General features: G+C 46.1%; 3 protein-coding genes across 5 annotated transcripts in view; all 3 read left to right on the top strand.

Moving 5' to 3' along the window:
- The window catches only part of NR1H2 (nuclear receptor subfamily 1 group H member 2), a 13,876-nt gene extending 7,371 nt beyond the window's left edge, over positions 1-6,505 (top strand). For both annotated transcript variants that reach the window (XM_060256099.1, XM_060256098.1), the window contains exons 7-9: positions 502-601; positions 2,472-2,680; positions 5,895-6,505. In XM_060256099.1, the coding sequence (XP_060112082.1) occupies positions 502-601; positions 2,472-2,680; positions 5,895-6,041 (456 nt within the window). In that variant the 3' untranslated portion in view covers positions 6,042-6,505. The remainder of the gene's footprint in view (positions 1-501; positions 602-2,471; positions 2,681-5,894) is intronic.
- An 18,818-nt stretch (positions 6,506-25,323) lies between these two features.
- Positions 25,324-57,230, top strand: POLD1 (DNA polymerase delta 1, catalytic subunit). The gene is made up of 27 exons (XM_060255461.1): positions 25,324-25,419; positions 26,253-26,467; positions 26,682-26,795; positions 27,456-27,596; positions 27,685-27,810; positions 29,485-29,653; positions 30,620-30,734; positions 32,128-32,257; positions 33,593-33,759; positions 34,904-35,008; positions 36,385-36,525; positions 36,675-36,785; positions 38,467-38,658; positions 39,570-39,658; positions 40,495-40,611; positions 41,260-41,373; positions 42,833-42,980; positions 44,644-44,739; positions 46,570-46,707; positions 48,116-48,291; positions 49,688-49,840; positions 50,788-50,890; positions 52,472-52,604; positions 54,508-54,621; positions 55,456-55,508; positions 55,781-55,878; positions 56,842-57,230. The coding sequence occupies exons 2-27, from the start codon at positions 26,263-26,265 to the stop codon at positions 56,936-56,938; spliced, it is 3,345 nt and encodes a 1,114-aa protein (XP_060111444.1). The 5' UTR covers positions 25,324-25,419; positions 26,253-26,262; the 3' UTR covers positions 56,939-57,230.
- A 10,365-nt stretch (positions 57,231-67,595) lies between these two features.
- SPIB (Spi-B transcription factor) overlaps positions 67,596-67,948 on the top strand; it is an 18,540-nt gene continuing 18,187 nt past the window's right edge. Inside the window, exon 1 of one of the 2 annotated variants that reach the window (XM_060256036.1) lies at positions 67,596-67,672. In XM_060256036.1, coding sequence (XP_060112019.1) covers positions 67,647-67,672 — 26 coding nt within the window. In that variant the 5' untranslated portion in view covers positions 67,596-67,646. The remainder of the gene's footprint in view (positions 67,673-67,948) is intronic. The other variant, XM_060256037.1, reaches the window with a different exon arrangement.

The raw sequence follows: 67,948 nt of genomic DNA, 5'->3' as shown, positions 1-67,948 counted from the left end.
CCTGATAGGACCCCTCTGGGGGGCCTGATCTGGCCCCTTGGACGCATGTTTGACACCCCGCAGTAAAGTATCAAATCTATTCATTTTTTAAAATGGAACAGAACTCAACCAGGTTGGCCCACTTAGAGTCTCAAGTGGTGTGGCTCAAATACAGGGGTGGATCCAGCTAGCTTTTTTACTCTGTCTCGCCCTGGGTCCATCCTTACTACAGCCCCTGTTCAACATGGCATTTATCCTTGCATGTGCCATGATCCCTAGCATAGTATTTTTGGCTGGTCAGGGAACCCTGCCTCTCTTTTTCAACAGCAGAAAAACTGGTTGGGTCCAACCCATGATTTGAACTAGGCCTTACTCTGAGTTACCCTGGGTACAGAACATAACATAGTGAATTCTGGAAAGGGAATACAGTGGGAACTTCTTTAGGGCAGTGATGTTGTCATCATTGCACACTGGCTGTAAACAAAGAACAGCAGATGACTTCACACCTGTTTGTCTTCACAGATCATGCTGTTGGAGACAGCCCGACGCTATAACCATGAGACCCAATGTATTACGTTTCTTAAAGATTTCACCTACAGCAAGGATGACTTTCACCGTGCAGGTGAGAGGGGTCAACGTACAACATACTGGGAGTGGGCTGGGAGTCTTTGGCAGAAAATTGGGGCTCTCCAAGTGGGAGCACATACAGCTGAGGCTGCGGGAACTGCACAGGCTGCCAATAGTATACCGGATTTGCTACAAGGTGCTGGTTATCACCTCTAAAGCCCTATATGGCTGAGGACCTGCTTACCTTAGGGACTGTCTCTCTCCACATGTTCCCCAGAGGGTACTTAGATCTGGGACACAACATCTATTAGTGATCCCCGGGCTGAGGGAGGCAAGATTAAAATCAACTCGAGAGAGAGCCTTCTCGATCGCTGCCCCCTTTTGGTGGAATCAGTTGCCAGAAGAAGTTAGGGCCTTGCGGGACCTCGCCCAGTTCCGCAAGGCTGGTAAAACGACACTCTTCCGGCAGGCCTTTAACCTGGAATGATTGATATAGGACTAGGGAAGGATACCTTATTTAATATTTATTTATTTATTTATTTTATATATATCCTGCCCTCCCTGCCAAAGCAGGCTCAGGGCGGCTTACAACATAAAATCCCAAGAACAATAGATTAATAGTATTAAAATACACATTCAATAATAAATAACAATAATTAAAACAGTTAAAACAGATTATTAAATTGGTGCTATTCTGATGGCGGCGGCCTTCTTCTGAATGCCATTTGAAATGTAATATTGTAATAGTGTCAACTGATATTAGCACCAATATGTTTTAACTGTTTTAATGGTTTTAATAATGTAATGTGAACTGTTTTTATGTGTTGTGAGCTGCCCTGAGCCTGCTCTGGCGGGGAGGGTGGGATATAAATCCAATAAACAGAAACAGAAAACCCTTCTCCTTGGGACAGCATGCCACTGGAAATTTATCAAGAATTGGAAATGAAGGAACCTCCCCCCCAACACCCCCCCCCCCAAAAAAAATTACTATTTGTTTCACAGTGCAATCGTAAACAGAATTACAGTCTTCTAAGCCATATAGTTTGGATCTTGCAGAATTTTCTGTTTGGACTTGCTCAGTTCTCTCTCTTTCTGTGGCTCCATTCCCTCTTGGCTTTAGTCCATGGTGTGTCCTATGACCCTTGGCACACAGCTGTTTCTAGCTTATTCATTCAGTCTTGCCTAAATCCCTTGTCCCGTGTGGCTTTTGTCCACACAGTTCCAGTAATCCCCAGCATAGTTTTTTTTTTGGTAGTCATTTTTCCAGAAGCAGAAAACCTGGTTGGATCCAACCCATTCAAGTGGCCAATAGTTGACCTTCTTTTGCAAGTGGAAAAGTGGTTAAGATCCAACCCATTGACTTCAGTGGGCTTAGAAGGGTGTAACCCTTGCAGACAGGATTCATGCCAGCGTTGCAACAATGGTCTCTTCATGCTTCTGGTGAAAGGACATGGGAAAGATCGCTGTGTTTCCAGATCTGCCAAGCTCCTGATTTTGTTTTAGCTGTCTGTTGGGGTGGCATACTTGCTTGGGTGGTACTATCATCCAGGGATTTGGCATCTAGCCAGTTCTGAGGTCAATGCCTTGTACTTCTGTATCTTTTGTGTGTCTTTTTCTTGCACATACAGTCTTGAGAGCAAAAAGGGTGTATTCTGTTTCAGACCTTCTGGCTCAGTTGAAACTTTGAACCTCCATGCTTTTGGTAGATCGTTACCATGGTGCTTCAGGGAGAGATTATTTTTCTTCAGGAAAAAGTGTATCACGATTACTTTATGACAGTTGCGTTTCCTGCCTTCGATTTCTGGCGGTAGTCCTTGCTTGTTTTTAGCAGGGACTTCCCTGGCGTTGGCCGCTTTCAGCCTGGCAAGCGAGACGTACCCTTTTTTCCGTTCTCACTTCCTGCTTTCAACTGCTCCTCCTGCAAGGTCTGCAAGTGGAGTTCATCAACCCCATCTTCGAATTCTCCCGGGCCATGCGGCAGCTGCAGCTGGACGACGCCGAGTACGCCCTCCTCATCGCCATCAACATCTTCTCCGCTGACCGGCCCAATGTGCAGGACCACGGCCTGGTGGAGGCGCTACAGCAGCCCTACGTCGAGGCCCTCAGTTCCTACATCCGCCTCAACCGGCCGCAGGTGTCTGGGCTGGGCGCTGGGGGGAGGGAGTGTGGTGGAGAAAATGTGATGGGGAAACTGGGATCATGAGAAAAGGAATGAGGGGCAAAATGGCTCGTGTTTCAGAACTCAAGGCTGAGCTCTGATAACCTGGCAGAATTTGCTGTTGTGACAACATATTGGTCTTTAGCAGATCTTGCTCCAGAACCTCCCAGTTGATAGAATAAGAACCCAAAGCCATGGGATGTGCCTTCAGTCTTCAGCGATTTGGCAGGGAAAGGGAAAAACTGCCTCCTTCCTGCAGATTGAGCAACCCATCTCCTCTCTTTTGGCTGTGGATAAGGGCAAATTAAGCTTCATCCCAGCGGCTCATCCATAGGGACTGGAAGGTGGAAAGGCCCTGAATATGAAGCCAGAATACTGACATTGGGAAATCCTTGGAATGATTATATGCTCTTAAAAAGTGGCTTGCCTGGGTGGTACATGGTGCTTCAGGGAGAGATTATTTTTCTTCAGGAAAAAGTGTATCACGATTACTTTATGACGGTCACGTTTCCTGCCTTCGACACGGGGAGAAGCAAATCTGCTGGAGTACAGGGTTTCTCTCCAAGCCCTTGGGCACCAGGAGATTTGAAACCTAATTCTAATACTTCACATTTATACAGCATGTTATAGTTTTCATTATCGCAGTAATTTTTACAACAATCCTGTAATGTAGGCCAGTGTTATCTCTTGATATACAGTGTGAAGGCTGATAAGAAGAGCCCTGTTGGATCAGACCAGTGGCCTTTTTTAGGCAAGCATCTCCTTTCCTATGGCCCTGGAAGGCCATCAAACAGCATCATGGCCAAGGTTAAGTTGCCTCTTACCACTAAAATCCAGAGGTTTAGGGCCTCTAGATGTGGACTTGCCATGGGTATTAGTTGCAGATGGATTGATCTTCCAAGAATCTAATCCCCTTTTAAAGCCATCTGTGCTTGCGGCTCTTGTAATATCCTCTGGTAACGAATTCTGCAATTTAATTCCTTGTTGAGTCAAGTATTGCCTTTTGTCCATCTTGAATCTAATTTGAATCTAGGAGTCAGTTTGGTGTAATGGTTAAGCGTGCGGATTCTTATCTGGGAGAACCCAGTTTGATTCCCCACTCCTCCACTTGCAACTGCTGGAATGGTCTTAGGTCAGCCATAGCTTTCGTAGGAGTCCTTGAAAGGGCAGCTGCTGTAAGAGCTCTCTCAGCCCCACCAACCTCACAGGGTGTCTGTTGTGTGTGTGAGGAGGGGGGGGTAAAGGAGGTGGTGACTGCTCTGAGATTCAGAGTACAGGGCAGGATATAAATCCAGTTTCTTCTTCTTCTAATGCCTATCATCATTGAGTGCTACCAAGTTCTAGTATTATGGGAAAGGGAGAAAAAGCTCTCTGGTAGTCATTTTATTATGGATGTGAGAACTGAAATATCCTTTCCATTTCTGAGAACTGCATATTATGGTTAGTGTCTGATTAGAATTGAGGAAACCCTAGTTTGAAATCTCCACTTGCTCATGCGACTCACTGGGTCTCCATCATCTGAGAGAATGCAACGAGACTAACATCTAACTAAGAGCAGGGATTCTTTTGTAGCAGGAACTCCTTTGCATATTAGGCCACACGTCCCTGATGTAGGCAGTCCTCCAAGAGCTTACAGTAGTAGGCCCTGTAAGAACAGCCCTGCAAGCTCTTGGAGGATTGGCTACATCAGTAGGGTGGGGTGTGGCCTAATATGCAAAGGAATTCCTGCTACATAAAAAGCCCTGGTTAGGAGGATAAGAGGGCAGAGTGAACTGTGTCTGCCACCCTGAGTTCCTTCGCAGGAAGGCTGGGATGAAAGTGTCCTAGAGAGATCAAGTCACATCACTCGCATTGCTGTTCTGTGGCACTAGCGCTCTGTCTCTCTCTTACCTACAGCCCAGGCCCCAGAGTGCGCCTCTGGCTGTTAATTCCAGTCACGTCTGTCTTGCAAGGTGGGTAGGATCTGTGCCTGAAGCAGACGGTGTTCCATGCGCTACAGAAAATAAATCATGCCGAATTCCTTGACATGATGTCATCAGTTGCATCACAGACTAAGTTTCCTCCCTGGAGCGAGCACAGCTGTGCCAACAGATGTATTTGCACCCTTTCTTCACAGAATTACTTGCCCCGGCGTGGTGGGATCCTGTACTGCTCCCACAGCCAAGTTGCCTCTTGCAACATCCCCAGTCTACCTGCACCTCATTGTGTGTATGTGTGGTGCATAGATGAAAGTGTCGCAAGGCTCCCTCTAACTCACGTTTGTTTAAAAATGCTGGAGGGACAATTCAATGGCAGATTCTTTCTCCCCTCCTCTTTTTGAGTTGAATTTTTTGCAAGCCTAGACAGCTTCAAGAGGGGATTGGATAAACATATGGAGCAGAGGTCCATCAATGACTATTAGCCATAGGGTATAGGTGGAACTCTCTGTCTGGGGCCGTGATGCTCTGTATTCTTGGTGCTTGGGGGGGCACAGTGGGAAGGTTTCTAGTGTCCTGGCCCCATTGGTGAACCTCCTGATGGCACCTGGGTTTTTTTGGCCACTGTGTGACACAGAGTGTTGGACTGAATGGGCCATTGGCCTGATCCAACATGGCTTTTCTTATGTTCTTAAGACTTTGAGCCCTTTTAGAACACAGATGAGTACCCCATGCCCAGGGCAGCTACACTGAAACCTAGATCATGCCTAGTGAAATGCTCTTAGGGACTACTAACCAGTTGCAAGTTTTAAAGTTTAGTATCTCCTGGCATAGAGGGGATCTAAAATGAAGAAGAAAATGTTCTAAATTGGAGCACTAAGAACATAAATCAATGTTAGACTAACAGAATGTTAAGACTAATTTATTCAAGGTGGGGACACAGTGGGAGGGCTTCTAGTGTCCTGGCCTCACTGATGGACCTCCTGATGGCGCCTGTATTTTTGGCCACTGTGTGACACTGAGGGTTGGACTGGATGGGCCATTGGCCTGATCCAACATGGCTTCTCTTATGTTCTTATGTTTTTTCTTACACTTGGAACAGGTTGGATCTCATGGACCTGTTGTGCTAACAGAACAGCAGAAAAGATCCAACCTGTTTACTGTTTACATCAGCAGCGTAAAGCAGATGTGGATGTCATACAGTGAAGCGTATTGAAGGTTGGGGACTTTTAACCTGGGTACCATTGACTAAATTTTCCGCCACTGCCCTATAGGACCACCTGATGTTCCCACGCATGCTGATGAAGCTGGTGAGCTTGCGGACCCTGAGCAGCGTACACTCTGAGCAGGTCTTCGCTTTGCGTCTTCAAGACAAGAAACTTCCACCGCTTCTCTCCGAGATCTGGGATGTTCACGAGTAGATTTCTTGGGGAGGGGTAAGGGGAGGCTGCAGCCCCAGGAAACATTGCACCCTACAAAGGATTCTCTGAACCTCGACATAAACTGATAAGCAAAGGACTGCGGTCTGGACAGAGGAACTACAGCAAGAGGCTACTAAGCACTTTCCCCCCCATCTACTTTTTCCCGTCAAGCACTCGCCTCCTCCTGATTTTTTGTTCTTTTTGTTTTTTTTAGAGGGGGAGGAAAGATGCGAGTCACTTGTGCTTTGTGGGGAGTAGAGGGGGAAGATGCAAAGGGACTTTGCCGCAAAGACTGATCTCCTGATACGTGAGGAAGGAACACCCCATCCCATTTGGCTTTCTCGTCTAACAACGCCCACACACACCCGACTAGGGAAGGGGTATCGCTTGGGAGGGAGGGGGTTGTCGTATGCCTGGTGTGGGGCAGGCGCCCGGAACAAATAAACTCAGTCCCGATGAACCAAGTGTTTTTGCCTGAGCTTGTGATACATGTGAATGAAAAGAATCCAGGGATATTACATAATGCCTTTGTGGGATGAGGGCTATGGCTCAGTGATAAGAGTGTCTGCTTGGCATGCAGAAGGTCCCAGGTTCAACCCCCAGCATCTCCAGCAAGAAGCATCAGGTAGCAGGTGATGTGAAAGACCTCAGCCTGAGACCCTGGAGGCCACTGCTGGTTTGAGTAGACAGTACTTGCACTGATGGATTGATGGTCTGATTCAGTATAATGGCAGCTTCAGGGGTACATAAGATGGAAATAGTAGCCAGGGCCTTTATTTAGGTGTTTTGTATTCTGTTTTTCTCTTCAATGGGAGTTTATAGTAATATAATTTAAATGAATAACAGAAATAAATGCATCCTTGGTTGGTCCTGAATAGGCTTCCCAGTTCCCACCGGGGGTGGGGGTTCCCCCAATTTTGGGCCTCCAACCCGCAGCCCCATAAGATGCCATTGGGGGGGAGCCCTGACCCCAAAGAGCTCTGGTGCAACATGATGTGCCTGGTGTGATGACGTCACTTGGGAGTAATATTAAAGCTCTGGGCACATTGTGCGTGTGACGCTCTAGCAATCAGGTAAAGGAACTCTATGGTGCCATAGAGTTTTTACCTGATTGCTAGCGTGCTGTGCATGTGACGTGCCCAGCATGATAACTTCTGGATGATGTCATCGTGCCAGGCGCACTTGAAAACAATCCCCCACCTGGAACCAGGTAAGACTTGGCAACCTTAGTCCTGAATCCATGGGCCAGCTTGCTTAAGGCCACAGGCTAACCACCAAGGACTCAGAGCCCTTTGATTCTTTCCCTTTGGTTCAGGCTACTGGCCATAGCCAAGCTTTTATACTTGCAAGCAGATGTTCCCAACGTTATCCTCCTCACTAGGCTTTGATTGGTAGTGTTGATTGAATTTTTAATGGGCTGAGGAGAATTGGGAGCCAGTGTGCCTGGGTACCTCAGAGAGGTAGGCCCTTAACATTGTTCGGGAGCTGTCACAGATCTGGCTGGGATAAGTCAAGTTTGTGGGAGTGTCTAACCTCCAAAGTATGCTGGAAGGAGGCAATAAGAGGTGGCAGAAGGGGAAATTGGATTCAGGACTGCAGGATCAGAGTGCTGGAATGGCCTCTTAGACAGAACCTCTAGGTCCAGGAATTGTCTTAATATTCTGCAGATATGACTGCCCTCCCCGCAACAACTCCTGCAGTTCCTGGCTTGGAACTCCCCAGTTAAGAATTGCTGGGAAAACCCAGCTTTGGAAAAATGGGGAATTCCTCCTTTACAGATCCTATCATAGTGGCCACAAGGGGGCATCCAAACTCCACACATTCCCTAAGTTTTCTCGTTATGGTTTTTGCAGTCATAAATTGGTTGGTTTTCCCCTCTAGCTCATTAATTAGATCTAAGGATAGTTTATTGGCATAATAAGGTAATGCAATATATATTTGTTGCCAAAGATAATGATTTTTTTTTAAATACCCCATAAATTCCCCCCAGGGAGTGTCAGTCTGTACTGGAAAGTATCAAATTTCCAAGCTGAAAATAATTCATGCATATACTCATCACTTTGCATAAAGTTGTCTGGTTAGAATATTTAATTCGGGACCGGTTGGGAGGTCCTTGGGTGTTTTTATAGAAACTAAAATTGTTTCCAGAGGGTACCTGGGCGTGGCATTGGAGGGAGTAGAACAGGAGTTCATTAAGTCATAAAAAAAACCCAGACAGGTAGCTATGTTGCTCATGGATACGGTTGCAAACAGGCCCAAAGAAAAATGTCCTCTCCTCGTAGCAAAGGCTTAATGTGTGGAAACAGGCAGCTGCAGCTCTTCATGGCATGGAGATAAATAATGTCCCAGTAATTCTCTATTAAAAGCACTGGGCATTTTCCCAAGCCTGTTGGCAACGCCAAACGTGACAGTTTTGTTTTGTGAAGACTAGAACCCTGTGCAATTATTGAAGCAGAATTTAAAGTATTCAATAATAACTATGTAGCCTAGAAACTTTCCCCCCTAAACAAACTGGAGCTGAAACTTAGAAATTCAGTTGTAATTGCAGAGGCCATATTCTATATAGACTATGGGGAAAACAGCCTGCTCATGACACAGGGGTGGCACATGATCTTTCTCCCAATTCTTTAATGCCACAAAAGCTGGCATGGCTTAGGGGTTAGAATCAGGGAGACCCGGGCTCAAACCCCTAGCCTGCCGTGGGCCAGTCCCTCTTTTTTCAGCTTAACCTGCCTCAAAGGGCTGTGAGGATAAAATGGAGGGTGTGAGAATCTTCTAAGCCGCTTCAGGATCCTCCAATGGGGAGAAAAGTAGGGTATAACTATCTTAATTTAGGAGTTAATCACATTCTTCTCTCAATTTTTTTTCTTTCAGTCCTATCAGATATGATACACCTTTTCAGTACAGCTTGGTATTGTTAAATATAGATGAAACTGAAGAGTGTGAGCCTTAACTTAATGCAAACAGGAAGTGTTCATGAAACTCATCCTTGCTGTTGCCTAAGGAGCAAGTAGGACTGTGAAGAGAATGTTCTTTGAAAGTGCGATAACATGAGGAGAAGTAGAGTTCTGTCCACAGGGTCATCATTGAAAACGGTGCCTGTATTCCCATCGGATGGTTGACGATACCTATTTGGACAGCACCATTTGGCTGATGGGGTGCTTAGCAGTGCATGCTCAGTCCCATTCCCGGATACATTTATTCCAGGAACAAGGCTGTGACCGTTTTGATACAGAACTGCCAAACTGACTATCAAGGGGTTTTGTTGTTATGATCAAGCATTCATTGGAACACTCCAGTAAAAGTCCAGCCAGGCTGTGGCTAATTGCAATCTCGAAGGCATGGCTGTCATTCACAGGATACAACACCCTGCCAAAGTCAAATGTGATAATGATCTTTGCACTTAACGAAAGCTTGGGAAAGCCTTAAAATATTGCAGATGGCAAGGAATAGATCCTTTTTATAGATGGCCAAGTGGCTTTTAACAGAATCGAGTGGGGCAGTTTCCATCACCCTAGTCATCCATTTGGAATGAATTTCCTGAAGTTCCAAGAAACAGAAGGCTAGAGTATAGACTAGTCAGTGCTACATGGAGAAGGGGAGATCTGTGGCTCAATTGGAGAGCACCTGTTGTGCATGCAGAAATTCTCAGGTTCCATCTCCAGTTAAAAGGATCAGGCACTAGGTGATGAGAAAGACCTCTGATTGGCCTTGGAGAACTGATCCTGGGCAGAGCAGACAACACTGACCTTGATACAGCAATGTTCGGACTCTGTATATGACAGCTTCATATGTTCATATAGATAACTGATTACTGTTCCTTAGGCATATTGCTACTTTAGAACTCCACGTGGTCAGTTAGAGGTAATACAAAGTGGTCCTCTGAAAGCTTGGAAACCTCTTTGTTTCTGATTGTGATGCTCATTAGTGCACACATGAACAAAATCTTTTGGTTCCACTCTCTTATGGTTTCTCTACCAGTATTTAAGAAAGCACTTTATCTACCTCTTCTGCTCCTCACTTTAGAATGTTTTTTCTCCTCAGTTAAATATTATTTTGCCTGAAAATTGTATGAATACACATTTTTATTTTGCTATTCAATATGACTTCTCATAGACGAATGGTTTGACTTGGTATCAGTTATACAGAACACAGAAAAATGCACTCCTCATACAATTCAATATCTTATATCACAGTGAGATTTATATGTTATATGCAACAATAAATATAAAGCTATATGCAATTGCTCTATATATCTCCAGTAGTACGAAATATTCAAATCCTATATCTCCAACAGAAGCAAACTACTGGTAGGTTTCTCAACCCACATCTCATTAAATAAGTCCACTCTATAAAACAAAATTCCTTCAAACAAAGTGTTCAAAGAATTATTTAACAACTCTGAAGTACTTTGCTACTGTTGGAGACATAGGATTTGAATATTTTGCACTACTAGAGATATATAGATAGAGTAATTGCATAAAGCTTTATATTTACTTTTGTGTATAAATCTCACTGTGACATAAGATATTGAATTGCATGAGGAGTGCATTTTCCTGTGTTCTATATAGCTGTGTACTGTTTTAACATAGGAGCCCATTTTTGCTATTGTTTGACTTGGTATCAGGCACCTTCATGTGTGAATGAATGAATGAATACAGACATGTATGTGAGGCTTTTGGTGGAAGGGGTGATAGAAAACACCAAATGCTAGCCTCTTAAATGAGTGGCTATTTCCTAGCTTTTCCCGTGGTGCAGAGTATTAAAACTGCAGTACTGCAGCCCTAAGCTCTGCTCACGACCTGAGTTCAATCCCCAGTGGAAGCTGGGTTTTCAGGTAGCTGGCTCGAGGTTGACTCAGCCTCCCATCCTTCCGAGGTCGGAAAAATGAGTACCCAGCTTGCTGGGGGAAAGGTGTAGATGACTGGGGAAGGCAATGGCAAACCACCCCATAAATAAGTCTGCTGTGAAAACATTGTGAAAGCAATGTCACCCCAAAGTCAGAAACGACTGGTGCTTGCACAGGGGACATTTCCTTTTTCCATTCCCTAGCTTGTCATATTGCTGTAATTTTGTGGGTTTTGTATTGCCCTGAGAATCAAAACCCATTAAGTAAATAAGTACATAACAGAATCGATGATAAATTACTGTCTGGAGCATTTTGTAGGAGGCAAAATCCATTGAGTCTGTTTTGAGGAGTTGTGCCAGACAAGATCCATTTGATGGAGAGTTTTGTGAATGTCCTTCCTTTACTCTTCAGGGTTTGGAGAAGATGGCATCCCTCCCGCTAAGGAAAAAAGGACAGATGTGCAGGTAAGAGAGAAACAACAGTAATCAGTTTGCAGAACGGGTGAACTGAGGGGATCTTTCTGAAGTTCGCTGGAGGGGATCCTAAAGTTGTTCTTTAAGGAAGAACTGTGTATTTGTGCCTTATACCAAGTCAAGCAAGAGAACTGTGCCTTGTAACAAGTCAAACAACAAAATCACACTCATGGACAGCAGTCTCTAACATTATATGCAAACTCTGGAACTTCTTGCCATTGCAATCAAGGACAGTGAGGAACACGTAACAATACTTCTAGATGGGACGGTATGAAACCAGGAACTGACCCAATGTGAAGAAAAGGGTTACTGGAAGGGATGCGGTCACAGGGAGGGGATGAGAGAATGACAGGTCTACAGAGAGAGCAACCCTCCCACAGTACATGGGAGGAAAAAGGAAAGCTCTGCTTCCTGTGAAGCTTGATTTTCATACACAGCAGAACAAGGAGGAGGTACAAAGGACTGCATCACTTCCTTGGGTTGCCAAGCTCTGAGTTGGGAGATATTCAGGCTGGAGCCTGGAGAGGACATGGTTTAGAGAGGGAAGGGACCTCAGCAGGCTATAAAACCATAGAGTCCACCCTCCAGAACAGCCATTTTCTCCAAGGGAACTGATCCTGGTCATCTGGAGATGAATTATAGCAGGAGTTCTCCAGGTACCACCTGGTGGCCTGATTCTACTTCAGACGACAGAAGCTGCTACTGTTTTCTGTTTCCTTGTTTAAAAACAACAACAACCCACCAGGTAGAAAACTAGCTAGGAATACCAACCTCCAGGTGGACCTGGGGATCCCCTGGAATTACAGCTCATCTCCAGACTACATAAATTTATTCCACTAGAGAAAATTGATGTTTTTGAGGGTGGACTCTGTGGCATTGTACCTCACTGAGGTCCCTGTCCTCCTCAGGCTCCACCCCCAAGTCTCCAGGAGTTTCTCACCTGGATCTGGCAACCCTGCCCCCCATCCCCCACCAATAACCAGGGTGGAATGTTGCAGCCCTAAAACTAGTACTCTCTCTCTGTTCTCTTTTAGTTCTTGCAAAGATTTTTTTTAAACAAGGAACCTTCAAAAATGGCCCCTATTTGCCCGTAGTGAGAGTCTGTATTGGCACAGTCAGTCCACCCTATTGCCTCAGAATTTCTACCATTTTGTTCACTGGCACAGGTAGGCCAGGCCTCATAGAGGAGAGAATGGGTTTCTGTCTGATCAAGAAAAGGGGGCATGAGCCTGCCAAAGCCAATGAGGGAATGAATGCCTTTATAGCTGTTCCGGGGCCGAATCAGAGCTCACCAACACCTGCAGTTAGCGGAGTCTCCTTGTTCCCAAGTTTGAGAACCCTGCTAAAGAGACATGATGTTGCTTTACCACCTTGAACCTATTTGACTGACTCTTGCTGACGGTATGAAAGCGAAACATCCAATAAAGACACCTGGAGGCTGCTTGTTACGATGTCAGGAATGGACAAAGGAACAAAGAACACAGATCCAAGTTGCTCCCGAGTTCATATCCTCCCCCACTGTTGGCAGGCAACATTGGGGAAATTTTGCCGTTTTCATTTTCTGTGGGATCCCACAGATCCCTCCTTGTGCCAATAAAGGGCCATCGTGTTGCGCTGACTGATGCTGATGTCAGATCAGAACAATGGACACCTTCTCTGCTCTGGTGATGTTGTTTTGGGGCAATGCCCATCACTCAGTTTTGACTCTGTGGCCCCTCCTCTCTTCCTTGAGAATTTTCTCCTTTCCCCCCCTTTCTGGGAATCCAAGAAACTAGGGGATCCCCCCACATCCCTCCTTCCTCCCTATCCATAGTTTTCAACCAGGGACTTTCCAGGCACTTATGGCTGTTATTTTTTTTTCTTGAAAGAGGTTTCAGCTGTCCTATACACAGCTCTAAACTCCCAAGAGGAAAGAAAGGCATCATTATAAGAAATGGGGATCCCTGTTTCTCACAGTACAAAGGATTAGAACAAAGTTTGATTCCAGTGGCCCCTTTAAAACCAATAAAGTTTAATTCTGGGTATAATTCTGCATGCACACAAAAGCTTATACTGAGAATCGGGGCCTTTTTTGTAGCAGGAACTCCTTTGCCTATTAGGCCATGCACCCTGATGTAGCCAGTCCTTCTGGAGTTTACAGTAGGCCCTGTACTAAGAGCCCTCTAAGCTCTTGGAGGATTGGCTCCATTAGGAGTGTGTGGCCTAATAGGCAAAGGAGTTCCTGCTACAAAAAAAACCCTGCTGAGAATTAAACTTTGTTTAACCGATGCAGCTTTGTTCAAACTAATACAGCTACCCACCTGAATCCATCTTTATGGAAAGTACAGATTACTGGGTTGCAGAGGGACCCAAACTAGAGAACCGTGTCTGGCCCAAGCCAAATGTGGTGGCAGAGTGGAGATCGGGTCTCCTAGATTCTAGTCCAAGATTCTAACCCACCACATTAACTGTTACAGTCAGTTCAAGAAATCCCAGGCAACTAAATGTGGATGTCACTTTATTTATTTAGGCAATTTCTATTCTGCCCTTTCCCAAAATGGGCTCAGGGCGGATCACAACATTCTAAAAACAATATAAAACAACAGTTAAAACCAAATCAATGTAACAAGACAATTTGATAGATCACATATGTTATAAATAGCAGCTCAGTTGAGCACATGTTATATAAACTGAGAGACTAAAACAGTAGATAAGAGTAAAATTCATATTACAGCAGAGATGGTACCATAGCATAGGGAGTAGGACGCCCGCTGCCTCAACCAAAGGCCTGGCGGAATAGCTCCATCTTGCAGGCCCTACAGAAAGGTAACAATTCCGTGAGGGCCCAGATCTCTAAAGGGAGCTGATTCCACCAAGCCAGGGCCAAGGCTGAAAAAGCCCTGGCCCTGGTTGAGGCAGGTCGGACGCCCTTTGGGCCAGGGACTGTCAGCAGATGTTGCGTACCGGATCGAAGTGATCTCTAGGGCACATATGGGGAGAGGTGGTCCCGTAGATATGTCGGTCCCAGGCCGTGTAAGGCTTCAAAAATCAGACCTAAAACCTTGAAACAGGTTTACAGGAGAGGCTGTTGTTTAGTAACAAAGCATCTGCTTTGCATGCATGATGAGGTCCTAGTTCAATCTCTTCTGATTTAAAGGATCAGACAGTAAGTAGGTGATGCGGAAGACCTCTCGGCTTGACACCCTGGAGAATCACTGGCAGTCAGCATATACGAAACTGACCTTGACAGATCAGTGGGCTAAGGATAAGGCGGCTTCTGTGATTGTGCATTTGTTTTGCATGCAGAAGGTCCAGTTTCAACCCGTAGTTAAAAGGACTGGGTAGCAGGCCTCTACCTTGAGACCCCAGAACCACCGCCAGCCAGAGCAGAAAATACTGGATAGGCCTGTATTTGGTAAAAGACAGCACCATGAGTCTGATTCTATCTGTATGAACTTACATGCAGATAAGAAAATCATTCTGAAAATCATTCTAAAGGGAGATAAAAACCCCACATTTTTTAAAAAATGCGATGACACAAGCACCATCTAAGAAGAGGCATTTCATCTCCCCTCTCACCCAGGAAGAAATGCCTGAGACTTCAGCATAGAAAAGAGATGGCTAAGGGGGGATATGATAGGGACATGATAGAGGTTTATAACATTATGCCCAGGGAAGAGAGGGTTGACAAAGGTAATTCCCCCCGCACTCCCAAAGTAGTAGAACTTGAGGGAAGCTAAGAGAACAGTTTGAATCCAGCAGCATCTTTGAGACCAACAAAGTTTAAATCTGGGTATAAACTTTCATATGCGTGCACACTTCAGATACACTGAAACAGGTTTCGTTAACTGTTACATATAGGTGAAGGTGGGATTAGTTGCCAAAAGGGGTCAACGGAGTCAAGCAGTCTAAGTAACTGAGCATTAAGTATTGCTAAGATTGGATTAAAGCAGCTGGTAAAACCTGTAAATAGCAGGAAATTAGCATACAGATAATAAAAGAATTAACAAACAGATGCGAGAATTCCTCATCTGAAGAAGTGTGCATGCGCACGAAAGCTTACATTTGGAATAAAAGTTCGTTGGTCTTAAAGGTGCTACTTGACTTCTGCAGATGCAGGAACTGAATAACTTAGCATGTGTAGTGAGATAAGAACCTCGTATCTCTGTTAATCCATGGGGGTTCCATTGTCCTGAATGTTGTCACCACTTGTAATTCAGCAGCCTTGTAATTCTAGTCTTTTTCTGAAATTCTTTTGCAACAAAACAGTTGCTTTGAAGTCCCCCACTGAGTATCCTGGGAGGCTGAAGGCAGCCAACGAAGCTAACGGGCAATAAATTCAGGATGGATGAAAGGAAATACTTCTCTACAGCAAGTGATTAAAATGTGGAATTTGCTGCCAGAGGATGTAGTGACGGCCACTGGCACAGCCAGCTTTAAAAGGGGATTAAACAGATTCATGGAGGAGAGGTCTGTCAGTGGCCACTAACCCTTGTGACTAAAGGGAACCTCCAAGTTCACCGAAACCTCCCTGCAGGAAACCTCTGAATAGCTGTGACAGGAGGCAGCATCAGGGGAAGGCCCCAAGTCAGCATGCCTTGTTGTTAGCCCTCCAGAGGAACTGTCTGCCCAGTGCCACCGTATGAGACAGGATACTGGACCAAATAGACCACTGGTATGATGCAGAAGGCTCTTCTTGTGTTCTTTTCAGAGTTGCCAGGTCTCTACTGGCCACTGGCGGGGGATGTTGGGGTTAAGGTTGCCAGATCCCAGTTGGGAAGCTCTTGGAAATCTGGTGATAGAGCCCGGAGAGGACAGTGATCTCAGTGGAATACAGTGCCATAGAGTCCACCCTCCAAAACAACCATTTTCTCCAAGGGAAATGATTTCTGTTGTCGGGAGATGATCATTCCAAAGGATTTCCAGGTCCCACCTGGAGGCTGGCATCTCTCGTTCTTATGGAACGCTGCTTCTAAGACAGATCCAGGTGGGCAGCAGTGTTGGTCTGAAGCAAAAGAACAAAATTGGAGTCCAGTAGCACCTTTTAAGACTAACAAAGTTTTATACAGAATGCAAGTCTTCATGTGCATGCACACTTCATCAGATAATGAAATTATTATTATTATTAATTTATATCCCGCCCTTCCCAACAAGTGGCTCAGGGCGGCTCACAGCATAGAATTCCACATAATAACATTTAAACATAAAACAGTTAAAATTAGTTGATACATTTAAATTATAAAATATTTAACATTATAAGACATTTAAACCATTTAAAACATTAGGGACAGCAACCTCTAATATAACTACACCTGGATTTCTTGTACCAGCTAGTCATAGGTCAGCCGGAAGAGGGTTGTCTTACAGGCCCTGCGGAACTGGGCAAGGTCCCGCAGGGCCCTCACCTCCTCCGGCAACTGGTTCCACCAGGAGGGGGCCGCCACAGAAAAGGCCCGGTCCCTGGTGGATTTTAAGTGGGCTTCTTTTGGCCCGGGGATAACTAGGAGATTTCGAGTTCCTGATCTCAGTACTCTCTGGGGCACATGTGGGGAGAGACGGTCCTTCAGGTAGGCAGGAAATGGGGGTATGGTGTGGCTAAGCATGCAAAACAGCACCAAGTCAGAACCTATGCCAAAATAGTATAATTAACAAAATACTATTTTGGCATAGATTCTGACTCGGTACTAATTTTGCATGCTTAATCACTGCCCACCAGCAATATGTAACTCTGCTCACTGTACCGTATTTCATTGTCTGATGAAGTGTGCACGCACACGAAGGCTTACATTCTGAATAAAACTTCGTTGGTCTTAAAGGTGCCACTGGACTCCACCTTCATTCTGTCGCTTCTAAGTCACTGCCTGCACAAGTTAAGTGGCAATAATAGATGACTTGTCAGCTATCAGGGGTGGGCCCCTTTGATGCTTGACTGCTTGAAGGAGCCAGTCTCTGTTGTTGAGATCAATTTGACAAAGGCTCTGAGTCACTACTGGGTGTCACTTGAGCCAAACTCATACTGGGAGACCCATCTGGGGTCCTCAGATTCCAGTCCCACAAAGATCCATTAAAAATCTCTAAAGCGAAGGCACTGTTTTTGGGAAGTATCATTCCAGTTTTTGTACCACACACCTTATTGCTGGCATCCACCGTCACAGTGACAGGTGCACTGAGCATACCAGCCCATACATGGAAATTGTGAACATTTACATCTTTCCCTACATGACACCTCTGCATCTGAAGAACTAATTTGTTCTAAGATTTGGGGGAAGGAGGCAGCTAAGTTGTTGCCAAGAACCATATTTTCTCCATATCAAATGAACCTTCTCCACTGAGGTCATAGTTGCATGAAAACATTTCTAATAATAAAAACCAGAAACTTGCATGGGGTGGGGGAATGAAACAAAGGATGGATTTCTTACTTTAAAAGATTGCCATGCAGTCTATCTGCAGTAACCAAAATCAAAACAGAATAAAGTTGGAGTCCAGTAGCACCTTTAAGACCACCAACGTTTTATTCAAGGTATAAGGTTTTTGTGTGTTACACACACACTTCTTCAGATGCTGCTGCCAGAGTGGCTTTAACTCGTCAGCAAGAGAGATGAGTTCACTGCAAAAAGGAGAGATGTCCTGGATTGGATCCAACTGGCTTCTCTGATGGTAAAAAGGGAAGGGGGCGGGTTGTCTCCCTTTGACCACAGAAAACAGCCATGTGGGGACAAAAGCCATCTGGGACAGGGGTTGTGGTAAGGAGAACTTGGGCAAGGCTGAATTTTAAAAGCTGGCTGGATCTAACTCATGCTAACAGCAAAAGATCTTTTGATAAGGGGAGCCTCACACAGAACAAAAGAGACTGAACCATAAAAGATTAGCAGGGACCTGAAGTGGGTCCGATGACAGGTCAACTGAGATAACGAATGTGTAGGTGTCTGGGCAAAATGCCAGCCGGGGGAAAAGTCTATTGAGAAACGTACATTTGAGGGACTTTCTAGTCTATATTTCAATCCTTCTCTTCTGCAATAATAAACCAGTCTTTTGTGTATTCTTGGATTGTTAGCTCTGCTTTCAGTGGAAGGGCTTTGTTGAGCCCAGGTGTCTTTTATTTTTTTTATGTTGTTATTTTCCTTTGCATTTTGATCCTGTCACAAATCTGAAAGAGTGCTGTTTCTTCCCTCCCCTAGATAACTTACATTCAAGCCAAAATGTGACCTAAAGGACTGGTTCCAACCAATGCTCCCTCTAAGCTGTGGAGTCTTGTGAGCAAAATTTCTGCTTTGTGAGCATTAAAGCTGTGAGTGGGCAATTCAGCTACTGCATAAATTAGTTTGCTCTGGGGCCATCCTTCCTGAGCTAAGACAAAAATGTGTGAGTTGGAGGCTAAAAAACTATGAGCTAGTTCATGCTAACTCAGCTTAGAGGGAACAATGGTTGGAACCAGTATTCCAACCATTGTTCCCTCTAAGCTGAATTAGTATGAGCTAGCTCACAGTTTTCTAGTTTCTGGGTCACACATTTTTGTCTTAGCTCAGGAAAAATGGCCCCAGAGCAAACTAAAGTTATTCAGTAGCTCACAACTTCAATGCCAGTAGTTCACGAAGTAGAATTTTTGCTCACAAGACTCCGCAGCTTAGAGGGAGTATCGGTTCCAGCCACTTTTTCTGCTGGTGATGAAGAGAGATGTCCCCCTTGACAACTGAAAACAGCTTAATAAATAGACTTGGTTGTGGTTGACTGAATTCAAGGCAAAGGGAGGGACCCAGACAGCTTTTATGCTAGTGGAAAAGAGAGGAAAGGGTCTCATTTGGCTGCTCAAAATGGCCATGAGGGGAACCATGAGACCTACATGCACAAAAGCCACATGAGACAGAGGATGCCATAAGGAACAGAATGCCAGTAAGTTTGAGAGGGAAAAGCTCACTGAATTCTAGCCAAAATGGGGAAATTAGTCTCATACACACACACACACACACACACACACAAAACCAGGGTATACTGTCTATCTTGTTTAATTACAGCTTTTTCTTACGTGGATTGATGTTCAATGTTCCTTTTTCAACATGCAAAGAGAGCAAAGCAAAATATTTTAACACAGCTGTTTGATAACGAGAACAGTATCAATTTCTTCAAGGTGCTTTCAAACTTGTGGAATAGCACACTTTCAATGCACTTTGCAACTGGATTTTCCTGTGCAAAATGGAAAAACCCACTTGCAGACAATCACTGAAGTACATTTGAAGTGGTTTTGTAGTTTTTTTTCTTTTTTATTGAATTTGTGCAGACACAGAGGGAACAAGTCTAAAGTAACGCTACCCCCCCACCTGAGATATGTCTACACTATAAATGTAAACCTGTTTCAAACTGGTTTAGCAGTTAGATTTCTTAGAGTTTGCATATACTCTGCATGCAAGAACACATTAATCTGCTTCTACTGAGTCAAAACAAGTTCTATCAAGGTTCTATGAAGAGCCCAGAAGCCGCTCTTCAGGGTCTTACACAGAGCCCTTTATCATCACTTGCTACCTGATCCTTTTAACTGGAGATGCCAGGGACTGAATCCCTGGGACCTTCTGCATATCTAGCTGATAACTCTGCCACTGAGCCATGACTCCTCTAACACAGCTACTTCCCCAAGCTATGATTCTCTTGGTTCTGTTGTTGTCATATTGAACTGGTACATTTGTGTTGCATAAACACGGCCTTAATGGATATGTTGTTTGCACATGGTGCTGCCTTATACTGTATCAGACTCTTGGTCCATCAAGGTCAGTATTTTCTACTCAGACTGGCAACAGCTCTCCAGGGTTTCCAGAACAGGTCTTTCATATTACCCCCTACCTGATCCTTTTAACTGGAGATGCTGGGGATTGAACCTGTGACGTTCTGCATACAAAACAGATGCTCTACCACTGAGCTACAGCCATTGTCCCATATCTATCTATCTATCTATCTATCTATCTATCTATCTATCTATCTATCTATCTATCTATCTATCTATCTATCTATCTATCAATCATCTCACTTATATCCAATCATTTATATGCAAACAGTCGTTGTGGTTTAGTGGTTAGACTAGGACCTGGGAGACCCAGGCTTCAAACCCCACTTTGCTATGGAAGCTTGCTAGGTGACTTTGGGCCAGTCACACACACTCGGGCTAACCTACCTTACCGGGTTGTTGTGAGGATAAAGTGGAGGTGGGAAAACCTATGTAGACCACTTTGGGTCCCCATGAAACAAAGGTGGGATATAAATGCAGTAAAAAAACTGTAATTGTTTCTAAAAAGTGAAAAGGGGCATTCTCAGAATGCAGGGTTGCCAGCCTCCAGGTGCGGCCTGGAGATCTTTTGCTTTTACAACTGATCTCCAGCTGGCAGAGATCAGCTCCCCTGGAGAAAATGGCTGCTTTGAAGGGTGGACTTTATGGCATTGTACCATGTTGAGCCCCTCCCCTCCCCAAACCCCACCTTCTCCCAGATCCACCCCCAAAGTCTCCAGGTATTTTCCAACACAGACCTGGCCACCCTATCAGAATATAATTTGCTTATTATTTTACATGCCACTTTGCTTCTGTCATCTGAGTGGTGATTTGCAGCCAACAGCTGATGTACTTACTCCCAGTTGTTGCCCACAGGCTTCTACAAGCCTATTTGGCAGATCAAAGCGAAAGTGATTTGCACAAGGACACCTACTGAATTGTGAACTTAGATGACCCATGGCCTTCCAACTCAATATTCCAGCTGTGTTGGGACACAAAACTGCTGGCCAATAGATGGGATTCCCACCTAGCACTTACACGTACACAGCGAGGTTCATTTACCAGTTAGGCACCTCCTCTTCTGTGTGCCTTAGTAATGCATTTTACGTAAAAGCCCCAAAAAAGAAAAGGGAAGTGTTTTTACTTGAAGTGGGAGAAAAGAGAACCTTTTTTTCACAACCCGGGGATTTTCATGGGAAACAAACATCCCACACAGCATTGGGCAGACTTCACGGAAACCTACCCAACTGACCAAACCCCATCTTGAAATAAATGGCACTGCTCTTCCGTGTGGTGTAGAGGCTAGAGCAGGGGTCCTCAACATTTTTAAATAGGGGGCCAGTTCACTGTCCTTCAGACTGTTGGAGGGCCGGATTGCCGTTACTGTACAAGGCCGCGGGCCGTCAGTTCTCCGTCTTCTGCATCTCTCTCCCTTCCCCAGCCCAGCCCAGTGCCGGAAGTGTGCGTTGCTAACGCAAGTTTAGGTCGAATGTCACTTCCGGTCTGATTTTGCCATAACCCGGCGGGCCGCATAAACGTCCTCAGCGGGCCGCATCTGGCCCACGGGCCGTAGGTTGAGGACCCCTGGGCTAGAGAGTTGGTTGGACTAGGATCTGGGAGATCTAGGTCTGAATGCTCACTCTGCCATGGAAGCTTAGTGGGGAACCTTGGGCCAGTCAATACAGTCTAAGCCAAGAGTGACCAAATTGCAGCTGGGGAGCTGCATGTGGCTCTTTCACAGATATTGTGTGGCTCTTGAAGCCCCCACCACCCCACTGGCTGGCTTGGAGAAGGCATTTTCTCTTTAAAGGACTCATCCAAGCCAAGCCAGTCGGTGGCTTGAAGAATGCATGTAAGATTAAAGTTGTTTTCTTTCCACCTCTCCCATTTGCTTCCCTTCCTTCCTTCCTGTCTTGCGGCTCTCAAACATCTGATGTTCAAGTCTTATGGTTCTCAAGCATCTGATGTTCATTCTATGTGGCTCTTAGTTTGGCCACCTCTTGTCTAAGCCAAACCTACCTCAAAGGGTTGTTGAAAGGGAGAACGATATAAGCTGCCTGGGGTCCCCATTGGGGAGAAATGAAGTTAATAAATTCTGTACGTGCTAATTCCCCTGACCTGGATAGCCCAAGCTAGCCTGATTTTGCCAGATCTTGAAAACTAAATGGGGTCAGCCCTGGCTGGTATTTTGATGGGAGATCTCCAAGGAATACCAGGATTGTGACATGGAGGCAGGCAATGGCAAGCCACCTCTGCACATCTCATCTTGAAAAACCTACAGGGTCACCATAAGTCAGCTGTCATTTGATGGCACTTTCTACCACCACAACAAGCTAACCGCTATCCTCTCCTCCAACTTGCCTAAATATAACTTGAGTCCAGCAGTATCAGGAAGACAATTTCTCACTTCATAAGCTTTTGTGAGTCAGAAGAACTCACTTCATCAGATGCACTGAAAACATTCCTCCATTAGGCAGACATATTTATAGTCAAAGCTGCAGACAGTGGGGTGAGAGGTGGAAGAGTTGGTACAAAGGCTGGTTTAAAACAAAATCCAATTATTAAAAAGTAATCAGTTCACTCAGAGGTGATCCCCCCCCCAATTTACCTCACAGGGTTGTTGTGAGGATAAAATGGAGGAGAGGAGAACTAAGATGCTTTGGGTCCTAACTGAGGAGAAAGTTGGCATATAAATAAAGTAAATAAATAAGTAATTTCTTCGGTAAAGTAGGATTAACATAAAATCTAGGGCTAGACAAGCAGATTACACTAAGAAATTACAGAGGTAGCTGAAGTAATTGATATCTGTAACAGGGTGGCACAAGCACAATACTAGCACCTCCTGGGGTTATCAATCTCCAGATGTGGCCTGCAATTCTCTCAAAATGGTAACATATCTCCAGACCAGTGTTCCCTCTAAACTGAGTTAGCTTGAGCCAGCTCACAGATTTTTAGCCTCCAGCTCACACATTTTTGTCTTAACTCAGGAAGAATGACCCCAGAGCACAATAATTTATGCAGTAGCTCACAACTTTAATGCCAGTAGCTCACAAAGTAGAATTTTTGCTCACAAGACTCTGCAGTTTAGAGGGAACATTGCTCCAGACTATGAAGTTTAATATTCCTGGTGGAAACGGCAGCTTTGGAGGATGGATTCCATTGCATCGCATGTCCACGGAGTTCGCTCGTCAGGCAGTACCTCTTAGTCCTTCAGGAATGTTCCAAACTAGAGTGTGCAAAGTTAACATCTATATTGAGTGAAGACTCCCATCACTATAAAGGCCTGAGAGGGACAAGTGATCTTGAGTTCCTTAACATGTTGATTTCTGTTTTCCTTGACAGCCAATCTATGAAAAACACAACCCACCCTCTATGGTATCTAAAGTTGGTAAAGTTTATTCTACCATACCACTCGTCTATATATTTGCAGATCAGGCAACATGGCATTCCTAGACAGCCAAATCCAGCTCCACAAACGCCAAGTGGCTGTACTCTAGTTTATATGAAACGATTTATTCAAATTTATGTATAACCCATTCAAAGTCTGTACATTTCAACTAACCCATTGCATTTTTCTGCCTCACCTCTTATTTACAGCTATCACTTTAACCATCAGACAGAAACATTCAGAACTTCAAAAATGACTTGGAAAGTCGAACTAGGAAACAATTAAAAATTACTGACTCTGTTATAGAAAGCCAGGTTATCTTAAGTGTTCCCTCTAAGATGAGTTAGCATGAGCTAGCTTTTAGCCTCCAGCTCACATATTTTTGTCTTAGCTCAGGAAGGATGACCTTAGAGCACAATAATTTATGCAGTAGCTCACAACTTTCATGCCAGTAGCTCACAAAGTAGAATTTTTGCTCACAAGACTCTGCAGCTAAGAAGACTGCAGATTTATACTCTGCCCTTCTCTCTGAATCAGAGATTCAGAGCGGCTTACAATCTCCTGTATCTCTTCCCCCCACAACAGACACCCTGTGAGGTGGGTGGGGCTGAGAGGGCTCTCACAGCAGCTGCCCTTTAAAGGACAACTCCTGATAGCTATGGCTAACCCAAGGCCATTCTAGCAGCTGCAAGTGGAGGAGTGGGGAATCAAACCCAGTTCTCCCAGATAAGAGTCCGCACACTTGACTGCTACACCAAACATTGCTTAAGACTCATGGCTCTATAGCAGGGGTGTCAAACATGCAGCCCGGGGGCCCAATCAGGCCCCTGGAGGTCTCCTATCAGGCCCCCGAGCAAATGGCTCCTATCTGCTTCCTTCTCCACCTCTCTTGCTTCCTTCTGCATCTCAGCTTGCTTTGCAAGGCTTGCTCAATTGCACAGGAGCTACAGAGCAAAGCCTCTGTTTTCTCCATTGGCTGAGGCTCCTCCCCCTCCTGGTCCCCTGGAGAGGGAGGGAAAGAGCCATGGCTTCCTTTGCCCAGTTCTCTGGATCCCTGAAGACCAATGAGTACTAATGTTTTAAGTTTTTTAAAAAAATCTTTAATTATGTTTGTCTTTGTCCTTTAAAAAAAGTTTATATCTCTGCTACCTAATCTTAAATAGGTACACATATGGCCCAGCCCGACACAGCTCGGCCTGGCCTCAGAAGGTCTCATTTCTCTCATCTGGCCCTCACAACAAATGAGTTAAGACACCCCTGCTCTATAGTTTCAAGTAGGTAGTGGTGCTGGTCTGAAGCAATAGAACAAAGTTTTGAGTCCAGTAGCACCTTTAAGACCAACCAAGTTTAATTCTGGGCATAAGCTTTCGTGTGAATGCACACTTCATCAGATACACGGAAGCTTATACCCAGAATAAAACTTTGTTGTCTTTAAAGGGGGCACTGGACTCAAACTGTCCCTTTTTCAGTCTTCAAAGCCCCCCCCCTTGCTGAGTGAAATTTAATACGACTTCCTCGAGGTGCAAACAAAAAACGAATACAAATTCTTCCCCTTTTTAGACCACCCTCCCAGCGCCACACACTCACAAAACTGTCACAACTCTCTTCTTCCCTTAACACGCATGCGGCCCTACTCACTTTGGCATACCAATCCAATCAGGTCCCGCGAAGTCCGTTACCCTAAACGCACGCGCAGTTCGGCCGCCCTTTCATGACCCACTCTCAACATGGCGGCAGCCCCCAGAGGGAAGCGAGACGCATGCGTGCTCTAGCCGTCCGTCGCCAACCAAAATGCAAGTGTTTCGTTGTGCGTCACGCCCTGGGCGGAGGTAAATAGCATGTGGAACAACGGTGACCAATCGGTAGAGGGTTGGCATGGCAACAGGGGGCGGGTGGAGAAGCCGGTTCCTCCCCTGAGCTTGTTGGCGGGAGACTGGGTAAGGGGGTTCGAGTGGTGTGGTGTACGACCATTGAGGGTGCTTTGCGATTGGGGGCCAGCGGGAGGGGGAATGTGAGTAGGCCCACTGGGGCTTCGTGGAGAAGGGGCTGAGGGAAACTGAGCAGAGGGCAAGGGGGGTTGGGCTGGAGGGGGGCAGCAGAAAGATCAGTACAGGCCCGGGGGAGGTATAAAGGGAGCAGAGAGGGGTAGGACAGGAGTGGGCACCTTGGGGAGGGGGTAAGTTACCTGAAAAGTGGGTGGAGTGCCATTTGCTGGATCAGAGCTTATTCCTCTGTTTTGCACTCAAGTGGGTGGGTGGTTGATTTGTAGTGGGGGGCATAAAAGAGGGAGGGGGAGGTTCTGAGAGGGTGGAAGGGAAAAGCTTTAAAAAGGCTTTTACAGACTCGGCTAAGACTTTTTTGGGGGGGGTTTACTAAAAAAAAAAAAGAAATTATTCACCGACTTCCTGTAAAATACCTGGTTTAGTACCAAACTGGCCTTTCAGTTTGCTTGTTCTCACTGTGCAAATGTATCAAGGCCTTCTGTCTGTCTGTTTTACAAAATGTGTAGTTTCTGGTTGGCATTGTACCTGGGAAAGGTGGCAGTTGGCACCTCACGGGGGAACAAGGGTGCAGAGAGTGAACAAGAAGGCAGTAGGGGTACAAAATGCTGTTTCGGTTTATTTGGATTTTTTGTTTGGGGTTGGCATATTCTCCAGTATGGTGTGTGCTGGCCATGTAACCAAAGGCTGGGGAGAAGCTTGGTTTAGGCAAGGATGGTGGTTGGTCACTGATGTCTATTGGTCCTTGATGGCATCCTTTCCTTTCCCAGGAATACCAAGATGGAAAACAAGCGGAAGGCTTCCCTAGGAGGCTCCAGCGTGGGGGAGCCCACTCTGTCACAGCGGAAGAGGCCTCGTGGAGGAGACTGGGAAGAAGATGGACCCTCACAGTTTGAAGAGGAGCTGGCTTTTCTAGATGAGGTGGAGGCTGAGATGGCTCTGGAGGTGAAGGAAGCGCAGGAGGTGACTGATGGCATCTCTCTAGGTGAGATCAATAGGTGCCAAATAGGAGGGAGTTTGGGAGTGGCCTTCCAAAGCAGTAAGCCAGTTGAAGAAAGGGCTGCTCAGTCAGTACTGAGTTTTGTGTGCGCATATGGTGGGTGTTTTTCCCCCCAATCAAGAGACTGAATAACTTTGGAGAATAAAAGTCTGAGTTAGGCAGGGTGAAAGTTAATGCTCATGTTTGGATTTCTCCAAAGATAATCTCATCTCATCGGTGCGGAATCCCAAGTGGCAGAGGCCACCGCTTCCCAAAATAAACCCCAAGGAGGATGCTTTGTGTTTCCAGCAAGTGGAACTGGATTATTATGTGGGTGAGTCTTTCAGAAGTTTGAGATGCTGGTGAGAAGGCCTTGAAGGTGGTGTGGGTGGGGGGAAGAGGTGAGCTGGGTCTCAAGAAACCCTGACTCCCTCCTTCCTTGTGTGAAAAGTTTGGGGAACTAGATCATTCCCTCCCCCTGGTTAAACAATACCTCCCTGCTACTGGAGGGGAAGTCTGAAGCTTCTCTAGTGCAGGGGCTTTTGGGAGCTACAATAGCCCCATAGTGTCCATAGTCTTGCTTGCTGTAGTGAACAAGCCCTGGAATTCCCCAGAGAAATTGTAATCCTGGTTCTCTGATTGCTGAGTCATAAGATGATGTCGTGGAAAATGTGCAGGAAGGTATCTTTGGAAATACCTGTACAGAACCTTAAAGTATGTTTTCATTAGTGTGGGGGAGGGAGTTTTGTCTTCATGGCTGCAGAATAAAATGAGCTATATCTGCTAAGAATTAAAAACCCACTTAGGATGGGCTGGGAGCGAACTGGCCCTCCCCCTCATGTCTGCACTCATACCAGTAGATTGCATACACAACGGATATTTGTTGGTTATTTATAATTATGATAATGCAGACATTAAATGATGCCGATAGCAGTATCTGCAAGGATGATGGACGTTCAGCAACTGATACAGTCTCCCTTTCTTCCTGTGACAGGTTCTCACATGCCTGGATTCCCAGGATCCATCCAGGGTCCAGTTCCAGTACTGCGGATGTTTGGTGTCAGCATGACTGGCAATAGTGTCTGCTGCCACATCCATGGCTTTGCCCCTTACTTCTATGTGCCTGCCCCGACTGGTGAGTGAGCAACACAGTAGTGGGGATGTCCCAGCCACCTTTATGACTCCCACTGATTTCCCCCACCCCCTTTCAATTTTTCTCCCAGGTTTCCAAGCATTGCACTTGTCTGATTTCCAGCGGGAGCTGAATACAGCAGTCCTTCGGGACATGCGGTCGAACAAGGATGGTTTGAGTCAGGCTGTTCTGGCGGTGGAAATCTGCAACAAGCAAAGTGAGTGAGCGGGGAGACAGAGAGAGTACGGGCCCCCTCTTGAGGGACACCAAGATGGCTAACAGTTAAAACATCATAAAACATATAATAAAAACAATTACAACCAAAACTAAATTCCATATTAAAACTACATAAACGGTAATTGGAGCAGGAATAAGAGGTTGTTGAGCTGCATTTCATGCTATTTTAACTGTCAGTGGGCTGGATCCAGTTATATCTTTTGTTCACCTGCATCCCCCACTTCATTTCTGCTCTTTAGCTCCTCTTCTGCATGGCTTTTGTACAAGCAGGTCACATGATTCCCTGGTTAAGCTTTGTGGTCAGTCAAAGGAGACTCCTTCCTTTTTCACCAGCAGAAAAACTGATGGGATCTGACCCACTTTCTCTGCAATTGTAGAGACTGCTTCCATTGCATCCACAGTGCTCTGTGGCTCAAATGATTTGGAGTTGGGAGTAAGCAGTGAAGTGGGCCAGTTTGCAGAGAGGATTGTGAGGCACTCCAAAGGGATCTGTTGAGGCTGGGTGAGTGGGCATCAACGTGGCCGATGAGGTTCATTGTGGCCAAGTGCAAAGTAATGCACATTGGGGCCAAGAATCCCAGCTACAAATACAAGTTGATGGGGTGTGAACTGGCAAAGACTGACCAAGAGAGAGATCTTGGGGTCGTGGTAGATAACTCACTGAAAATGTCAAGACAGTGTGCGATTGCAATAAAAAAGGCCAACGCCATGCTGGGAATTATTAGGAAGGGAACTGAAAACAAATCAGCCAGTATCATAATGCCTCTGTATAAATGGATGGTGCGTTGTCACTTGGAATACTGTGTACAATTCTGGTCACCGCATCTCCAAAAGGATATTATAGCATTGGAAAAAGTACAGAAAAGGGCAACTAGAATGATTAAAGATTTGGAACACTTTCCCTATGAAGAAAGGTTAAAACACTTGGGGCTCTTTAGTTTGGAGAAATATCGACTGTGGGGTGACATGATAGAGGTTTACAAGATTATGCATGGGATGGAGAAAGTAGAGAAAGAAGTCCTTTTCTCCCTTTCTCACAATACAAGAACTCGTGGGCATTCAATGAAATTGCTAAGCAGTCAGGTTAAAACGGATAAAAGGAAGTACTTCTTCACCCAAAGGGTGATTAACATGTGGAATTCACTGCCACAGGAGGTAGTGGCGGCTACAAACATAGGCAACTTTAAGAGGGGGTTGGATAAAAATATGGAGCAGAGGTCCATCAGTGGCTATTAACCACAGTGTGTGTGTATATATATATGTGTGTGTGTGTGTGTATACACACACACATATTGGCCACTGTGTGACACAGAGTGCTGGACTGGATGAGCCATTGGCCTGATACAACATGGCTTCTCTTATGTTCTTATGTATATAAGCCGTTCATCTAGTAGCCCATGACAGATAATTACTTCAAGATATCCTAAAGGGGAAGCTTTGCAAAAATTGGTGTTTTGGGGAGAGTGGCCTAGTAATCTTTCAGAGAGTGGCTTACTATGGGAAGATTAAGAGGATGGTGCAAATATGGAAGCCGTTAACATCAGTGCAAATATAAGGGAATGGGGGTTTAATGTGATTCTAAGAGGATTTTAGAGGAAGGTGTTCTAAAGCTGAATTTCTCAGTTCAGACTATTTTTGCTTTCCCCTGTCTTAGACATGTATGGCTACCATGGGCAACATCTCCTACCCTTCCTGAAAATTACAATGGCAATGCCCCGGCTGATTGCACCAGCCAAGAGGCTGCTGGAACAGGGTCTGCGGTGCGGGACGTTGGGACCACACCACTATCAAGCCTATGAGTCCAATATCGACTTCGAGATCAGGTAGAATTGCCCTTTGGATCAACTGGCTTCCTTCCTCATCCTGCTGTACCAACAAGCAGGACTTGATATATCCTGCAGCTTCGACAGGGAAGTGCACCTAGTCCTCATGGCTGCTTGGAAATATGTGGCATTGCATTACAACTAACCAAACTAAGTTGATGGTGTTAATGTATGTTTCCATGCTGTTTTGTATGGTTACTTTCTCATAACAAATAACAGGTAGGACCCTGCAAAGCTGGAAGTGGAGGTCAAACACATCTGGATGAGGGTCTGTGTTTATTGGCTTCCTTGGGGGACTTGGTGACAATCCTGATCTGCCTTGCCTCAATCCTGTGATTGCCCTATATTTGAGGCTAAATCAAACCAACAGAAATCAGTGCAAATATTACAGTATCATTTATTGATCTGTGTTTTTGTGAACCTCTTGCCTTTGACAACGTTAAGACGGCTTGTTCTTCAATGAGAATAATTCATTGAACGTTTGGTTCCATTTGAATGATTCAGTAATTTTGCGACCAGGAAGAAGACCATGTTTGAAACGTGTATAAACCTAGGATGCATGTGGTCGCATCTTTCTTCATCAAGAAAACTTTGACAGCGTTGTTTCTGCTAGTATATTTACATGTGGCTTGGATGCTTGTGGAACTATAGATCTTTGTGTATCTTCTGAGTAGATGCCAGTGGATTTATAAATTGGACTTTGGATTTTTGGACATTGAGGAATTTGATACAGAATACAAAACCAAGGACTCAGCAATCTTTGTATTAAAAATCTATCAATATTCACAATGCAACAAATTGATAAATGATACTGTAATATTTGCACAGTGAATTTTGTTGATTTGATTTTGTCTAATTTGACACTGATTCCCCTTGTTTATATACTATATTAGAAGCTGGGATATAGGGAAAATGTGACCCCCCCCTCTTTCTCATCTCTCTCAACCCCACATGTTTCCAATTTAGGTTCATGGTAGATCGTGATATCGTTGGCTGCAACTGGATCGAGTTGCCGGCTGGCAAATATCGCTTGCGGCAGGAACAACCTGCTGGAGAATCCAATAAGGAGAACCCACCCAAGGTGATGGCAAAAGACCATTCAAAACGATAATGCAACAAAGCAGCAGTGTTAAAATAAAGAAAGCCAAAACACAACCAACCTTTTAAAAAACCAAATGAGCAGAGGTCACAAAAAGATAACAGCAACACAATATTAAATATTAACATTTTAATTAGCTTATTAAATCAACAGGAGGAAATTTAAGTGTTTGAGTGAGGACTGAGAAGGCAAGCCTCTTCCCTTCCCCCCTGCACAATATTGATGTTCTTTACTGAGGAAGTTTCAGAGCAGGCAATGAATGGCCTGTATCCTACCACTCCATGCAGAAACATTTAGAGCTTACCTCCTAGTGGTTCTTCATCCGAGGAAGACGTTTCGCTGGAGGAAGCCTCCAAACTTTGCTGAGTGGAGCAGGGATGCATTTAAGTCTGTTTTTCTAATGCATAGCAGGGGTGGCCAATGGTAGCTCTCCAGATGTTTTTTGCCTACAACTCCCATCAGCCGCAGCTATTGGCCATGCTGGCTGGGGCTGACGGGAGTTGTAGGCAAAAAACATTTGGAGAGCTACCATTGGCCATCAAATAAGAGAAGATTTCTGACCAGGGTTTTATATTCTGGGTGTTTTGCTTAGAATGCAAAGCCCGTGACTGGTCTGTTAAGGAGAAAGAAAAATAGAGCTATGCCAAGCAACTTGCCAGCAAGCCAAGTAAGGAAAAGGGATGTTAGGTGAGGTGACAACTTTTTAAATTATATGAAACCCATACGCATTTTGCTGTAAAAGCTTTGTTAGGGGATCAGCAAGCTCTGATCCCCCTGATGAAACTTTTACAGCGAAACATGTAGAGGATTTATATAATAATAAATATATAATAATAAAGAAGTCTCTTTTCCTTACTTGGCTTGCTGATCTGCTGAGAGACAAAGGAGGAATGATAAATCAGATGTGGCTGAAGGAAAACCTAGTCAGGAGGAGGGGAAGCCAAATGTGATGATTAATTTTGTGTAAAGTGGGGCATCAGACATACACACACTAAATAATGCACTTTCAGTGTACTTTCCAGCTGGATTTTACAGTGTGAACTGGCAAAACCCAGTTAAAAAGTGCACTGAAAGTGGATTGAAAGTGCATTATTTTGTGTGTGTGATCGCAGCCACAGTTCAGCCTAAGGAGAAATTGGAAGAGTAACATTTTGTGCAGGGGAGGGCAAGGGAGCCTGAGTTTAAGGGGTATGTCCAGAGTTTGGTGTAGAGCTTAGGGGAGAGCTTTTTCTGGAAGAGGTGAGTGCAGTGTGTGTAGGCATGGGTCTGTCAGGCTAGCAAGCCATAAAAAATATCCTAAGGTGGAAGACTTCTTAATGAGGATTTACAAAATGTATTACTTATTAACGTCTGCCTTTTCTGTCTTCATTCATAGCTATCACTGTGTCAGCTGGAGGCTGATGTAGCCTGGACGGATTTCATTAGCCACTCACCAGAGGGAGAGTGGCAGCGTATCTCCCCCTTGCGCATACTTAGTTTTGACATTGAATGTGCTGGACGCAAAGGTATCAAGGAAACCTGAGGGAACAAAGTGATGCGGGAGATAGATTTGAGCTGGGGTGTGTAGATTGAGTTTGAGTCCTATCGGATAATTCCACAAGGGTCCTAAGTGCAGCAGTATTTTAGAACCTTGCAATAGTGATCCTTTATGCTTCAGAACAAACCACCTGGGAGGAGCAAAGTTGTTTGGTGGAGTGTGCATTTAGCACTGGAATGGTTCTTCCTTAGGCCAGCCCTGCAGAACAGTGTTCCCAGAATGTGTGTTACAGGGTCTCTTGAGTGGTGGCTCTGGCAAGCTACTTGTTTGGAAGGAATTGACCCGTATGCTGAGCAGGCAACTAACTGCTGAAGCTGATCAGCCACATAGACTCCTTGAGAGAATAAAACAGTTTCTTGACCATGGTGTGTTTAATGGCAAAGAGCTATCTTAAGTTTGAGAGTGAATGATATTTTTTTTGTACTAAGTTGTCAGTAACAAGGGTAACCAAGGAGGTTAGGACAAAAACAGTAATCAACTATAGTTGAACCCACAGTGCTAATATAAAAATATGCTATATTTTAATTATACATAGAAAATATTAAAATCATAATACAAACCACATATCTAAAGTTCTGTATATAAGTACCTATACCCAGGGCTTTTTTTTTGTATCAGGAACTCGTTTGCGTATTAGGCCACAAACCCCTGATGTAGCCAATCCTCCAAAAGCTTACAGGGCTCTTAGTACAGGGCCTATTGTAAGCTCTTCGAGTATTGGCTACATCAGGGGGTGTGGCCTAATATGCAGAGGAGTTCCTGCCACATAAAAAGCCCTGGGCCCTATACCCAATATCAGGACAAATATAAGAATATATAAATACAGGTGAAAAGGTACAAAACGTATGCAAATATAAGAACCAAATGTGTTTAGGCTATATATGCTTACATTTGTCCTGATATTGGGTATAGGTTCTTGCATACAGAACCTTAGATATGGGTTTTTTATTATTATAATTTTCCCTATGTATAATTAAATATGTTTTAGCACTGTGTGTTTAGCTATATTTGGTTGTTTTTGCCCTAATCTCCTTGGTTACCTTTCCAGTATTGGGTTGTTCTCCCCCCTTCGCCCCTCTTTTCCCCTCTGGTCTTGTCAGTAGCAAGGGTACCTCGCATCAGTTCTAAGGCTGACAAAGTGCAGGCTAAGAGCTTCAGAGGTTACCCTTTGAGGTGCATTTGTTCTAAGCGAACCAGCTGTTGACTTCACCATTAAGTTACAAAGCTATGTGCCCCTCCCACTGCTGTCAAAGGCACTTTCAGCTGTCAGGCTGACTACCTCCCTTCCTGTGTTCCCACTCAGGTATTTTTCCTGAACCAGAAAAGGACCCGGTGATCCAGATTGCCAACATGGTCCTGCGCCAGGGGGAAAAGGATGCCTTTGTGCGCAACGTCTTCACTTTGCAGAACTGCGCCCCTATTGTGGGTTCCCAGGTTCTCTGTTTCACCAAAGAGGAAGAGCTGCTGAAGGTAATGGTGAAGGAAGGATGTTGCTGGGGAGAACCTCAGTCGGGGTATGCTGTGGACTGAAGGGTGGTGGGAGGTAGGTATGTGTGGTGAATCAGTACTGTTGCTTTAAGAACCACCCCCACAGTCTAAGAATAATTTTTCTGCTCTGCTACAAGATAACTAAGCTGCCTGTCCTGTCCCTAAGAAACGTGGGGGTAGACAGCCAATTAGGAATCTTGGGGCAAGAAAACACTTTCTAGGAATTCTAGAAAACAATAATGAGGACCTGGAAAGAGTTGCATTTACCTGGCCCACATGAGAAAGGTGGGATGGAAGTACAAATGCCCCTGCCTGCTCTAGAAATATTTCAAACCACATGTGTTTGTCCAGTAATGATCATTGATGAGGAGGTACTTATAGCTGGGCTCAATAATACAACAAAGCAGCAGTTTGGTGTAGAGCAGTTTGTTGTGGTGGTCAAGAGTGGTGGACTCTAAACTGGAGAATGAGTCTTGATTCCCCACTCCTCCACGTGCAGCCAGCTGGGTGACTTTGGGTCAGTCACAATTCTCTCAGAACTCTCTCAGCTCCACCTGCCTCACAGGGTGTCTTTTGTGGGAGGAGGAAGGGGAGGTGATTGTAAGCTGCTCTGACACTCTTTTGGGTAGTGAAGGGCGGGGTGTAAAACCAACTATTCTATTTCGCTGCTGTTCTTGCCCGTTCCTCATCCTTCTTTTGGCCTGGTTATACCTCCCAGATCTGAGGAAGAGACTGGAAGTCTGAAAACCTGGCTTGTTGGGAAGGGAGGCTGTTAATGCCATCAATTTCAAGGAATTACAAGATAAAAGGAACCTTTTATGCTGAGATGACTGGCAGCTATTTCTGATCAGCATCGTATTGCCAGTGCAGAAGCATCACCGGCCTTAGTCTTCAAGATCTCTTTGCTTAAAATCTTGCTAATTGAATCTTAATGCATCGTTTGCTCTGTTGCTCAAAAATGGCCTCTCTTTCTTTGGACAGAGCAAAGTAACTTGTCAAAGATGGTGTTTGAGTCCCACCCCTGTCTAGAGCACCAGGGGTATGGGCGAAGGAGGGGGAAGTGGGGCTCATGCTTTAGTGACAAGGGTTTTCTCTGTCTCATGGACATGTCATTTTTTTCTTCCAGGCCTGGGCAGAATTCATACGAGTTGTGGACCCTGACATCATCACCGGTTACAACATCCAGAACTTTGACCTTCCATATCTCATCAACCGGGCTCAAACCCTCAAGGTAAACCCCGTTGCCTTTTGTGTGCCTTAAGAACAATGAAAGCAGGCGTTCTAAAGACCTTACAACCAGGCAATAAAGCAATAATGAAAAGCAGTAGCACAGTCAGTAATGTGTAAGCATCCAAAAAGAAAAAAAATCCATTTGGATGGCGCTATTAAAAAGTGAGAAAAATCTAAGGCCTATTAAAAAGTGAGAAAAATATAGAACATCCCAGCACACTGAAAGCAACCTCATTTGGCAGCAATAAGCCAATCAATCAGTCCCCCCCCCCCCCCCACAAGAGTTCAGGAGAAAATGATTATGCCAGAGAATGGCTGTGGACCTCCTCATCCCAGCCAGGAGATGATGAGGAAGGAGGGGAGGATCTGACTGTGAACAGGTTGGATGATCACTTGTCATATCAAACAGAGGAGCAGGAAAGCCTGTATGCTGTGTGTGTGTGGCTGGGGACACAGATCATATGGAGAGGCTGATTGGCTGTAGCTGCTGCTGTTGGTAGAGAGGGCGTTCCCTTAGGCCTGAGGATAGACTGGGGCTGTTGAAGAGGGGGGCAGGGTCCAGCCAAGGCTGTGGGCCCAAAATACTTTACTTTACTTTACTTTATTCGATTTATATAGCGGTCTAGATGCGGCTGGACAAAGTAGGAGGAGAGACAGAGGGATGTGGAGATGAGGTTTGGTAATGCCTTGAGGTCTGTGTCAAGGAACCATTTTAACCTGCTAGTAAATAAAAGTTGTTTATTGGCTGCCTTGAGTCCGTGCCATTTACAGATGCCGGGATAGATCAGAGACCTTCCCCATGTCTCCTGCATGCCTCTCATGCTGCGTGTGGCTTGGGGTTCCACAGCAGTACCTACAGACTGATTTTCACTTGGTACCAAAAAGTGTATAAATGATATCTGTTTCTTGGGAGGGTGATCAGTCTTTGACTTGGAATCTGTTCCTTAAGGAGGAACATCTTGGCTGGTGGAAGGGGCTCGTCCTTGGACAAGGGGCCAGTTTGGCAGCTTTGTGGCCCATTTCTGCTGCCAGGTCTCCCTGATGTTGGCAGGCCTTAATAACGTGGACATCTTTACATCCTTTGGTGATTAGAGATGTCGGCAAACTAGTAGGGAGACTATAGTGGGATAGGCATATGATAAAGTCTGTGGTCTGCTGTCTCCTCTCTATACATTCAGTCCATCAGACCTTCAGTTTTCCCAGCACTCCTGATGCTGCTGCTTTCTTTAGAAACCTCAAATGCAGACTTCTTGTCCAGCCCCTACCAAGTAGTGGACACTTGTCTCCCCCAGCGTCTCTTGCTACCTGTTCTGCCTATTACCTCTTCCCTTGCTGCGCTTTCCAGCAGCTCACAGCCCACTTCTGCTGCACTCTTAGGTCTCCACGTTTCCTTTCCTGGGTCGCATCCCTGCCCGCAAGTCTGTCATCCGCGATTCCTCCTTCCAGTCCAAGCAGATGGGCAGGCGGGAGAACAAAGTCATTAATATAGAAGGCCGTATCCAGTTTGATTTGCTTCAGGTAAGGCTGAAGAAAGTGCAAGATGGATGACTGCTAGTCCCATTTTGCAGATGTGGAAGCTGAGGCTAGTGATAGCCAGGCTCAAGCCTGGCATTGTGTTTGTTGGACTTTGCTGACCAGCCTCACAGTTTGGCCCTTTCATCTCCCAGGTTCTGCTGCGAGATTACAAATTGCGCTCTTACACTTTGAATGCCGTCAGCTACCACTTCCTGCAGGAGCAGAAGGAGGACGTGCAGCATTCCATCATCACAGACCTGCAGGTAATGGGTTGGCAGCCAGGCCTTGTGATTGGTTGGCTGCGGTCCCTTTGGACAAACTTACTCGATGACTTTTATTTTCAACCATTTTAGACTCTGTGAGTGACTGGTTTGATTTGACTGACCTGCCATTCACAGCACCTTGTTCCTGAAAATGTTCTTTCTGATTGAAATATTCATTCACCTTTCCCCATTTCAAATCTTGAATTTTAACAGAAGACAGGCAAAAGAAAATAGTTTATTATGGAAGGAGTCTTGTCGCCCTGACGTGGCTAGCCCAGGCAAACCAGATCTTGTTAGATCTCGGAAGCTAAGCAGGGCAGTCTCTGGCAAGTACTTGGCTGGGAGACATCCTTGGAATACCAGAAGTCAGGAGACGGGGCAGACTGTATCAAGCCACTTCTCTGAATATCCTCCAGGCCCCCAGTAGGGGTCAGTCGCCAGAGGTCACCATGACTTCCAGGTGCACACACATGCACATGTGCTCTTATTAAAAAAAATACAGAAAGAAAAAGAAAGGAGTGGTGTCATATCCTTTGAAAGGAGCAGTAGCTGAAAACAGGCTGGTGAAAGTTTATTTCATTCATTTATACCAGGGGTGGCCAAACTTGATTAACATAAGAGCCATATAAAATAAACGTCAGATGTTTGAGAGGCGCAAGGCATGAATATCAGATGTTTGAGTGCTGCAAGGAAGGAAGGAAAACAGATGGAGGAAGGAGAGAGAGAAGCAGAAAGAAAGAAACTTTAGATGCATTCTCCAAGCTGCCGAGAGCTTGGTTTGGAGAAGAGAGAAATGCCTTCTCCAAGCCAGCCAGTGGGGGCTTTAAGAGCCACACATTATGTGTGAAAGAGCCACATGTGGCTCCTGAGCCACAGTTTGGCCACCTCTGATTTATATCCTCATTTTCTCCCCATGGGGATGCAAAGCCACTTTTTATTCATTTTATCCTTTCAATGACAGCTTTGCCAGAGTGGTCTCGATCTAGACGAAACGTTCCTGCCTCCCCTCTGCACTGCTGCCTGCTGATCTCCACAAAACGCTGTTGCGGTTGGGTGGGTTCTGAGGGGCAAGATTAGGGTGGTCTGCAGAGAGTTTGGAAAAAATTGCCAATTAGTATTGGTCCATCCCAGTAATTGGCTCAAGGTCACTCAGTGAACTTTCCTGGCAGAGTAGGGATTCGAAACTGGGTCTCCCAGATCCTAACCTGGCACTCTGTTCATTATGTGACTCTGACTCTCTTAAAAATTTACGTCAGTTTTGCATGGCACCTTTGTTTTTTTCTCTGTCCCCCTGTCAATTTTTTTCTTTTAATTACTGCATGATGCTTTCTTTCAAACCATAGAGTTCTTGACTGATGCCGAGAACTCTCTGACGCTCTTAATTATTCATAATTCTAATTCTCGTGGTTCCTGTGGAGCAAAGAGGTGACAGAAAGCTGTCTTAGTTTAGGGTAATAGCAGAGGTGTTGACCTTAGCAGAGCTGCCTCTGGTGAAGTTTGCAAACTGTTTCTTTATGGAAACAGTAGACTACAGCAGCCTTAACCTCCTCCCATACTTGTGTTAGTACACGCGAGGCACAAAGTTGGGGCAGTCTGTTAGCCCTTTTTGTTCTATTGATTGACAAGTGCTTTTGCTGCTTCTGAAATGCGCAGACTTTTTTCTTCCCTTTCCCTTCCGCAGAATGGTTCCGACCAGTCTCGGCGGCGACTGGCCGTGTACTGCCTCAAGGATGCCTACCTGCCCCTGCGGCTCTTGGAGAAGCTCATGTGCGTCATCAACTACATGGAGATGGCAAGAGTCACCGGCGTGCCTCTCAGTTACCTCCTGGCCCGGGGGCAGCAAATCAAGGTCGTCTCTCAGCTCCTGAGGCAGGTAAGGCGCAACTGAGGTCCTCAGGGTCACAGGCAGAGTGGAAGCAAGGAAAGCCAAGGACATTCCAGGGGGTTACATCCTCTGTTCTAACCCTTTTTGATAATTTAACAAATGCATGGTGGTTCTGATTTAAAGATCTATGTTGAGCTTTTTGATCAACTGATTTCCAAGGCAGCTTCCGATATGACAGTATGAGAAGTACAGCTTCCATCGAAATGTGGCTCCAGGCTCATTCTGTTGGGGGCAGAGTGGCTAAAAGAGGAGCAGGAGAACATGATGCTAAAGCCTCTTCCGAGTGCTTTGATATCTCTGCTGATCTTTCAGCAAGACCAGGAGGAAAGCCTCAGTAAGCCCTTTTGAAAACATCTTCTCCAGGATGGGTTTCTGAATGCATCTCCTTGTAGACTATCACCCCATAAGAATAATTGCTTTAGGCAAAACAACCTTGAAATTAGGCTTGGAGAGGGACCGTTCTCCATCTCTTCTCTTCATTGAGAGCCAGCGTGATGCAGTTGGTTAGGGGGTCAGGCTAGGATCTGGGAGACACATCCCTTCCTATTAAGGAAGGCAGACCGACAAGCACAAGTCACATGGCATGGTTCTGTATTTCTGGACCTCTCAGCCCATAATCGATTTGTGGCTGGGGGCAATGGCTGATCTCTATCAATGACCAAATGATGAGGAAGCTGATTATGGCATCCAGTCTAGCCTTCCTAGAAGTGCTTTTTCTCGAAGCGTGCTTTTGCTCGGGTTGTCCTGTAAAGTGCCGTGTCAGTTGCTAGTCTTTTTATCTTATCTGTGCAACAGGCAGGTAGTGGTGAGAGTAGTGGGAAAGACCCATGTGGATGACATTATGAGTTATGGGAGAGTGGCTAGAAACTTCCAGACCTGCCTCTTCTCTGTACCCAAAGGCCATGAAGCAGGATCTGGTGATGCCGGTGGTGAAGTCGGAAGGCGGAGAAGACTACGCTGGAGCCACCGTCATTGAGCCACAGAAAGGGTGAGGCCTCACATGTCTGTGCAAAGGGCTGCATGCTTTCTCCTTGCCCTGCAGTATGTATTGGAAGAGCTCAACCCATTGAGAGTTACTGCAGAGAGTGGGCAACATGTGGTATTCCAGGTTCCCTGCAAGGGAAATGGGTCAGAGAGCCAGTTTGGTGTAGTGGTTTAGTGTGCGGACTCTTATCTGGGAGAACCAGGTTTGATTCCCTACTCCTCCACTTGCACCTGCTAGCATGGCCTTGGGTCAGCCATAGCTCTCGCAGGAGTTGTCCTTGAAAGGGCAGCTGCTGTGAGAGCCCTCTCAGCCCCACCCACCTCACAGGGTGTCTGTTGTGGGGGAAGAAGATAAAGGAGATTGTAAGCTGCTCTGAGACTCTGATTCAGAGAGAAGTGTGAGGTATAAATCTGCAGTTTTCTTCTTAATGTCATGAGGGGACCCAAAGGTATTTGTGAGTTGGGAGAAGGAACCATGGACAGCTTGGGTTTGGGGTGGATTCTAATAAGGCTGAGCATGGAGCTCAGAGCTGGAATGGCTGATTTTTGTTAAGCACCCATTTCAATCTCCAGACTGGAGGCTGAAATTGCCACTCTGCTATGGAAGCTGATGAGGAAGTCACTCACAGGGTGGCTGTGAGGGTATAATGGAAGAGGGAAGAAGCATGTTTCTTGAGCTCCTTGCAGATTGAGAAAGTAATAGATAAGACTATGGCCAGAGGTCAGGTGGAACATGGATTCTCCAGAGGTGTAGATGGGCAGGTAGAGTTAGGTTAAACCTAACAAGATGCAGAGGAGGAATATGACAGATTTCCTCCATCCCTCTTTTTTCCCTTTTAGCTATTACGATGTGCCCATAGCTACCTTGGACTTCTCTTCTCTGTACCCTTCCATCATGATGGCACACAACCTGTGCTATACCACACTGCTGCAACAGGGGGCGGTAGAGCGCTATGGGTGAGTGTCAGAGGGCCTTTTAATTGCTGCTTTATGCTGGGCTAACAGAATGGGAGGAGTAGAGCCAGGTTGTTCGTGCGCGCGGGTGAGGCAGGGAAGGTGTGTTTGTTTTATGCAATTTCAACACTTTATTAATGAGCACTATTTATGGAAAATAGTAACAACACCTTGTTATGAATAAGAAATGAATTAACCACAAAGAAAGGACTGGTAGTCGCGATAACCAGTGGTATTCCAAACTAGGCATGATCCAAACTTGGATCAGTGAGCATTTATGCAGTATATAAAATATGAGTGGCGGGTGAAATACTCAGGGCCTGGAGGTGGGGGGCTGCCAGTGGGGTGGCAGTAAATCTGAGAGTCCATCCTAGATTTTTGGCCCCAGAATCACTAAGATTGTCCCTACAGTCCATTGCACCCAGCATCCTGTGGAATGATCCTCGAGGCCCAAAAACTTGGCTCCTCCTTCTCTGCACCAAGATCTCAGTGAGACATGATTAATGGGAATTCAAAGGATGCTGCTGCTTATATATGGGATATTTAGGGGGAAGGAGTAATTAGAGACAAAGATGAAGATGTATAATGGAAGGGTGGGGTGGCAAGACTGGCTTGTGCGCCCTCTGATTGAATGTTGCCTTTCCCTGCTAGGCTTTTGTCAGAGCAGTTCATCCGCACCCCGACCGGCGACCAATTTGTGAAGGCGTCTGTTCGCAAAGGGCTGCTGCCTGAAATCCTGGAGAACTTGCTGGCAGCCCGCAAAAGGTGAAGCAGCGTGTGGGGACACCTCTGGGTTTTAAAAGTGATGGGCACAGGGGATGAGCCATATCTCAACTGTAAAGCTTGCATGTTCTATGCTCAGTCCCCAGCACCTCCAACTAAAAGGCTGTCCAGTAATAGGGCTGAGAGAGACCTGCGTTGTTGGCCTGGATGGTGCTCAGCTAGAAGAGCCAATGGTTTAGCTGTGTCTAAGCTTTGAATGTTCACATGTGGGATCTGGAATTCTCTAAAGTGAGGAATAGGGCAGGAAGGGGTTTCCAGTTTCTTTTAAGGAGAAGCCAAGAGAATAGGTTGGACTTAGGGCTCGTTGGAAAGCGTGGGAGAACGAAGGGAGGGAGTGGTCAAAGGGTTACATTCCCTGATTGATAGTTGGAATACCCGGCTGGGGCTTATGGCTGGGCATGCATGACAAGAGGCTGGAATCTATTTATTTGTAGTCTGCCTTCCTTACTGAGACTCAAGGCAGAATGCCCAATGTAACTCAGTGCAATAAATGGAATAAGACATTTGACAAACAAAGCAATAGGACTAGGATTACAGAAATCTGAAAACAACGCATAAGTATCAGACATGTTAATGATGCCAAAAAATTCAATCATGTAGGTAAATAACAAGGAAAAGAGAGCAAGATAATACATAATATTAAACATAAATAATATAGGCCAGGGGTGTCAAACATGCAGCCCGGGGCCTGAAGCAGGCCCCTGAAGCAGGCCCCCAAGTAACTGGCTGTTGTCCGCTTCCTTCTCCCTCTCTCTTGCTTCCTTCTGCATCATAGCTTGCTTTGCCAGGCTCTCTCAATTGGGGTGGAAGGGGGGGTAGGTAAAGCTTGCTTTGTCAGACTCTCAATTGCACAGCAGAGCTACTGAGCCAATCCTCTCTTCCTTCTATTGGCTGAGGCTCCTCCCCCTCCCAGTTCCCTGGAGGAGGAAGGAAAGAGCCAGAGCTTCCTTTGCCCAGTTCCTTGGATCTCATGGGAGAAATACAAAGAAAGCACCTTTAAGACTGAGAGCTAATGTTTTAAGGTGTTTTTTAAAAAAAAAAAAAAATCTTTAATTGTGTTTGTCTGTTTCCTTTATAAAGTTTATATCTCTGCTACCTAATCTTAAATAGGAACACATACGGCCCAGCCTGATATGGCCTGGCCCAACAAGGACTCATTTATGTGAGATCTGGCCCTCATAACAAATGAGTTTGATGCCCCTGAGGAGTGTAGCCCACCGTCACATTGATTAAAACACCTTGGACTATTTAACATAATAGAGGGGGTCAAGGGTTCACTCTGCTCACCCTGCATGTCCTGTTTTCAGATTCAAAAAGTAGAGCTCCCCTCCTGTACTTGACAGGTGAGCAGAAAGACACAGGGATGCGCCTGTCGTGTCCAGATTGACCTTTATTCTTCCCTGCTTTGTGATCTTCTATTTTTTTATCATGACTGGCACAGGGCCAAGGGAGAGCTGCAGCGGGAGACCGATCTGTTTAAGCGCCAAGTGCTGGATGGGCGGCAGCTGGCCCTTAAGGTCAGCGCCAACTCCGTTTACGGCTTCACCGGGGCCCAAGTGGGCAAGCTGCCTTGCCTCGAGATCTCTCAGGTAAGCCTTTTGAGTTTAGCATGCTCAGAAGTCATGACCGATCGTTGCTCAAATGTAGGAAGCTGCAGTTGCTGAACCCCCCTCTGCTATCAAATCAGCCACTTACTTATTGGCAAAGGACAAATCGGAGGGCGACTTAAGCTATTCTTCATTTTTGCTGTCACTTAAGCTGACGGAGCACATTCCTACTGGCAATCCTTGGCTGGACCTGACTGTGATTTATGAAGTATCTTTAGAAAAGAAGCCCACACAATTCTGATAAACATTTTTATACAACGGAATCAGGGCAAACAAAAGGAAGTAGCACTTTGGGCAACGCATCATTAACTTGATGGAATTCACAACCACAAGAGGTTCAGATTATTTTCAGTTCAGATTATTTTCAGAAATAGATTAGAAAAGTGCACTAAGGCTGTTTATTGTAGACCTGTCAGCCAAATGGGAACTCCAAGTACAGAGGTGGGGTGGGGTGAATCTCATGGAAGATTTCCGTGTGTCTGACAGTCCTTGTGGAAGCGCCAGAATGATTCCTGCCTGTGTTCTTGAAATAAGGGGAAGCAATCATATCCCCATTTTTTCTACCTGGGCGAGAAGACGTAGCAGGAGGTATCTCTTCTGATACAATTTCAGAAGCCAATTTAAGTAGTAACATGAAAATGGCCCGTTGTATGTTCCGCTCCTCCCATATGTGCACTGTTATTTCATTAAAAATTATACTGAAGTGCTGTGTGCAGCTGCAGTGCTTGTTGCAGGCAGAATTGCACTAAGTACGTTTTCCTTTACACTCCCCTATCGCTGGGGGTATGCAACAGTTAGCATAGTAAAACATCTTATAAGATATAAAAAGAGAATGTATTTCAGCAAAGCCACCTTGCAACTCTACCTTGCTTGATTTATATCCTCCTTTTCTTCCCAAAAGGGACCCAAAGTGGCTTGCGGTGTTTCTCAGCTTTTCCACTTTATCCTCAGCACAATGCTCTGAGAGGGGATGGCTAGCTCCAGGTCACCCAGCCAGCTTCCATGGCAGAGTGGAGAACAGCACCTGTGTCTCCCAGATGGTGGTGGTGGTTGTTGCTGTTATTTATTGCACTTGCTTCATTATCCCATTCCGACTTATGCCAGGCTCTGGGCGATGTACAACATGTATTATAAAAACAGCATGCAAATTAAAAACTGGCATGACAATTTCAATTTTAAAATATTTAAAGAAGCAAGATGGCACCCTATAGATTTTTCTCCACACTCTGGAGTACCAGAGCATCATCTGGGGGGGCAGGGGGAGAGAGCTGACAAGGTGTCTTGGGAGGGAGGGGTAGAAGATGGAAGGCACCAGCTGAATGACAGAGATCCCAGCCCAACTCTCTAACCAGCACATCACGCTGGCTGTCGCTTCTTAAAAAGCCATTGTTGCAGGCCAAAGTAACAGGGGTTTTGAAAAATGCGTTTTAAGCCTTGCTGAGCCTGTAAGAATGGGTGCAGATTAGTTCCCAGGTGGAAAGAATTTCTTAGGAGGTGACAGATTGGGCTATACAGATTCACGTCATTTGAGAGAACTCTGTGGTTGGGGGGAGGGGAGGGGTTCAGGATACGTCTAACGCAGTGATAAGTTGGAGTCTCCTGGAGCCCTTGAAGTTTCATGTCACACTTTCTCCCCTGCGTCTAGAGCGTGACTGGATTTGGACGTCAGATGATTGAGAAAACGAAGCAGCTGGTGGAATCCAAATACACCATTGCCAATGGTTACAGCGCTGATGCCAAGGTAGGAAGATGGGTGGGCGGCGGTGGCTAGGCTACCATAAAGGAAAGACAGAAGCTAGCTGCCAACTTCCTGAGAGGAAGAAGGCATAGAAATGCTCTAGGATGGAAAAAAACCTGATGTGTTACTAAAACCCCTCCGGTCTTTAGTATTTTTGCCCTTGTTTTCTCATCTCATGTGCTGTCTTTGGCAGTGTTGATGTCTTCATAACAGCCACTGGGAGTGGAGAAAGCTTTTAGTTGTTTGTATGATTGATGGGTTTTTTAGCCCTCCTTCTCCTGCACAGATGGTTAAAGCATGCAACATAGTCGAAATATCATACAACAATCAAATATATACAATTATTAATCACCAAAACATTTGATGGTGTCTGCTGCGCAGTTAAAGTCCCAAGGGGTTCTGATTGTGGGTAGCTGTAGATGGAAGGGTACAAAGCAAATGGGTGGGTGAGGAAAGCCAGCCATGGTGGAATAGAGCAGGGAAGGCCAATATAGATGAATTGCCACCACCTCAACCATAGGCCTGGCGGAGCATCTCCATTTTACAGGCCCTGTGAAACGGCATTAAATCCTGCAGGACCCAGATCTCAGCTGGGAAAGTGTTCCCCCAGGCTGGAACCAGAGCTGAGAAAGTAGACCTCCCCTACTGATTGAGGCCAGGCGTACATCCTTTGGGCTGGGAGTCACCAGTAGACATCGATCAGAGGAGCACAGAGCCCTTCAAGGAAGGTATTGAGAAAGAGTTAGAGAGTGGCCAACCTTGTGGCTGGCCGCAGGGCTTTTTTTGTTGCAGGAACTCCTTTGCATATTAGGCCATACCCCCCCTGAAGTAGCCAATCCTCCTGGAGCTTACAGTAGGCCCTGTGCTAAGAGCCGTGTAAGCTTTTGGAGGACTGGCTACACCAGGGGTGTGCAGCCTAATATGCAAAGGAGTTCCTGCTACAAAAAAAGCCCTGCGGCTGGGGGAGTGATAGAGGCAGTAGAACAAGAGGATGAGTTGTGCTCTGGCCCAGTGACCAAGCATGTCGTTCGCATGCAGAACATGGAGTAATTTTATTGTTTTAACTTATTTCTAATTTTTATTGCTATTGCTTAATTTTGATGTCGTCTGCCCTGAGCCTGCTCATGGGATAGGGCAGACTAGAAATTAACGAAAATAAATAAAATAAACAAACATCCCAGGTTCAACCCCTGGCATTTCTGGCTTGAAGGACCCAAGTAGCGAGTGAAGTGAGAGTTCTCTCTTAGACCCTGAGGTCTGTCATCAGAATAGACACTGCTGACATTGAGGGGCCAGCGGTCGGAGTCAATAGACAGCAGCTTCATGTGTTCTTGAGTTGGGAGCTGCACAAGGAGGAAGGGAAAGGAAAGGTCCCCGGTGCAAGCACCAGTCGTTTCTGACTCTGGGGTGACGTGGCTTTCACATTTTCACAGCAGACTTTTTACGGGGTGGTTTGCCATTGCCTTCCCCAGTCATCTACGCTTTCCCCCCAGTGAGCTGGGTACTCATTTTACCGACCTCGGAAGGCTGAGTGAACCTTGAGCCGGCTACCTGAAAACCCAGCTTCCGCCAGGGATCAAACTCAGGTCATGAGCAGAGCTTAGGACTGCAGTACTGCAGCTTGAACACTGCGCCACGGGGCTCTGTACAAAAGGAGGAGGAAGTCTTTATTAAAATATTTCTGTAGTACTTTTCCTGCCATTGATGGTGCCTCAAGGCACTTCTGCCGTTGGACTCGAGGTGGGGAGAGGGATGGGCTGGCATCTCTGTACTTGAGCCAAGAAGTGGGCTCTAGCCTACAAAGCCTCCGTTTTGGTGTCCTTCAACACACAGGTAGTGTACGGGGACACAGACTCTGTGATGTGCCGCCTGGGTGTGTCGTCGGTCGCCAAGGCGATGGAAATAGGCAGGGAAGCAGCCGCTTGGGTCTCCAGTCATTTTATACCCCCCATCAAGCTGGAATTTGAGAAGGTGAGTTGCATGATTGCTGATTTTTGTTTTCTCAATATCCCACTTTTTGACCACGTTAGTTTTTTTTAAAAAAAAATCAAATCTTTACTTTTCCTTTATTGTCCCTGTTGCTCCCTGAATGCTACGCTCTGTTCCTGCTGTGGCCAAGGAGTCTAGAATGTCCTCAGAACCAAGTGGGGAGGAACCAGGTGCTACCGTGCCTCTGATGTTGGAAAGGCTGTGGGCAAACAAGGGGCTGAGTTAATAATAAAGCCTACCTTTGAAACTGGACTGTGGATGAACACACCTGAAGAGCAAGGTTCTCAGTTCACTGAGTGGTCTTCCTGAGGGGGTATCTTCAGGGCTTTTTTTGTAGCAGGAACTCCTTTGCATATTAGGCCACATACCCCTGATGTAGCCAATCCTACCGGAGCTTACAGTAGGCTCTGTACTAAGTGTCCTGTAAGCTCTTGGAGGATTGGCTACATCAGGGGTTTGTGGCCTAATATGCAAAGGAGTTCCTGCTACAAAAAATCCCCTGGGTATCTTCATGACAGCCACTGGATCATGAAGACACTGGCCAAGGTAAACACATTTGTGGGCCTTCTTCAGCAGCCACTGATCTTAAGGAAATGTTTGTGGTCTCATACATTCTCTTCCTGCTCTCCTAGAAACCCAGCTTAAAACAAAATCCGAGGTTCTAAGAAAGCAGGAAGAGAATGTGGGAGGACCCAGAATCCTGTCTGGAAGTCAGTGGATGATGAGCAGCTACAGCAGGAAAGTTGACCCTCCTTTGTCCAGAAAAGCAAATGGAAATGCTTCCAATCAATCAATGAACAGTGAAGCTTGCTGATAAAGTTGTTTGAGAAAAGATTTTCCCTGTAAGGAGGAGGTGTAGACCTCAGCAGGCTGGATCCAACTAGCTTTTCTGCTGGTGAAAAGGGGAGCAGGGGGTCCCTTCTGACCACCAAAAAGGCTATGCTGGCAGTCAGGGAGTTGCATGAACAAAAGCCATGCGGAATGGACCCATTGAGATTAAATGAAAAAGCTGATTGGATCCAGCCCATAATGAATAAGTTCAGGGTCAAGTGTGTGGGGTCAGGGACCCCATATAATTGGAAGTTTTCCTCCAGACACATTCAGAATCCAGACAGATGTTGAAATTTTCCTGTTTACCCTTGCACAAATAATCAGAAGGTTCTCCTTTAAACAGGAAGATCGCTGGACTCTTACAACATCTATGTATACAAACATTGTATTTTAGTGTGTACTTTTTTACTATTCTTACCAAGTTGAGTATTTCTACAAATCTGGAGAGAGAGAGAGAGAGGGGGTTTAGATAATATATTTTTGCAGCATCCATGTTGATGCTTGTAGTCGTACACTGATTTTTTTTTTTGCCTATTTCTCAAATCTGCCTTCCTCCCAGGTGTACTTTCCCTACCTCCTCATCAACAAAAAGCGTTATGCCGGCCTGTACTTCTCATCCAACCCTGACACCCATGACAAGATGGACTGCAAGGGCATTGAGACGGTGCGTCGTGACAACTGCCCCCTAGTGGCGAACCTCATCAACACCTGTCTGCAGAAGCTTCTCATCGATAGGTCTGTGGGTATTTGTGATGGAGGCTCCCCTCCCCCTCATTCTGTGTGTGTGGGTGGGTCTATTAGCTTGACCCAGGATGTGGTGGGCACTCCTGAGGGAATATGGTGACAGGTGCTCGTTTTGGCCCAGGGTTGAAAAATATTTCCAGTTCAGTAGTTCTAACAAACTGTAGAGCATCCATCCAAAACAGCAGAATGTATGGTTCAAGCAACTGAAAAGGGGTGGGATGGGGAGTGAGAAGAAACTGCAAAGGGGTGTGTGTGCGTAAGTGTTAAGTGCTAGCCCTCTTCTAGGCTTGATTTGGTTTGGAACCCACTTATTTGTCTTTTGGGCAACCCACAGTATCCATAAAACTCTTCTCCAACATCACATTTCAAATTAACTTGTCTGCTTTCTTCAGTGTCCAACTTTCCCACCCATACATAGTAACAGGGAATGCTCTGGCATGAATTAACTTGAGCTTGGTCACCAGCAACACATCTTTAGTCTGAAGGATCTTTCCTAGCTCCTTCATGGTTGCCCTTCCCAATCTCAGTCTCCTTCTGCAAGGGATGCCAGTGTAAAACCAGAATCGCTTCAGGATTACTTGGAATAGATGGATTACTCTTTGATTAGTTCTTGCTTTACACCGGTCTCTCCTTGTAAGTTCTGCACTCCCCTGCCATTTTCTGTTGTTTGAATTACAGGTATAAATTTAGTCGCTTTAAACGGACACTCTGATGCATCTAAGGAAACGAGCTTTGACTCACAATAGCTTATGTGAGAATAAATGTTACACTTTTAAGATGAAAACAACCAAAAAGGGAGGAGACTTCCATCCCAGAACAAGCCAAGTAACTGAAACGGTTGAAAAGAAGAAAAACCTTGTATGTAGAAATGTCAAGATCAATTCCAAAAAAAAAATCAACATGATACAGAATCTTTAATCAAATTGTAAACATTAAAAACCACGCATAAAAATCCATCCGTTTTGAGTTACATATATGGGTACCTTCCTCTGCTGTAATAAACATTTTTTGTATTTTATGTTATTAACAACTATACTTGGTTATAGGAAAGATGATTATAAACGTATGACATCTCCATGAATAGATGTGTAATTTTACACATAAACCTCCCCCCACCCTTTTTTTTGGTCACCTGGTTAGTTTCTAAGGTGCCACTGGGTCCGTGTTATATTTTATTGCTAGGGAGGGACCTACACAGCTCCCCTACTTGATTTACCATCAGGGGTGCTAGAATAAATTCTTAGAAGCTGCTTCCCGGAAGCCATAGATCACTTGGAACATTTATCTAACTCCTGCAGTCTACCACCACCCAGACTCTCTCGGTAGCCTGTTTTGAAAAAAGGGGCCCTGATTTGTCACACACGCATGCCTCTTTCTGTCTCTTCAGAGACCCTACAGGTGCCGTGGACCATGCCAAGGAGGTGATCTCTGACCTGCTGTGTAACAGAGTTGACATCTCACAGCTGGTGATTACCAAAGAACTGACCCGCACAGCAGATGAGTATGCAGGGCGTCAGGCCCACGTGGAGCTGGCTGAGCGGTGAGTTGAGGGAGACCAGTTTTATTTTTATGAAATCTCCCTTTTAGAGGGAAGCAGGGAGGATATTTCCTGGAGACTCCTTCAAGGTCCTTGACCCGTGGAAGAAGAGAGCACGGGGGGATGGCCCTTGTCCTAACCTTGTTCTGAGTATGCAGTCATCCAGTGGATGGATTTTGAAAATGCTGAGTGGGTGGGTTCAGCAAAGAGGGTATTGCTGATCATCCGAGGCCTTGGATCTCGTGCTCTCGCTCTCCCCCACCTGGTCTCTTTAGTCTTGGTGGGAACCCGTATGTACTGCAGGGGAGGGGGAGGCGTGTAGGTGTGGGGAAGGCCAACGAGGCGTGACCAAAGGGAAAGGCAGAAATAGTCGTGGCTGGGTCCCAGCTGCAGGTGGAACCTCCTGAGACGCCCACCCTGTGCTCTGGGCTTCCTGTACTGACTGCGGCTGTCTCATCCGCTGCACACAGACGCCCTGGTGCGGTAGGCTGACTCCTTTTTAGCTCGGCTGCTTCACTGCCCCCTTAGCAAAGGAGACCAAGGCACTCTGCCCGGTGTCATCTGCAGGGCAGAGATGAGGCGAATGGCACTTGTGTTTCATTTTCTGTCACTTTGTGTCTCTGTAGAATCTATTCTGAGGGTAAATGTACCAGTATAGCTGTGCTATTAACATAGTGTCATTTTGTTTCCAACCTCCCACTTATCGCCTTCGAAAACTTCTTTGAATCTTGGCCCTAGCTGTTAGCTTCAACTCATTATGCTCCCCCCATCCCAGACTCTCATCCCTGCTCTGAAAAAATTCCTGAAGCCCGATTGGCAGCACTGTCTTGCTGGCTAGGGCATCCTTAAAGGCGTCTCGTTTCTAAAGGAACACGCTCAGTCCTGATAGAGCCCTTCTTGCCATCTTTGAATCTGACCCGCAGTTCGCTGCTTGTGCCTTTTCTCCATAGGATGCGGCGGCGAGATCCCGGCAGTGCCCCCAACTTGGGGGATCGAGTGCCTTACGTCATTATCAGCGCTGCCAAAGGAGTTGCTGCTTACATGAAGTCTGAAGTGAGTCAGCAGGGGAGGAAGAGGGATTTGATGGGCAGTCGGGAATAACTGTGGGTTTGCATATTCCCCCACACACATGTGCAGAGCTGATTGGGCATAAGTATTTGCATTGAGAATGATTAGCCCAGTAGTCTTAGCCCAGAAAGAGGTCAGTCACTGATACACTTTGGGGAGGGAGAAAGGTTGGTAGCTGCAGGTAGTAAGTGGACTTCGAGAAGAAATTTGTATTGTAAGTTTTTACGTCCTTCCCCCATTTTCTTTTTGGTATTTTGTATATTTGTGTGTGTGTGCGCACCTGGAAGGGATGTTGACTTCTGGTGACTGACCCCTACTGGGGGCCTGAGGGATATTCAGAGAGGTGGCTAAATAGAGCCTGTCTCTGTCCTCCCAACTGCTGGTATTCCAAGGAGGCTCCTCATCCAAGTACTTGCCAGAGTTGACCCTGTTTAGCTTCCGAGATATGACAAGATCAGGCTTGCCTGAGCTATCCAGGTCAGGGCCTTGGTCCTTCCCCCATTTTCAGTGGCTTGGGTTAATGTCTATAATAGGCCTTGATTGAGTTGCACATATGAACCTGTCTTCTGCTGAGTCAGCCCCTTAGTCCATCAGCTTCATCTATTCTGACTGGCAGCAACATTTCAGAGTCTTGGGTGGAGATCTTTCCCATCACCTGCTAACCTGATCCTTTTTAGCTGGCTATGCCAGGGACTGAACCTGAGGCCTTGAGAAGCTTTGGGAGGTGCAAACTCGAATCCCATTCTGCCGTGGAAGCTCGCTGGGTGACCTTGGGCCAGTCACACACTCTCAGCCCAATTGACCTCACGGGATTGTTTTGAGGATAAAATGGAAGAGGAGAGAATGTTGGAATACTACTTGGGATCCCCCAGTGGTGTATTTATGAACTTAATTCTTCATGCTACCACTAAACCGCAGCCCATCCCATATCCAGTCCTAAGGGAGAAGATCCAGCCAGCTTTTTTGGTCACCTTTGCTCAGTTTCCCCTCCTTTGTACAAACCGCCTGGCTTTTGCCCATGCCAAGCCCTTGACCCCCAGCATAGCCTTTTCGGGTGGTCACAGGCAACCCTTCCTCCTTAACAGCAGAGGATCCCCACTGCAAGGGCTTATCCAATACTCTGCATTTCTGTGGAAGTAGATCTTATCCTGTACTTGTCCTTTTCTTCTTCCTTCCTGCTGAACTAATGTTTGAGAGAGAAGTTGGCCCTCCAGGCAGATGGCTGAGATCCTTTTATTTATTTGTTTGGAGCAGGGAAGTAGATCTTTGAACGGTCTGCATGGCCTCAGTTTCTCTGTGTTCTGATCCAAATGCAGTTCCTGTTTAAAGGCTCCATGATGGACCTGATCTCTGAGGCCAAACTGAGTTTCCCACATTATTGCCTGTGAGTGCTAGCGTGCCTCTTGCAGTGAAGCCTGTAGTTTGCAAGCGATTAGGGTGGAAGTGATTGGGCAATGACCCTCCCGGGGAGGACAAGCAGTCCTGTGGTGTGGTCTTTCGCACTTGCAGCCCTTCCTGCTGCTGCCCCACCACCGCTTCCTGCTTACATGGCCTTTGTTTCTTCAGGATCCGATCTATGTGCTGGAGAACAACCTGCCCATTGACACCCAGTACTACCTGGAGCAGCAGCTGGCCAAGCCACTCCTGCGCATTTTTGACCCCATCTTGGGAGAGAGCAAGGCGCAAAACGTTCTGCTGAGTGAGTGCGACACCTCTCCTCCAGCGTGCGGCAGGGCTTGGCCTCCACGTCGGGGGGGGGGCAAGGAAATGTGGAGACATGCCCTCATATCGCACCTTTCTTGTCTGACGAAGTAAATTGTCTGGAATGAGTATTGTCCAGTGTTCCCTCCAAGCTGAGTTAGTGTGAGCCGGCTCACAGTTTTTTTAGCCTCCAGCTCACACATTTAACTTTGCTCAGGAAGGCTGGCCCCAGAGCAAACTCATTTATGCAGTAGCCAAATCACTTGCTCACAACTTTCATGCCAGTAACTTACAAACTAGATCTTTTGCTCCCAAGACTCCACAGCTTAGAAGGGAGCATTGGGACTGTCCCCTGGTTCTTTGCTCACAGTTGGCCAATGCAGTGAGAATCTAGACATCAAAACCGGGCAATGTGAAGTGTGAGCCCAGTTTCCCCCTCTGCCTTTTGCACTTTGAACATTGTGCCTGCCTGTTATCCAACAGGGATTCACCCCGCAGTTCTGAATCTTCCCCCTGCTTCAGGCAGATGGGTTTTTACAAAAATATTTTATGTTTAAATTGCTGCTTGTGCATCTGGGGGTGTCTGTTTTAAAAGATTATTCAGCTAAATTTTTATTTTTGCTTCAAGGGGACTTTATGATGTCACAGGCCCCTCTGTCTCAGTCAGCATAATGCACAGCCAGCTTCTTCTGCAGACTGGTTTCCCCTAAGAGGGGAAAGAGAGATTGCGTATCTGACCACAGCCTGGCAAATGTGTTTCCCTGAGCACTGCGACTCCTGCTTGTTAAGCACATCTGCCTTAGCCTTCCTCACAAGCTCATGTCTGTGAAGGCAAAATGCCCAGAACATGCGAGTTCACACCCTGAACAGCAAAAGTACCTTTATCTCCATGAAGTGGTCTTAAGGGGCTGCCCAAGGGTGATTTTCAGAACAGAGTAGATCTTTTTTTTTATTTATTTATTTTATTCGATTTTTAGCTCACCCTTCCCATAGAACAGGCTCAGGGTGGGTTACATCATAAAAACAATCAACAGTAAAAAAACAGTTTAAAATATATAAAATCTAAAATTATGGAGTAACAATAGGTACTAAATAGCAAATTCTGCCTTACAGACATGGCCTATTGTCCAGGTCCAGCAGCTCTTATAGCACTGGGATAGAGTGAAGGGGGAGGCCGGTAACAAGTGATGTCCCCTGCCTCAGCTGAAAGCTTGGCAAAAGAGCTCTGTTTTACAGGCCCTGCGGAATTGAAGCAGATCCCGCAGGGCCCGGATCTCCAGGGGTAGCTCATTTCACCTGGCCCTTGTCAAGGCCAGATAGACATCTCTGGGGCCGAGTATCACCAGCAGTTGTTGGGTTGCTGATCATAAAGACCTACTGGGCTCATGCAGGGAGAGGCAGTCCTTCTTTGCTGTGCTTTGACTCTACCTGGTCAAAAGGTAGTTCTTTGTTGTGTTTTGACTCTATCTGAACCTTGGCCCCTCAAAGGAAATTGTGGGGGAGGAATCTATCTCCAGGTATGAGCCTCACCTCCAGATGAACAGGTGAGAAAAATTAGAGGGACACCACAGTCTCTTATTTCCTGTTTTTGGAAAGAGCTGACTTTTGCCAAACTTTTCTAGGCTGGCAAACCTTTCACATGAGCCATGGGAGGCAAGTCCAGGTTCTAAGGGCTCCCCAGCTGTAGAAGGAAATGAGACAGATCTGTAATGGAGATCTCTCTTGAGTCAGCAGGCTCAGATGGCTTATTCCCAGGGGATGCTGTTAGGGGAACTTTGGATACTCTGCCCCAATTGAAGGCGGTGTAGAGAGAGAGAAGGGTGTCCTGACCTCTCCTGCTAAATTGCGTGGAGGACATGGAATGGAGCGTGCTCGACCCTTTTCACTTCCTTCCCTTGCAGAGGGGGACCACACCCGCTGCAAGACGGTGCTGACGGCCAAAGTCGGGGGACTCATGGCTTTTGCCACCAAGCGGAGCACCTGCATTGGCTGTCGGGCCGTGCTCAACCATCACGGTGAGACCCTGTCTGTGTCCATCTTTCCCGTCCCAGTATTTTTATTTTTGCAACCTCTTACCGAAATAAGTGCCCTTCCCCACCGCCGCCCTTGGCTTCTTAACAATATGTGTTGTAAGTTCCTATTGCCGGAACTTGCCACAGAGTGAGAGAGTATCTCTGTGTGAGAGCGAGCTGAGCTTCTGTAACCAACAGGAAACCCCTCTAACAGATTAGCCCATACAGATCTTGACCTGCATGTCTTCCCCCTCTAGTTCTTTATCCCTCCACAAAATGTGCCCCTCCCATTCTCACATATGTTGTAGAATGCAAGCTGAAAATTAAGATGAACAGGGTCTGGACCTTGGGACCTCTGGTGGAGAATGATTCCTAGTGGTTTGCACTGGGAGGGGAACATGGGTTCCAGGGTTCTCTGTGGGAGCATGTCATCGTCTTCCTGAAACTTTAAGCTGCATCTCTTGAGGGAAGGATGGTGTTTGGGAGCGGTGTACTCCCTGCAAATCCCACAGTATTACCAAGCAGTAGACAAGTTCACCATGTGCCAGAAATTAATTACCAAAATGGGAGGAGGATTAAACTTCAGGTTACTCAAGCCAATTAGCCAAGCCACCTTTTAGAACAGAAAGCCAAGCATTTCTGGATTGCTGAGCCCAAATACAGAGGTCGGTCGCTTCCTGAGCATGAGTAAAATCCATTCACCAAATCTCCATGACAGCTGTCTTTGATACTCTGGATTCATTTGGGGCAGTTCTGCAGAGTCGGTGGGGCCAGAGAAGCCCTCAAAGACCTAAATGGGGGCAATGGATGTTTTCTGACTAGCTTTTCTCCTTCCAGGTGCTGTCTGCAAATTCTGCTTAGGCCGCCAGTCTGAGCTCTACCAGAAGGAGGTAAGTAGGTACGTGAGAAGGGCTAATGGACTTAACTAGTAGCTGGATAACGGCTATCTGGCCAAGGTTTGGGAGTCCAAGAACCCTTGATTTTCTATACAGGGTGAAGAATTTTGTAAGCTATTGGGTGAGATTGTGGAAGCTGTGGTTATTCCAGGGAGGAGGATGAGATTGGGAAAATGAAGTGGAGAGGAGAGTTAAAGAAAAGGGCATTGATAGCGGCCCGTGATGCCTTGGGCTCTGCCATCTGCCTGCTTTTATCCCCTCAACAGGTAGCCCACCTGAGCTCCTTGGAAGAGAAGTTCTCGCGCCTATGGACACAGTGTCAACGTTGCCAGGGCAGCCTGCACGAGGACGTGTTGTGTACCAGGTGAGGACTGGACCGCCCCTCCGCGCCCTCACAGAGCAGCCCCAGCTCTTGTCCCATTCCCACAGGGATATTGGGATAAAATATGGCTTTATATCACCCTGCAGTGTTTACACCTGCTTATCAGACAGGTCCCTCGATCAGCAAACAGATGGCTCCCACGAAGAGCTACGGTGGCGGGGGTACAGCTGAACCTGTTTTATGGCCTTTATAAATACAGCACCTGTCAGGACGCTGCGGGGGAATGAGAGGCAAAGCCCTTCTGCTCCAGCTTGAAAGATATCATCTGGGTCACCTGGGTTCTCCCAAGAGAGGCGTGAAGCATGATCACACAGAGAGAGAGAGGCTTGAAGTAGTGTCTGTACATACCAGTAGATTGAGGTAGTAAAAACAGCAAACTGCTTTGGAAACAGACAGAATGTACCCCTTTGGGATGTGTTATTCCCTTCACAAATCAAAGTGTCAAAGAAGGGGGGCTAGCTAAAGTTATGAACTCCAAGTAAGGAAATTCCTGGAGATTTTGGCGGGGGGGGCAGGGGTGGAGCCTGGGAAGGGCAGAGTTTAGGGAGGGTGTTCAGGGGAGATGAGAAACGATAGAATCCACTTTCCACAGCAGCCATTTTCTCCAGGGTAAATGAACTCTGTCATCTGGAGATCAGTCTGGATTTCTGGGAGATCTACAGGCTCCACCTGGAGAATGGCAACGCCAGTCCAGGCCTTTGCCCCCCCCCCCCGGGTGCTTTTTGTTAGGAGAATCAAAATGTGATTCTGCCAGATGTGTAAACTAGACACCCCAAACAGACAGAATGAGATGAGCCAGGACTATTGGGTTCTCCTTTTCACCAGGGGAGCCCCAGTTTCTTGTTCCACTCTTGCCCCTCCCTCGTTCTACGAGCCCCATAGAGGTTGCCGGCCCCACAATGTTCTCACCCCGAACTAATGATCCTCTTGCTCTCGTTCCCGCAGCCGCGACTGCCCCATCTTTTACATGCGGAAGAAAGTGCAGAAGGATCTTGACGATCAAGAAGCACTGATCTCACGCTTTGGTCCCCCGACATGGTGACACTTCCTGCCTCTCTTAACCAATCGGACTGAAGCTCTGCCCCCAACCCTGGGCAGAGCATGGCCTGAGCCGCTGCAGGGGAAATAGCTCTTCATCACGGAACACCAATCAAAGTTGTCCCTCATTCCAGGTGTGGCATCCACAGCCAGGATTCAGGAGCCGGGAAGACTTGAGTGGTTCAGGAAGAGGTGTTGTGCACAGCGCGCTACAGTCCCCTTGGACAATGATATGATTACATGGACTCATCCTTGTAATATGTGTTTCTACAAATAAAAGTTTTGTTTATTTTTTCCCCCCTTGGATGTTTAAAGTTTGTTTGGGAGACAACCCAGGGGGAAGGAAAAGTTGAAAGGACAAAAAAGGAAATGCATATTAAACCACCGTTGACTCACAGACGATAGCACAGAAATCATTTTAATGCACCACAAATTTAATTGTGTGCTAACCGTTGAATACAAATGCACCCTCTAAGTGCTGCCCTGCACCTACCATAGTTGGTAGCAACAGGCTGTTTCTATCCATCTGTCATAGTACATTCTTCTTTCTTTTTGGTATTTGTGTGTGTGTCTGCACCTGGAATTCATGGCAACCTCTGGTGACTTCCCCCTACTGGGGACCTGGAGGGTATCCAAGAAGTGGCTGAATGAAGCCTGCCTCTGTCCCCCAACAGCTGGTATTCCTTGGAGGTCTCCCATCCAAATACTTGCCAGGGTCCATCCTGCTTAGCTTCTGAGATCTGATGAGACTGCGCTGTCCACGTCAGGGCAGTACATTCTTTCCTCCAATGAGCTTGGGGCAGCATACATTGCTCTTCTTTCCCCATTTTCTTCTCACAGCAGTCCTGTGAGGTAGGTTCGGCTGAAAGTGACTAGCTTGAGGCCACCCAGCCAGCTTCATGGTTGAGTGGGGATTTGAACCTGGCTCCTACTCCAACACTAATCACTACATCACATTGTCTCATGCCTGAACCTGCTTAGCCTGCTTAGATTTTCTTGGGGACTGCTTAGCAGTCCCCAAGCAAATCTCCACATACCTTGGTAGAAGGGCACCCAACAGGGCCAGGGAACCTGGTTCTATATTTATCATTGTTAGTCTATAATTCTGTTTGTTACCAGCAAATCATCCGTAAAACGATGTGGAACATAAAAACATAATGCAAAATTATCAAAAATACATGTATTAATTATAAGGTAATTTAAAAACAGGCCCAACTATAATCTCAATACAAGAGAAAATCATACAATGTACACTAATGGAACCTGATGCGACCCGACGTGTTTCAGCCTAACTGGCTGCCTTCAGTGGCCAAGCATAAATAGTACACTTGGGCTCAATATTGCAATATTGCAATAGTAATTCAAATAGTGATTCAATGTAGGATGAAGGAGTTTTATAGTTATAATGAATGATGTAAGGCAGGGGTATCAAACTTATTTGCTATGAGAGCCAGATCTGATATAAATGAGATCTTGTTGGGCCAGGCCACATGTGTAATAAAATGTAATGCCAGGAAGTGAAGATACAAACTTTATAAAGGACACAGAAGATGCTTTTTTTGTATCTCTCCCATGAGATCGAGGGAACTGGGCAAAGAAAGCTCTGGCTCTTTCCCTCCCTTCCCACGGGACCAGGAGGGGGAGGAGCCTCATCCAATACAGGGAAGAAGGGCTTAGCTCAGTAGTTCTGCTGTGTGATTGAGCCTGACAAAGCAAGCTCTCCCTCTCCCCCTTTTTGTTCCCCTCCTTTCTTTCCTTTCTGATTTGCTGGGAATCCACAGAAAAGGAATCTGCAGCTAACAGAAATGATGAGCTGGATTGTCTGGAAGAAAGGACGTTTGTGAGTTAAGTATAGGGCAGCGAGAGCCAAGATTCTTGTATTTCCTAAGGGAGTAATTGACTTAGGATATTGTGACTTAGGGAAGGGGGTGGGGGAAATCCTCCAGGCTCCTCCTGAGCCCTATTTCAGCTTTTCAGCAGAATCTGTAATCTTGATCATCCTCTGTAGGTCGTGCCTCTGAGAGCAGGCGAGGGAGGGAGTAGTGGTATGATTCGCACGGAAGACCAATCGGCTGAAACAGCTGCCTGGAATGTAAACCTGCCAGTTGCCCCATGGCAGTCCGGTGATTTGGAGTCTTGCTTTACTTCCAGACTAGTTTCTTGTCCTCATAGTTGGTTTAGGAGGTGATAGTCCAAATATGGTGAAGCTTTACGGGTTGGATTTCTGGCACTAGGATGGGACAACCTTCACTCTGAATAGATCCTGGTTGCATTCCAAGATCCCAGTTGCTATCTGTATCTGCACTATCATCCCTATGTTCCCTTAAACCTAGTTCATTTTCACTCCCTCTCCCTCCACCGCATCACTGAATGAGATAAGGAAACCCATAAATTACTCTTAATGCTGACTGAGTGCTTGGTGTAACCCAGCACTTAACAAACTGCTACTAAAATAATGAAAATACATGTTATGAACTCCAGAAGGTTAGTATCTGAAGAAGTGTGCAGGCACACAAAAATCTTATACCCAGACTTAAACTTTGTTGGTCTTAAAGGTACCACTAGACTCAAACTTCATTCTGTGGGACAGTGGTTAGTGTATCAGGCTAGTCTCAGAGGTGGAAAGTACCATCCACTTGTGGCTGATTTATAATGACCCTGTAGGGCTTTCAGGGTGCGAGGCATTCAGAGATGGTTTGGCATCGCCTGAGAGCCAGTTTGGTGTAGTGATTAAGTGCATGGACTCTTATCTGGGAGAACCAGGTTTGATTCCCCATTCCTCCACGTGCACCTGCTGCATTGGCCTTGGGTCAGCCATAGCTCTGGCAGAGGTTGTCCTTGAAAGAGCAGCTGCTGTGAGAGCCCTCTCAGCCCCACCCACCTCACAGGGTGTCTGTTATGGGGAGAGAAGATATACGAGATTGTAAGTCGCTCTGAGTCTCTGATTCAGAGAGAAGGGCTGGGTATAAATCTGCAATTCTTCTTCTGTCTCTGTGCAGCAGCTCTGGACTTTATCTGTGGTCTCCCATTTAAATTATTACATGGCATTGTGTGTAGAATAGCCAGGAGATCCTTAAATTGTATGGCAGCCACCAAACTCTAGCCCTTAGCATTGTGCAGTGGTGAGCAAAACTGGTTTTTAGGGGCTGAGAATGCTCCGAGAGCTGTGACTGGCTCAAGGTCACCCAGCTGGCTGCATGTGTAGGAGTGGGGAATCAAACCCGGTTCTCCAGATTAGAGTCTGCCACTTTTAACCACTACATCAAACTGATGAGGTACTGGCCAACCAGGGCGAACCATGATTAGCTTCCATGATTTTATGAGATTCAGCCAACCAGGACCATCTATGGATTCAGATCTCTGCTTCACTTGCTCATCAAGAAGAAGAGATTGGATTTAGACCCCACGCTTCACTTGGAGTCTTAGAGTGGCTTCCAATCTCCTTTCCCCTCCTCTCCCTACAGCAGACACCCTGTGAGGTAGGTGAGAGAGCGCTTTCCAGAATTTTTTTTTGAGAGAACATCTCTGACTGAACTTGTGACTGAGCCACGGCCACACCAGCAGCTGCATGTGGAGGAGTGGGGAAATCAAACCTGGTTCTCCTAGATTAGAGTCTGTGCTCCTAATCACAACACCAAAGCACTACATCAAGTTTGCTTGGACTAGTCACCTGCTCTTAGCCTAGCCTACCTAGTAGGGAGGCTGTATAGGGAGAACAAAGTATGCTGCGTTGGTGTACTAAACAAATACCAGAGATATCTCTCTGACAAAGTTCCCCAAGAGATGCAGCATCAAATCCCAGCTCAGCCAGGATTCATTTGAACAAATTTCCCATGCACAGACTCAGTTCCCTGGCTGCAAAATGGAAAAAAATTCCTCTTGCAGCGTGATTTTGAGGACTCTAGAGAATTACTACTCATTTTATTTGTACAGCAATCCTTAAGCATTTCCAAGAGGTATTCGGAGGGGTGGGGGGAGGGTTCCTGGCTGCAATGTTTGACTTCTTCCCCTGGATTGCCCCACTACATGTCCTCTGCCTGTAATGCGGGATGACCCTCTTCTCTTGCTCAGGCCTCAGTTTGGTCAGGAGCTCACAGGAGCAGAGTTCCAGATCCTCTAAATCAGGGGTGTCAAATCAGGCCCCCAGAGGGCTCTTATCAGGCCCTCAAGCAACTGGCTGGCTTTTTCCTTCTCCCCTCTCTCTTGCTTCCTTCTGCATCATAGCTTGCTTTGCCAGGCTTGCTCAATCGCACAGGAACTACAAAGTCTCTATTTTCTCCACTGGCTCAGGCTCCTTCCTTGGGGAGGAAGGGGAGAGGCAGTGCTTGCTTTGCCAGGCTCTCTCAATCACACAGCAGAGCTACTGAGCTAAGCCTCTCTTCCTTCTGTTGGCTGAGGCTCCTCCCCTTCCTGGTCTCCTGAGGAAGGAGGGAAAGAGCCAAAGCTTCCTTTGCCCAGTTCCCTGGATCCCATGGGAGAAATACAAAGAAAGCATCTTTAAGACCCATGAGTGCTAATGTTCTAATCATATTTTATTGTAAGGATTTTTTTTAAATCTTCAGTTGTATTTGCCTGTGTCCTTTAAAAAGTTTATATCTCTGCTACCTAATCTTAAGTAGGTATGCACGTGGCCCAGACCAACCTGACATGGCCCGGTCTGACAGGGTCTCATTTATGTCAGATCCGGTCCTCATAACAAATGCGTTCGACACCCCTGCTAATTTATGCTGTAGCCAAACTGCTTGCTCACAACTTTAATGCCAGTAGCTCACAAATGGAAATCTTCATCCTGTCACTGTGGCCACATAGGAGGAAGTAATTTAAAAAGTATGATGAGAGCAGTGTTCCCTCTAAGCTGAGTTAGTGTGAGCTAGCTCAGTCTTTTAGCCCCCAGCTCACACATTTTTGTCTTAGCTCAGGAAGGCTGGCCCCAGAGCAAACTAATTTATGCTGCAGCCAAACTGCTTGCTCACCACTTTAATGCCAGTAGCTCACAAAGTAGAATTTTTGCTCACAAGACTCCACAGCTTAGAGGGAACACTGGATGGGAGTAAGGTTTTTCCCTGACAATTCTAATTCAAGAAGCATTTTAAGGTAGGCGTTGAGCTGATACAATTTAGTACATATGCAAATGAGTTGTGCTCTTGAGTTTTGATGCCTCTTTTTCTACAAAATGACCCCTGTCCTGCTCCAACTTCATTACCAGACTGGTGAGAGCAGTTATCAGTTAAGAAACTGAGTAAGGAGCAGCAGTCTGAGGGTCTTGGAAAGATGACAAGTGGCTGGGGGGGAGGCATGCTGCTCAAGGGCACTCTCTCGTTCCCCCTCTCCCCTTGAGCAAGGGCCCTCCCCCCCTAGGCCGGATGGAGGAGCCAGGGCTCCAGAGATAGCGAAGAAAACTGTCTTCAGGAGATAAGTTGCTGCTGATTCTTTTGCAAGTCAGGAGAGCTGGCCATTCATGTGTGCTCCCTGCATGGTGAGTCTGATGCAAATCTGGGGAAAGTTGAGGGTGGGGGAAGGGAGCTCTCCAGGATCCCTTTTGTATCTCAATTCCCCTTAAACTGTTGGTTGGTTGAGGAAGGATGCATTTCTTCCACTGCATGCAGAACTGGGTTTCTTGGGCTTGGGTTCGAGATCTGCCTCGGGGATCTTACCTGCTTTTTCACTCCATAGGCATGACTCAGCATATTCAGATTTTGCCTTCATTATTCAGATTTTTGCTTTTGTTATAATATGCAAATTCTCAGAGGGCGTGGCAGTGATGGTATTATGGTTTCTTATCTCCTCTGCAATTTGTTATGTGCCTAAACTGTCTTCCACCCCCATCTCAGGTGTGTTGCATTATCTTGGCCTTCATCCTTTGCTTGTCAAATTATTTTATATACTGCCTCTCCAGAGATGTGCTCCAAGCAGTTCACAGGGTAAAAAAAACAACACCATAAAATCATTTATTAAAAAAAAAAAGACTTATCACACCGATAGCAATGTCCCTTATTTATCAATATTCCTTTATTATCAATAGTTTATCATCAATATTAAAACCAGCCAGAGGCATAAAAATGGCAGCAAATAACTTTTATGAGGTTCATAGAAGAGTCATGTGTCTAGATGTGGTCCACAAAAAATACCTTTAAAAGGTGAAACCTCCCAGTTAAAGTAAAAAAAAAGGTAGTTCCCTGTGCAAGTACCAATTGTTTCTGACTCTGGGGTGATGTCACATCACAACGTTTTCACAGCATACTTTTTACAAGGTGGTTTGCCATTGCCTTCTCCAGTCATCTACACTTTCCTGCCAGCAAGCTGAGTACTCATTTTCACCGATCTCGGAAGGATGGAAGGCTGAGTCAGTCTTGAGCTGGCTATCTGAACCCTGCTTCTGCTGGGATCAAACTCAAGTTGTGAGCAGAGAGCTCGGATTGCAGTACTGTAGCTTTACCACTCTGCTCTTATGTCCCAGTTAAAAGCTGGGGTCAGAGGAAATGTCTTGGACTGCTCCTTAAATAACAGAAAGATCAATACCAGCTGAGAGGAGGCAAAATAGGATCACAAAGGGCCTACCTCACAGGACTGTCATGAAGATAGAGAAGAAATGGAAATGTTTGTACTGTTTATGCCCAATACTAAGACAGAAATCTACTCAAATCAAAGAAGTGAGCCAGAAGGGAGGTTACTACCGACCTCAGTTCTGGATAGAGTGCAAAATTCCCCAATGAGTATTATAACAGGGATGGCCAAACTTGCTTAATGAAAGAGCCACATAGAATAAATGTCAGATGTTTGAGAGAAACAAGGAAGGAAGCAAGCAAGCAAGCCGATGGTGGGGTGGGGGCTTTGAGAGCCAGACAATATGTGTGAAAGAGCCACATGTGGCTCCTGAGCTGCAGTTTGGCCACCCCTGTATTATAATGTTCAAGCTTGCTGGGACGTTGCAGCCTGTATCCTAGAAGGCCTGCTGCTGACAGTAATTGCTGGGTGAGTGGGAGAGAAACACACTCTGCATATGTTCAGAAGATTCTCCTCTTAGTCCACGCATTTAAAAGGTTCCTGAGATTACTGCCTGCAGACCTGTGTGTTAGCAGGACAACACACTGCCCAAGAGACGACCCTTCACAATGGCAGGGATCTTGAATGCTTTGTTTGTATGACACATGATTACTAATTCCTGGTTGTGGCTCACAAAATGAAGTCCCCCTTCAGGCTTTGAATTGACAAGAAGCGGGTATATCTAAGAGCAGCTGCTTTGGGCATGTTATGTAAAGCTTCAGCACCAGAGCAAACTGGGTCTCTCTGGTAGGGAAGAATTAGACACACTTATTTGTAGATCTGTTGCCCTTTTTAAAAAGTGTCTGAACCATTTTGGTTTTCTTTGGAAACGACCATTAAACCCATTCCCAGGAAACAGGTATCCCAACAGCTACTGGTTGAACAAAACCTCCAAGTTCAGAGGCAGCATAGCTCTGCCTTTCGGTCAGTAGAGGCCAACAGTTATTACAAAGCTGTGGCCTTCCCAAATGCCTTTGCTGGCCAGCCAAACAGATACTAGACCTGACGTACTTTTGGCCTGATCCAGCAAGACTTTTATGTTCTTAGATCCAGGTGGGTAGCTGTGTTGGTCTGAAGCAACAGGACAAAGTCAGAGTCCATTGGCACCTTTAAGACCAACAAAGTTTTATTCAAGGTGTGAACTTTTGTGTGCAAGCACACTTTATCATTGCCCCGATGACGTGTGCTTGCACACAAAAGCTCATACCTTGAATAAAACTTCATTGGTCTTCAGTTTCTCAATTTAATAATAATAATAATAAAATTTTATTTATACCCTGCCCTCCCCACCGAAGCAGGCTCAGGGCGGCTTACAAGACATGGTGGGTCACACCATGATGTAACAATAAATACAACATAACCATTAAAATACATTTCTTAAACCAGCGATTAGATTAAAATTTAAAATTTAAATTACAGTATAAAATTAATGGTGCTACATTCTTAATATACATGTAAACATAGCTTATTGATGCGATGGTTCCATCTTAATATGCCAGCTGGAAAAGGACGGTTTTGCAAGCCCTACGGAACTGATTAAGGTCCCACAGGGCCCGCACCTCCTCTGGCAGCTGGTTCCACCATTGGGGTGCTGTTATTGAGAAGGCCCGCTCCCTTGTTACTTTCAGTTTGGCCTCCTTTGGCCGGGGGATTTTCAGTAGATTTTGTGAACTAGATCTCAGTGCTCTCTGGGGAACATAAGGAGAGAGACGGTCCCTAAGGTAGGCAGGTCCTCGGCCATATAGGGCTTTAAAGGTAATAACCAGCACCTTGTAATGGACTCTGTATACAATTGGCAGCCAGTGCAGCTCACGCAGCCTAGGCCGCACATGTTCCCACCTAGGTAGACCCACTAGCAGCCTGGCTACCGTGTTCTGCACTAGCTGGAGTTTCCGAGTTCGATACAAGGGCAGCCCCATGTAGAGGGCATTACAGTAGTCTAGTCTCGAGGTGACCGTTGCATGGATCACTGTTGCCAGGTCACCGCGCTCCAGGAAGGGAGACAACTGCCTCGCCTGTCTAAGGTGGAAGAAGGCGGACTTAGCAGTGGCTGCTATCTGGGCCTCCATTGTCAGGGAAGACTCCAGCAGCACTCCCAGGCTCCTGACCCTGCGCACTGGTACCTGCAATTTCATACCTTTCATGACATAGCATAGCATAAGATACAGAAAAAAAATTAAATGGACAAAATAAGTCAGGATTAAATTTAGATTAGATTAGGGGAGGGTAACCATAAAATCAAGCATAGCCAGAGTTGTGTTGGAGAATGGTGGCCAAAAATGTTGCTAAAAAAGGTAAAGGTAGTCCCCTGTGCAAGCACCAGCCGTTTCCGACTCTGGGGTGGCATTGCTTTCACAACGTTTTCATGGCAGACTTTCTATGGGGTGGTTTGCTACAGCACAGGTAATCTCTGAATTAGAGTCGTTCAGGAACTTCATTGGTCTAAAAGGTGCTGCTGGACTCTTGTTTTATGTGCTAATGCACCAATTCGTTTTATGTGCTTAATGCACCAATGTAGAACATTTTCTTATTCATTTTAGATCCCCTCTATGCAGGAGAAGCTAAACTTTAAAACTTGCAACTGGTTAGTAGTCCCTAGGAGCATTTCACTAGGCATGATCTAAGTTTCAGTGTAGCTGCCCTGGGCATGGGGATCCCCATCTGTGTTCTAAAAGAGCTCAGAGTCTTTCCTATGAACTTTGGAAAATAGATGAGAAATAATCTCTTACTTCAATTTACTAGGGGGTCCAGGTTCCCCCTGGCCACCGGCAGGGAAATGAGGAGGTAGTGTTGCCAGATCCAGGTAGGGAAACTCCTGGAGATATGGGTGTGGAACTTGTGGAGGGCAGGGACCTCAGTGCCGTAAAGTCCACCCTCCAAAGCATCCATTTTCTCCAAAGGAAATTATCTCTGTTGCCTGGAGATGAGCTGTAATTCTGGGGGATCCCCAGGTCCCACCTGGAAGGTGGCACCCCTACTGGGGAGTAAAGGCCTTGAACAAGATGAGATTGCTTTGCGAGTAAACATGTGATCCTAAACGAATTTACTCAGCAGTTTAATCACATTCTAATACCTAGGAAGGGTCTACAGATTTAAGTCTCTTTATTTCTGGTGGGGCAAACAGATGCGCTCGCCTACCCTTCTTGACTTCACCACTCACGCCTTTTAGCGTGGCCTACCTTGCAGGGTTGTTGTGAGGGCAGAAGGGAGAGAGGGGAGGGGAACCATAGACGCGTCTGGGCGGGAAACAGAAGGAACAGATATATATATATATATATATATATATATATATATATATATATATATATATATATATATATATATATATATATATATATTTTAAAGTGCAACTCCAGGGGCCGGGCTCAGTCCTCAATCTAGGAAGCAGACCTGCAGAACTGACTGTCCGGAACTTATTTTTGAATAATAATCAAAGCGAGGAGGGGCTTCCGCCCACCGGCACAAGCCAGGAGCTTTTGCAAGGCATGCGGGCTGACGCCTCCCTCCCATGTGGGCGCGGGCTTGTGCTCCTCCAACTCGACATCTTCCACCTCCAGTTCCGTCCAGGACAGGGGTGGCCAAACTGCGGCTCGGGAGCCACAAGTGGCTCTTTCACACAAATTGTGTGGCTCTCAAAACCCCCACCGCCCCGTCGGCCGGCTTGGAGAAGGCAATTCCTCTCTTTAAATCCCTTCTCCAAGTCAAGGCAGCCGGCAGCTTGGAGAATGCATTTACAGTTAAAGTTGCTTTCTTTCCACCTCTCTCTCCATTCCTTCTTGTCTGGCGGCTCTCAAACATCTGACGTTCATTCTGTGTGGCTCTTACATTAAGTAAGTTTGGCCACCCCTGGTCCGGTGCATCTTTTCCTGGATCTGAGTGGCACCGCCTATTTCCGTAGTCAACTTCTCCCCCACTCCCAACCCAACTCACCCTCCTTCCTGGCACTGTGTGGAACCCTCATTGTGTAATGCCAGCCTACCCGTGGGCCACGCCTCCCCATCGGGGGAATTTTGGTCTGAGATCACTCCACCCCCCCCCCCCGAGCCGCTGCTGTCGTGCGCCTCTCCCTCCCTGCACGATGGTACATAAATCGCCCCCGCCCAGCTGCAGCCGACAGCAGAAAAAAAGAAACTTGCCTGCCGATACCGTCCCGGGCTGCTTCCCCGAGGATGTTGGACGTGGTGGACTACACACAGTGAGTAGAAGGAAGCCGGTTCGGGAATCAAAGATTTGCCATTGGAGCTGTGTCCCCTTTAAAAAGCAGGCAGTAGAGGGAAAAAACATGATCTCTGAGCGTGTGCAGAGTGAACAATCGTAGACCTATTTCTGCGATGAAGGGGCAGCGTGTTATCACTCCGGGCACCTTATAGGCAGAGGTGGCAATTAGGCACAGACACGGTTCGTCCCCGGCTGTCTTTACCCAGCGCCCCATTGGAGTTGTCCTCGGATTGGAAAATCACTTCCGTAGGGC

This window comes from Heteronotia binoei, chromosome 15 (genome assembly GCF_032191835.1).
Source record: "Heteronotia binoei isolate CCM8104 ecotype False Entrance Well chromosome 15, APGP_CSIRO_Hbin_v1, whole genome shotgun sequence".
Classification (NCBI taxonomy): Eukaryota; Metazoa; Chordata; class Lepidosauria; order Squamata; family Gekkonidae; genus Heteronotia; species Heteronotia binoei.
This window is presented reverse-complemented; position numbering and strand designations above follow the sequence as displayed.

Excerpts from the sequence above, each read along its gene's own strand:
- POLD1 (XM_060255461.1), top strand. The coding sequence starts at position 26,263 with ATGGAAAACAAGCGGAAGGCTTCCCTAGGAGGCTCCAGCGTGGGGGAG. Across the intron at positions 26,468-26,681 it reads GACTGATGGCATCTCTCTAG|ATAATCTCATCTCATCGGTG; the intron begins GTGAGATCAATA and ends ATTTCTCCAAAG. Across the intron at positions 39,659-40,494 it reads GTCATTGAGCCACAGAAAGG|CTATTACGATGTGCCCATAG; the intron begins GTGAGGCCTCAC and ends TTTCCCTTTTAG.